General features: G+C 36.8%; 4 protein-coding genes across 7 annotated transcripts in view; 3 read left to right on the forward strand and 1 right to left on the reverse strand.

Moving 5' to 3' along the window:
* The window catches only part of LOC106073359 (UPF0687 protein C20orf27 homolog), a 9,696-nt gene extending 4,217 nt beyond the window's left edge, over positions 1 to 5,479 (reverse strand). Inside the window, exons 1-2 of one of the 4 annotated variants that reach the window (XM_056028743.1) lie at positions 5,382 to 5,479; positions 1,628 to 1,761 (exon numbers count right to left, since the gene is read on the reverse strand). In XM_056028743.1, the coding sequence (XP_055884718.1) occupies positions 1,628 to 1,724 (97 nt within the window). In that variant the 5' untranslated portion in view covers positions 1,725 to 1,761; positions 5,382 to 5,479. Of the gene's footprint in view, positions 1 to 1,627; positions 1,762 to 2,048; positions 2,177 to 5,037; positions 5,141 to 5,381 lie in introns of those variants that run through there. The other 3 variants (XM_056028754.1, XM_056028750.1, XM_056028738.1) reach the window with 3 other exon arrangements.
* A 2,784-nt stretch (positions 5,480 to 8,263) lies between these two features.
* LOC106073448 (uncharacterized) lies at positions 8,264 to 12,972 on the forward strand. Its single transcript, XM_013234013.2, has 6 exons — positions 8,264 to 8,418; positions 9,567 to 9,748; positions 10,291 to 10,426; positions 11,219 to 11,311; positions 11,682 to 11,767; positions 12,836 to 12,972. Exons 2-6 carry the CDS (start codon positions 9,608 to 9,610, stop codon positions 12,923 to 12,925), a joined length of 546 nt encoding a protein of 181 aa, XP_013089467.2. The 5' UTR covers positions 8,264 to 8,418; positions 9,567 to 9,607; the 3' UTR covers positions 12,926 to 12,972.
* Positions 12,973 to 29,602: 16,630 nt separating this feature from the next.
* LOC106073347 (uncharacterized) lies at positions 29,603 to 38,718 on the forward strand. The gene is made up of 4 exons (XM_013233880.2): positions 29,603 to 29,777; positions 33,753 to 33,939; positions 35,126 to 35,243; positions 36,222 to 38,718. Exons 2-4 carry the CDS (start codon positions 33,791 to 33,793, stop codon positions 36,318 to 36,320), a joined length of 366 nt encoding a protein of 121 aa, XP_013089334.2. The 5' UTR covers positions 29,603 to 29,777; positions 33,753 to 33,790; the 3' UTR covers positions 36,321 to 38,718.
* Positions 38,719 to 53,559: 14,841 nt separating this feature from the next.
* LOC106078005 (uncharacterized) lies at positions 53,560 to 57,771 on the forward strand. The gene is made up of 3 exons (XM_056018575.1): positions 53,560 to 53,594; positions 53,688 to 53,916; positions 56,932 to 57,771. The coding sequence occupies exons 1-3, from the start codon at positions 53,560 to 53,562 to the stop codon at positions 57,769 to 57,771; spliced, it is 1,104 nt and encodes a 367-aa protein (XP_055874550.1).
* The last annotated feature ends 14,318 nt before the right edge of the window (positions 57,772 to 72,089 follow it).

A 72,089-nucleotide genomic window follows, 5' to 3' on the forward strand; every position in this document is an offset into this window, starting at 1 on the left:
ACTATCTCCCTTATACATCTCTCACTCAGCAAACCATCTCCCTAATACATCTCTTACTCAACAAACCATCTCCTTAATACATCTCTCACTCAGAAAACCATCTACCTAATACATATCTCACTCAACAAACCATCCTCCTAATACATCTCTTGCTCAGCAAACCATCTTCCTAATACATCTCTCACTCAACAAACCATCTCCCTAATACCTCTCTCACTCAACAAACCATCTACCTAATACATCTCTCTCAACAAACCATCTCCCTAAAACATCTCTCTCAACAAACCATCTCCCTAAAACATCTCTTACTCAGCAAACTATCTCCCTAATACATCTCTTACTCAACAAACCATCTCCTTAATACATCTCTCACTCAGCAAGCCATCTCCCTAATACCTCTCTCACTCAACAAACCATCTCCCTAAAACCTCTCTCACTCAACAAACCATCTACCTAGTACATATCTCACTCAACAAACCATCTCCCTAATACATATCTCACTCAACAAACCATCTCCCTAATACATCTCTCACTCAACAAACCATCTCCCTAATACATCTCTCGTTCAGCAAATCATCTCCCTAATACATCTCTCGCTCAGCAAACCATCTCCCTAATATATCTCTTACTCAACAAACCATCTCCCTAATACATCTCTTGCTCAGCAAACCATCTCCCTAATACCTCTCTCACTCAACAAACCATCTCCCTAAAACCTCTCTCACTCAACAAACCATCTCCCTAATACATATCTCACTCAACAAACCATCTACCTAGTACATATCTCACTCAACAAACCATCTTCCTAATACATATCTCACTCAACAAACCATCTCCCTAATACATCTCTTGCTCAGCAAACCATCTACCTAATACATCTCTCGCTCAGCAAACCATCTCCCTTATACATCTCTCAACATCAAAAATGAAAGGATATTAAAATAAATAGTAAAATAATGACTTCACTCTGTGATATGTTTATAATTTGTATTTAAACTTTTGTTTAAAACACTAAGGGGTCTAAATTATGAGACCCATATCATATGAGACTATTTAACAATATTTGAATCTTTTACAATCCAATTTCATGTGTTTCTGAGCATTTAATAGTATTCTGCTGGAAGATGTAGGGAAAAGATTTTTGTAGAATTGTGAGCTTAGTGCACACAAAATAAAATGAATCAGGTTTCAGATTTACAATAATCCTTTACTAAAGAAAAGAAAAAATACTGTTTTAAGCAAACCAAAACTTGACCAAGTCAATATTTTGTGGTCTTCTAATTTATGAAAAATAAACATATTGCTACACACATTGGAACTTTTCAAAAGAGTTAGATGACAAAAGTTTTAGATGATTCAAAAGTAGCAAAAAGCTTGTAATAGAATGTAATTTTAATTTGGATGCCAGTTTATTAAACTGAAAAATGTAATTACAAGGTAGATTTTGTTTGATAGGTATAAGTTGAAAGTTTCTTTTTCTCATTGATACCTAACATAATGTGGAGAGTAAAGACAAACTATAATCCTTTAAAATCCCATTCCAATTATTTTGTTTACAAGGGAAAACCTTTCAAACACTGGATTGCTCTGTAAACCCAAACCTTAATAAGTGTTCAGAAATACTGACCTTCTGAGGCAGGTAATTGAAAATGGGCATGAAGGTGTTGTTGTTGAGAGTGGCTGGCATGATCATTATCCTCAGTATTTTTAGGCATAGAAGACATCTCTGTCGATGTCTAGTCTGAACCGTTTGCTCTAATTCTAATTTGGAGAGAGAGAGAGAAACAAAGATGAAATGAACAATTAGTGAATGTCTAGATTAAACAAATGTAAAAAAAAAAAAAAAAGATTTACTGGGGTATAAAGTTAAGTCCTATTTCTATGTCAGAAAAAATAAAATAAATAAAATTGGCTTCAAACGTCTAGAATGCTTGGTTAGAGTCAGAGGTGCAGAGTATAATCTAAAAGTTGGATTCACTGGCATAAGTTCTTCACTATCTGAATCTCCAAAGAAAAGCCTATGCATAACAAATGTGAATTTTCCTAACCTTGCCAGTGACACCAGCTCTAAATTTTTTGCAAAACTGCAAACACTGTATCTTGGGCATTAAGTGACCTGAAGAGATCTCTGAATGATGACTGGCTTTAATTAAGAAATTCCTTTAGCTGGCAATATAAGACAAAACTGATAAAACCCTCTATATAGACCCCTGGATCACCAAGTGAACTTAATTTTGGGATTTTATTTATTTATAGGTTAAAGCTTGAAGTTATATTGTATTTAATTTCTTTAAACTTAGTATTCAATTAACATCAGTTTGGTAACCAATGCAGAATGGGCATAAATAATATTCATAATAAATGCAGAGAATTTTAGCTTTTAACTAAAAAAACAACAACAGATCAAGATGTAAGGCAAACAATGTACAGTACATAATTATTTGGTATAAAAAGAAACAACCAAAGAAGTGCAACACAACTAGTAATAATAAGAAAAAAAACTTTAGAAGAAAAAAAATGCCCTATATATCAAAATTATCTTTACAGCCAAGTAAACTGTTTGATAATCTTGACAGAGGTATCTTTAAAAAAAAAAATATTCTATTTCTTATACTAGACATATAATATGGCTTCAAATTAACAGTGGCTTTTGCCTTCATTTTACAAAACTAAAAATTCTATGTCCTAAAACTAGAATATTATTTAATTTAGCTGTACATTATAAAACACTTCAATATAATTCTAAAGGTAATATTCATTACTAGAGGCATCTACAGCAAATTAAGTCATAACAAGGTTTTTCTTTATCCTAAGGAAATATTTTGCAACTGATTTCTAATATCTTTTATCTTTACAAAGCAAGTGAATTAGACATTCTGCTCATTCACAAGCAATTAGGTTAAAGAGTTAAGATTATTTTTATTTACATGACTGAATAATATGCATATATAGATTTAGAATAAACTAGAATTCTAGATCTATTTATATCTAATCCAGACTATTAGACTAGACTATACACACATGTATGATTGATCTAGATAGACATCTACATTCTTTCATTCTAGATGTATATAAGTCTCTAGGAAGAGACAAAAGTAAAGAGTGTGTAGTTTAAAATAGAGGATCTAGATTTACAAAATAATCTAGATACAGAAAATAGACTACATTAACATATTGCATATCTCTTTCCAACTGAATCAAATTCAAATCATCTATGTACATTGTAAATCTAGATTTAGAATTTAATTTATAAGAGTATATTGGTCTAGATATAATATATAGATCTATTCTATATCTATATTAAATGTTATATAATATCTTGATGATTCCTTAATATAGATCTAATATAGATCAGTTTTAAAAACTGTGTTTTACTGCACACTGCTAATTAGGTGTTCCACAAACTACTAAAAAAATTGACTTGTAGGCTAAATAAATGAAGGGGAAAAAAGATGTTTTTATTAGTTCTAATCTAGATTCTGAATCACTTTTGAAACAAAGATACAAAAGATTAACCATTAAATGATTTCTCGTCAAGTTTTTCTGAAGAGCACCACAATATTATAAAACAGTTATTGTTTTTTTAAACTTCAGTTTCATACAATGTATTTGTGCGAAGCAGCATTTTTATTATGTTGCAAAAAAGTCAAAGTATGGAAACAGGCTTGATGCAAGACCAGATGTTAGAATACAGATAGAATTTCAGATTCTATCAATGTTCTTAAAAAAACTTTTAGAATTTAAAAAAATGCTCAATTAATAATATTAGTCAGAATGTGTGAAGTGTTCTGTCAATGAAAATTAGGGGAAATACTGTGTATTAGTGTGTATAGTGAATCTAGATCTAGAATTCACTACATAATTTACATATATCTAATACACTATAGTCTACTGTCTAGCTTCTAGATAATCATTGTAAATTATAATAATATTAATATGATAATACTAATAGATGTAATCTAGACTATTCTAGAGATATAATATATTATTTGTTCTAGATCTAGATTATTCTAGATTCTAGATCTATACATTACATTAAAATAATCTAAATAATTAATATTTTTATGTAGAATCTAGATCTATTAAATCTAGATTCTAGATCTATATAGATTATATTATAGAATATAGATCTAGATTAATTTAGAATTCTAAAGGTTTTTTTTTAAAGAGTCTAGAGACAAACAAGACTCAGACCATTCAGTGAGTTATAGTAGTCTAAACCTCTATCTAAACTTAACCTCTTAGGTCTTAGGAGTCTAGATCTTGATCTTACAAGACAGAGTGACAGTCAGAGGTTAGCTTTAGATAAAATCTATAGATTTAATAGACATCTAGATCTAGATATAAATCTAGATTTAGACTCTAGTAGAGTCTAACTCTAGATCTAGAATTAGATCCAAAATCCAGATATAATATATATTTCTAGAATATTGTTCTTGATCTAGATTAGTAATTTAGACAATTTAGTCAAGATTGACTGGATCTAGTCAATCTTGATTTAGAATTTAGATCTAGATCTAGATTGAGATTAAAAGCATTGTGGTACTACACTACTACTAGTTACTAGATCTAGTCTAGATTCTAGATCTAGATCTAGTACTAGATTTCTAGAAATCTAGACTGTCACTGAGTCAAGAGTCTAGACAGTATCAGTAGATCTCATAGTAGTCATAGACTCTACTCAAAAGTCTATATAGTATTTAGACTCTATATCTAGACTATCTATGGTCTAGATTATACAATATAGATCTAGACTGAAAAATGAAACTCAAGTCAGAAAAAGGAGGAAAGGAAAATAAAAAGTAGTTTAGACCTAGCCTCCTAGCTTCCCAGACCTAGATTCTAGAATCTAGATCTAGATCTTAGTTGAGTTATCCAGTTATGCTTTTTATGTTTAACTTGGACTTGGACTTGAGAAGTTGAACACAAGCCAAAGATTTTGATCATCTAACTCTTCTATGAGTACTATGACTATGAATGAGTGATTGTATAAAAAAATAATACAGAGTTACAGTAACAGAATACAGATCTACCCACAAACACAGTGTCACAGTGTAGCCTTCTGCCTACCCAGCCCTGACCTGTTGAAGTTGTGTACTACTGAGTCTACTGTGTGTGTAGAGTGTAGATCTAGTCTGTCCTGTCTTCAACAGTCTTGAATGACTTGAAGTTACTTGAACTAGACTTGAGTCAGTTGAGTCTAGCTTTAACTTTAAGTTAAGTTTAAGACAGCTTGAGCTAGACTATCAGTCAGATAAAATTAAATTTAGAGCGTAGCAATGTGATAGCTGATTAATTTTTAAAATAGCTTAGTACTAAATCCAGATTCTACTGTAGTGCATTCTAGAGCTAATGTAAAATTGTAAAGCTTTGGAACTTACCGCGTGCACATACAACGAAACAGTTTCTTACCGTTCACTGTTGTTATTGTTTAAAATTGACAGGGGACGTCACTTGAAAAATTACTCTAAACTTCCGGAATGGTTGTAATACAAATGTGAGTTATATCCCTTGTGACGATGAAATTAATTGAATTTTAAACTTTCGTTAAGGAAAAAAATTGTTTATTCATTTATTTATTTTTTTTAAGTTACATCTGATAAGATCTACATAAAGTTATTCTCAGATTTTTTTCTTCAATGAGAAAAAGTAAATAACAAAAAAGATATTGTTGGCTAATCTAGAACAAATATGACCTCCTTCAGTCGCGAAATGACTCTGGATCACCTCCTCATGGAAATGAGATGAAATGCCTGCATGAGCATTAGCTGTGGTCAGAACGATCATGTCATCCACAGTCCCCTACCCTCTCTCAACGCAGCAGATCTATCAAAAAGATACAGCAGGGATGGCCTTAGGCATAGGCAAACTAGGCCGCCGCGGCCTAGGGCCTCTGATTGGTGGAGGCTCGCACAGGACTCCAAACAATTTTTTTAGAGCAGAAATTGCGAAACCTTAGCCCACTGTTACTTTGGAGTACACGCGCCTGATACGGTGGGAAGTGAACTTCGAAATTATTTTTTCGCTTTTTATTAATTATTTTTCTATTTCATTTGAGGTTCACCAAATCCCCTTCGCATAGGGCTTACAATTATCTTAGGTCGGCCCTGGATACATAATATATAGTTAAGGGCTATATTAATGTAACCATGTATGTCCTTGAAAAAAAAATACTTTGCACCCTCTTTGTCAGCCCCTCTACTGCTGTTATAACAGTTTTACTTGTATTCTGTTCACTGAATTCTAATCTAGAATCAGATTGGTTAATAATAAAAGATGTTTTCGCTTGAAATTCGATTCAGTTTAGATAATGCGCATTGATAAATTGTGACCAACATAGCGCTTTGTATCCCACACGGTGTTTACATGAGACACGCGAGATGAAGGTCTCTTGTACAAGTAATATTGGCACAACGGACATTTATAAGACAGATTAAGAAACAAAATAATTAATTAGATGTATGTGAAAAATGTAATATAGTGGCAAAAATATTTTCCAAAACTTGATTTTTACTAATTGAAAATGTCCAGAAAACCATATGTCTTCAAAATCTTTTTAGCGCCCCTCTGAATACGGCACCCGGGGCATAATGCGCCCCTTGCCTCCCCTATGTGTGTGTGTTTAAGTTTGTGTGCAAAGCAAAAATAAAAGAAAATATGCCTTCCTCCAAACCCTCCCCGAATAAAATACACGCTACGCCCATACTTTCCTTTGCAATTGTCTGATGAGATTTTCATTTGGGTGTGTCCTACATTTAGTTTTTGTTTATGGGGTTTCTGTCTGTATAACATTATGTGCCTCCATTTGCATCAGCATTATTTGTTTTTGTTTGATAAATATGTTTTCAAAGTGATTTTGAGATGGGTTTTATTACCATCCATAAATACTATCCATTGGTTAATGTCCATTTCTACTATAAACGTTTGGTATAATTCAGCTTGGTGTAATTCAAATTGATTGCTTTTATTCCTGAGCCTATTCTGGCTAGTTAGGTGTTTCATTGGTTTGTTGGAACTATTTATTCAAATTTACTACCTTAAAAATTAAACCAGACAATTGCAGACATTTATCCTACTTCTTAAGACATTAACCAGAAATATACCCTACTCCCTAAGACATTAAACCAGACATTTACTTTACTACCAAAGACATTAAACCAAACATAAACTGTCTCAAAAAAAGAAAAAGAATAATCCTGGCCATATTTCTTTGTTCATTGTGTTCCGCTGCTGGAACAAATATTGGAACTGGTCGTACATAGTATTTCAGAAGGCTCTCGAGGGAACAAAGAGAAATCAGCTTGTCGTTGTCACTACATGTGTATGTACATCGGTAAACGATACAGTCAAAAAATTGGTGTCGGTATTTTTAGAATGACAAACATAAGGATGAATTTATAATATAATCGCTTCTTTCATTTCTTGTAAAGATAAACATAGCGATAGTGACCTATTATAGTATAATTGTTAATAAAAAAAAAAACCCAAAACGAACATCATTTGAGTTGCCTAAGCAAAGACCAGTCATGAGAAACCTTCATGTGTGTATTCATGAGATATAAAGTATCTTCTTCTTTGTGCTCATTCTACATGTCGGAGGGTTCAGATCAGTAATCCAATATCTGAGATGAACCACGCAGTGGTTTGCAGATCATGCAGTTCTCCGCAGTATAGTTTTTCTTTTATAGGATGGTTTTGGGGCCAAAGTCTTGTTCGGGCCTCTTGATATAGTATGCAGCTTTGAAGGAACATGGTCAGTATTCTCTGGTGATGCTCCACAAGGGCAAGTTTCGCTCGTTCCGACTTAAGCTTCCGGAACATATGTTGTCTCATTCTGTTGTGTCCGGTTCTAAGTCTATCAATAACCACATGTACATCTTCCTTCGTACAATCAAATACCTGCGATCACTCACATTTATAGAATATAAAACTTAGTGAACCCTTAAGTTGTAGGGAGCGGGGAGGGGGGCTTAAGCTCTCAAGTGGCACTGGGGGGGGGGTGCAATGAGTGGAATAAAGTTGTGCTCTTAAAATAAGTCTGGTGGAAGTAATCCACACTGACTATTGACCACTAATTATGCATGAACTAATTGTAGAAGAACTTGTAACTATCTTTAATCTTCACCTCATCTGTATTGCCAAGAAATGACAAGGACCAAGTCACCTGTGTGGCACAGTAGGACAGAGACACGCGAACCATTAAATGGCTTCTCTATATGCAGTGGGTGGACACGGTTTATTGAAGCTAAGCGATGAATACTCCCCGCACACGTCACCAGGCACTAGTTTCTTCCAGGGTATTGTGTCTAGTCTCTGGGCGCATTGATTATTTTTTTTTAAAGGTTAAACACAGAATGTTGGCATGTTAAGTTTGTGTTTATAGCGAGGACATAACACTGGTCTTCTGCATGAACTTGAGTAAGTACACGCAAATATATCTTTATATCTAGTTCATTCGATTATACAATTACATGTACAGTTCATGTATACTCAGTTGTGCATGCATAAACTTTAAGGGGTCATAGCAATGAGAACCCAGCTGTTACTCTAGAATTAAGATAGAATCGAAGTTTTGTAGGTCCAATACATGGGACACGTGTGATTTTATATCATCACTTACTTTAAGACTATTTTAAAATATTTTTTTCTACTCACACACAAAACACTACTACATTACTAAGTAAAAAACTAAATATATATTGATTACTTTAAACTTTAAACAAATGGCCAGAATTGAGATTGCCGTAACAGTTAGAATTTCTAGAAATTTAAAAGTTTATAATATTTTGGCCAGAGTCCAATGATAAAACCGTCTTGACTTAATTCAATAAGGAAATGTGTTCATTGTTATAACATTATTCATTTGTTTAAATCACCACAAGTGATATTATGTTTCTTCTGAAAAAAACAAAAACAAAAAAAAAACAAAAAAAACACAATATTTATAGCTTATTCAAATCTAAATTTTAACAACTTTTGGATTTAATTGAATAAACAGATACCGATGCATGTGATCTGTTGAACCGCCCACCAACATTGCCTTCAAAAGCTTATAAGTTGCAGTCAAGAAAGCAATGCTAGTGAGGTTTTATGTATCACCATGTCAGACTTCAATTCTTAGCTTAGGTTCAATGTACACTCTAAATTTATTGTTGGCATGGCAACAAACGGAAAGTTCTTTACCGAAATGTTATAACCTATGCACAATTAGAATCATTTGTAAAAATTATGTAGCCAAGAAATTTTAACTAATGGGCAACTGCAACTCCTTCTTAAACAGAACGTAATGCTGTGTGGTCTAGTTTTGATTTAATGTGAACAACAAAACGTGTACAGTGCTGGATTAACCAACATAAGCTATAGTGTAGTCCCCCCCCCCACACACACACTCACTTGCTTGAGATATAAGAAAGAGCAATGCTATATTGATGACATAACAAGGGTTCTCACATCTCCTAGAGCTTAGGGCTCTATTCAAATCTAAATTCCGTCCTGTACGTGTATTCATTGTGCATTGTCATTTGATCCTTGATGTTTAACCGTGACATACACATTCAATTCTGCAGTGCTATGACCTGCGTGGTGATTTTGTCAAGACGGTGTCAAGATGCCCCATAATGTGCGAGGCGAGACATGTGGACAAGCTGACCTTATGACCATAGACAAAGTATGTGAGCAGTGTTGGAATTTAGGCAAAGATGTCTCCATTTTGGATGTCAGTGCCGGAAGTGGCAGGATAGCTTGCGAGGTGATGTAAAATTCAGAGTTAACACATACACACACGCACACACACACACACGCTAAATGTACAGGTGAAAACAATTCTTAAGTCAAATTGTATGAGTCATTGGGAGTCATTTTTTTTCTCAGAAATCAGGTCACAATTTTTACAGTAATACAACATTCTTCGTTGTTACGTCAGAAACTTTGAGAGATATTGAGAATCATTCCAGCCGCCAATGTTTATCATTTTTCAAAGCTTGCTAAGTCTTCTACACAGTTCTCGTCCTAACCGCTAGACAATTGATTCAGCCTACACTACGTCTTTACATTCAAGTTCTCGCGTGTGGTTTTTGCTACCGTCATTTCCTGAAGAAAAAAAAGTAAATGTTTTCCACTTTAGCACTCTGATCAGTGTCACCCTGTGTAGTCTGCACACCTCAACCCACCCCCCCCCCAATAAGGTAAAATAATTATTTTGGCTCATCCCAAACAAAATGTCTAGTGTATGTGTTAAATCTCTCGATTACATACAAATCTAACTTGTACATGTCTACATTTCGTTCACAGTTTATAAAGAGAGGCTTTGTCCATCTTGACGCCTTAGAGGCATGTGAGGAAAATATCAACGCCTTGAGACAGAAGGCTCTTTATGATCGATACTTCCAGTGTGATGAGTCATACAAGGAGTTTCCTATAGCCGACTGTAAGCTGTAGCATGTTTATATAGACATTAAACCAAACCTTATTTCTCTATCTCTCTATCTCTCTCTCTCTAGGTCTCAACAATTTTTAACTTTTTCACTTCATCGTTCTATCTCTCTTCTTTAAGACTCCTCCTTTATTCCGCCCTCTCTCATTCTCTCTCTTTTTCTCTCTCTCTCCCTCTCTCTGCCTCTTTATTACTTCTTTGTCTTATCTTTCTATATTGCTCTTTATCTTTTTTTTTTAGATTCGTTTTTTTTTTAAATCTTATCTTTTACTCTTTCTATCTCTTTTCTTTTTTTTTTTTGTTTAACATTCGATTCCCTTTTCTCTTTCTCCCTCATCTTCTTTTTTCTCTCCTTTCAATTTGCACTTTCTCTGTTTGATTTTTTTTCTTGCCCGCCCTTCCCTTTGTTTTCCTGGTAATTAGTTACTCTAGCAAAAAAAAAAAAAGCATAAGACAATAGTTTAGGAATATAATCTCCTATCATCAAGTAGCAGTCATTATTCATTGATTAAGCCAAAAATAGTTGTTCTAAAGCATTTCCGAACTTTCTTTACAATTTACATTTATATCAAAATATTGTTATTTCAGTGTTGATTATTTTTAAAAATCTCTCTCAATGTCCCACGCCATCTCTCCCCTCGTCCTGAAGAATTCCTGACCACAGACTGATGAGGTAACTTGTCGAGGTAGAAAGTTCGAGAAATAAAAAGATGTTGTTTACATCGCCATGTCACTTGTTACAAAAACCAATTCGTAACTGATGTCACAAAACTTTCCACTCACCAGGTGTCTATGATGTGGTGGTGTATGTTCAAGTGTCACGTGACAAGAAGATAACCAATGGAACAGTGAGACAGCTGGCGAGGGTCGCTAAGCATGGTTAGTCAGAGCTATTGGATTGTGTGTGTGCTTGCTCTCTAATTCTTTTGGAAATGTTTCTTGCTTGGATTTTTATATATCGTTACTGTTTGGTAGTTTAATATTAAGTAACGTGGGATGCTTTGCTGAGTGGTCGGCCTAAAACCGATTGGCTTCCTTTCCATTAGGCTTGAGCTCGCAACCTCAACTCTACTTGTTTTTGCTAAACGCATAAAGACAGCACGGAATCCTTCTTTTCCCCAAAATATATATATATACATATATATATTTATATATATATATAAATTGATACCAAGGAACTAACTTATACTGTAACCCTCGTCCTGTTCTTAAGTCTGAAAACTTAGTCAATGTATCTTTTGTTTTCCAGGTGGTCTAGTGGTAATGTGTTTGAATCGTAACCTTAGCAGTGAAGAGCAAGATATCAACTTAGAAACGATAATGATGGAATTACAGGTGATAACATTTATAATTATCAAACTCTGTGCGTGGACTTCAGTTTATATCATTGTTTCAATGAATTCATTTTTTTTATTAAAGTAGGGTCCCGTGAACTCAGGTGACCCCAAGGGCGTACAACGAGTCTGTGAAAATGTCGGGTTACCGTGAATGGGGTTGTGAAAGAAATGCTGAAAATATAAAAATCAGAAAATTTCTTAGTGGGCACTAATTAATAGGACTACAAAAGATTTTGTTTCCTCTAAAGAAATTCCACCCTAGCAGTGTCATAGAGTCTGAAAAATAATTTAGTTCCATAAAAATTAGTGAGTTGTTTTAAAAAATATAGAGGGCATAAGTTGTGTCCCTTGTTAGATATTGTTATATATTATATTCCTCTGTATCCCCAATGGTTGCTTAATTTACACAACAAAGTTGAAACATGATTTCAGTTTATCGATTTTTGATTAAAATTTTAAAGTTAACTTGGTAGAAAAGTTGGCATAAATAAATCGGATATATAGTTTAAAGGTGAACAAGTTTTAATATGTTGTTATATTCTCTTTTATAACGCTGATAACAACTCACTCTGGTAAAAGTTTGAACATGTTATTTCTCCCACACCCATTTCGGGTGAAATTACAACTTTACAAAATTATTTAGTGTGCTTAACAAAAAAAAACAAAAAAAAAACAATTAGTTACGCAATTATTGGTTACTAACTATTTTGTTTGGTATCGAAAGAAAGGAAATACATGCTACTTTTTGAGAGTTGTGTGAATGTGTAAGTATATATAAAATTATTCCCCTTGTTACGTTACATGTTATTTCATCTCCCAAACTTCCCGTTCTCGGATCAAGTAAAAATTTTGCCTAATTATTCGTAGTTGATGACAATACACGAATCAATAAAAAAAAATTAACCCATTAATGATAATTATTAAATTTTGTTCTATATAGAAAAAAAAGTTTATTCCAGCAGTCTTAGATATAGTGATTCTTACCCTTATATTAGCTTTTTTTAAAAACTCTATAATATATTGGCTTGTTTTCCCTTCATTGAACTGTTTTCTTTGTCTGTTACAGACTGACAACGTGTGGGAGTGTCTTTCACGTCACGTGATAGATGAAACCACTTCAAAGACAGACATTTTATATACTTTTAGAAAGGTGTGATTAGAGGAGGTTATAGGCATACAATAAAGAGATTGATTTTTTTCAAAGAGATATATATCATTGTATTGTCAGAATTACGTTTTGTTTGTACTTGTGTTGTATTATTAGAACTTAATTAGAAGTAAGCTTACTGACCTATATTAGGGCCGGCCTTAGGCAAAGGGAAACTAGGGCCTCCGATTGGTGGGGACCTCGCACAGGACTCAAACAAAACATTTTGACACTTGAATCAAATCTCAAACATAGAACTCTATAGAGCTCTATGTCTACTAGCCTAGTCACTACTACTATGACTCAAGGTTTATGCACTGTACATAGGTTTACACCTACTTGTTAGACTACCTATGTTATAAGGTTCCTGTTGCTTCCATTTTGGTTAAAATGTCGAAACGTTATTTGGAGTCATGTGCATCAAAACGCAATCCAAAAGCTAACAAGTAGTCAAAGTACCTAGTCAGATGGTTTTAAAAGAAGTGGTCAACGAATCAGCTAATGTGCAAGAAGAAATCCTGGACTAGGTCACCTTCAATGAAGTCCAGTAGGGAATCGGTGCCTGCAAAGGCGCCGTTATCCCGTTGATTGTTAGAAAGGCTTTTATCCAACAACCAGACCTAGACATGGGGTTCCCCATCCCCTGTCCTGCCTGAGGGCTCCCAGTCAGTAGCGTAGAAAGGTAACCCTGGGCCCGGGTTCAAGAATATATTGGTGGCCCCCCTCCCCCAATAAGGTGAATACAAAAGTATGAAAAAACAATTGAGTCATCTGAATGTATCGGTACATTGACCAAAAGACATTCCAATGCAGGTAGAGTAGCTTTTTAATAATCTTATTACGTTTGAAGCAGAACTCCCAACACAAATTTAAAGTTTGTATGTTTGTACAATTTTTTTAGCATAATTAATAATAATAATCTTTATTATCCATAAGGAAATGTGTCTTACAATGTGTGCAGTACACTGTAATGACACAAGATGCGTAGAAGTTGATGTGAATCGGGTTTTTCCTAAGTAATGTGACAAGAAGAATAACGGACAAGACGCCTAAGAGGACGACGCTAGGCTAGCGACGACAAAGGACTGTGCCCTTTTTATTGTTTATTAAATTGTTGAAGTTATCAGCCTGCGTTATTAAGTATATTCTTGATTCATTCTGTTGTTGTGTCATATGGACTCGCATGCACCATTAACATATATATACTCATCAACAAAATAGACCATCAACAACACCAAACAAAACGTTAGAAGTCTAGAACGAGGTAACGGAGTTTCAAATATATACAGAATTGTTTAATGAGTTTTAATTCCCATTCTACACATAGACATTCTTAAAACACTTCTAGTTGTTAACTTTGAAACATTGATACAAACTAGTATCTAGTTCTACGTCCATTATTTAACAATAAATAGATCGAATATTTATTTATTAACATTTCTATAGCCTTCTAAGTAGAAAAGTAAGAAACCAGTGCATCTATTTCTAAATTCGCGAGCGGCCTCTTCTGATGAAGCATTGTCCAAAGGCCATTCTAGTATCCTGTCATATTGGAAGCACCATCATAGATTTAGCCTCGTAGTTTATTTAAGGATAAATGTTGTTGTTTTTAATGACTTGGAGCATTTGTTTAGCAAATTCTGATGACGTCTTATTCTCACAAATATGAAAATCTAGAAATGACTATCTCATTGCTATTTCTTTGGATGTTCCGTCATTTGAGATCACTCAACGGCATTTAAAAAATACTAATTCGATCAACTTTTTGTATGTTTTGAGTGCATGCTGCCACCAATGAAAGAACCAAATTGTGCAGAATGTATTTTGGCCAGCAACAGGTCTATTATCTCGTTTTGAATCATGGGGCTTTGATTTCCTGTCAAATTTGAATATTCATATCAATTTTCTGAGGTATTTGTATAAATATAGGCTATGGTGTTTAGTTTCTTTAAGAGCTATGAATCAAGTTTCAACCAAATACTAAGCGTTGGTCAGAGAATGGCACTATTCAATTTAGTCATCTTCTAGATCTTTGTTCTAAACCTGCTCCCCAATTCAGTTTTCTCATTAATTGCAATAGCACAAACATGTTCAACTTGAACGATTCCTATGTAACACTCTGGTGTTTCTTTGGCTTGCTAAATATTGAATGTTATTTTTATTGTATTTGTTTTTGTTGAGTGTTCATCTCCTTTTTAGTCTGATATAATGATGACTTTAACATTTGTATACACTACAGAAGACAACAAATTAATGTCATCAAGACTTTCGATGACGCATCGTCCTCATTGAATTTTTTCCCTTCTATTTCACATTCGCAACTTCTTCGGATTCAATAGTTATTGGATTATGAAATATTAATGTTTACTAAACGTGTACCTGCTTCAGTTAAAAATATCAGACATAGATTAGATTAAGTACCAAGTGAATAGTATCACTAATAAGGTTATGATTTTACACATTTAAATACAAAATAAAGTAAATAACATATTAAGCTTTGAAAAAAAATGAATAATTAGCAGCTGTATCGAAATTTTAATTGGTGACAATCAGAACTCTCCCTACTTCTTAACCCAACTCTCCCCCATTCCCTTCACTCCCCCATTCCCTTCACTCCTCCATTCCCTTCACTCCCCCATTCCCTTCACTCCTCCATTCCCTTCACTCCCCCATTCCCTTCACTCCCCCATTCCCTTCACTCCTCCATTCCCTTCACTCCCCCATTCCATTCACTCCTCCATTCCCTTCACTCCCCCATTCCCTTCACTCCCCCATTCCCTTCACTCCTCCATTCCCTTCACTCCCCCATTCCCTTCACTCCCCCAATCCCTTCACTCCCCCATTCCCTTCAATCCCCCATTCCCTTCACTCCCCCATTCCCTTCACTCCCCCATTCCCTTCATTCCCCCATTCCCTTCACTTCCCCATTCCCTTCACTCCCCCATTCCCTTCACTCCCCCATTCCCTTCACTCCCCCATTCCCTTCACTCCCCCATTCCCTTCACTCCTCCATTCCCTTCACTCCCCCATTCCCTTCACTCCCCCATTCCCTTCACTCCCCCATTCCATTCACTCCCCCATTCCCTTCACTCCCCCATTCCCTTCACTCCTCCATTCCCTTCACTCCCCCATTCCCTTCACTCCCCCATTCCCTTCACTCCCCCATTCCCTTCACTCCCCCATTCCCTTCACTCCTCCATTCCCTTCACTCCCCCATTCCCTTCACTCCCCCATTCCCTTCACTCCCCCATTCCCTTCACTCCCCCATTCCCTTCACTCCCCCATTCCCTTCACTCCCCATTCCCTTCACTCCCCCATTCCCTTCACTCCCCCATTCCCTTCACTCCCCATTCCCTTCACTCCCCATTCCCTTCACTCCCCCATTCCCTTCACTCCCCATTCCCTTCACTCCCCATTCCCTTCACTCCTCCATTCCCTTCACTCCCCCATTCCCTTCACTCCCCCATTCCCTTCACTCCTCCATTCCCTTCACTCCCCCATTCCATTCACTCCCCCATTCCCTTCACTCCCCCATTCCCTTCACTCCTCCATTTTCTTCACTCCCCCATTCCCTTCACTCCCCCATTCCCTTCACTCCCCATTCCCTTCACTCCCCCATTCCCTTCACTCCTCCATTCCCTTCACTCCCCCATTCCCTTCACTCCCCATTCCCTTCACTCCCCCATTCCCTTCACTCCCCATTCCCTTCACTCCCCCATTCCCTTCACTCCCCATTCCCTTCACTCCCCATTCCCTTCACTCCCCATTCCCTTCACTCCCCATTCCCTTCACTCCCATTCCCTTCACTCCCCATTCCCTTCACTCCCCCATTCCCTTCACTCCACATTCCCTTCACTCCCCCATTCCCTTCACTCCCCCATTCCCTTCACTCCCTCATACCCTTCACTCCCCCATTCCCTTCACTCCCCCATTCCCTTCACTCCCCCATTCCCTTCACTCCCCCATTCCCTTCACTCCCCCATTCCCTTCACTCCCCCATTCCCTTCACTCCACCATTCCCTTCACTCCCCCATTCCCTTCACTCCCCATTCCCTTCACTCCCCCATTCCCTTCACTCCCCCATTCCCTTCACTCCCCCATTCCCTTCACTCCCCCATTCCCTTCACTCCCCCATTCCCTTCACTCCCCATTCCTTTCACTCCCCCATTCCCTTCACTCCCCCATTCCCTTCACTCCCCATTCCCTTCACTCCCCCATTCCCTTCACTCCTCCATTCCCTTCACTCCCCCATTCCCTTCACTCCCCCATTCCCTTCACTCCTCCATTCCCTTCACTCCTCCATTCCCTTCACTCCCCATTCCCTTCACTCCCCATTCCCTTCACTCCCCATTCCCTTCACTCCCCCATTCCCTTCACTCCCCCATTCCCTTCACTCCCCCATTCCCTTCACTCCCCCATTCCCTTCACTCCCCCATTCCCTTCACTCCCCCATTCCCTTCACTCCCCCATTCCCTTCACTCCCCCATTCCCTTCACTCCCCCATTCCCTTCACTCCCCCATTTCCTTCACTCCCCCATTCCCTTCACTCCCCATTCCCTTCACTCCCCCATTCCCTTCACTCCCCCATTCCCTTCACTCCCCCATTCCCTTCACTCCCCATTCCCTTCACTCCCCCATTCCCTTCACTCCCCATTCCCTTCACTCCCCCATTCCCTTCACTCCCCATTCCCTTCACTCCCCATTCCCTTCACTCCCCATTCCCTTCACTCCCCATTCCCTTCACTCCCATTCCCTTCACTCCCCATTCCCTTCACTCCCCCATTCCCTTCACTCCACATTCCCTTCACTCCCCCATTCCCTTCACTCCCCCATTCCCTTCACTCCCTCATTCCCTTCACTCCCCCATTCCCTTCACTCCCCCATTCCCTTCACTCCCCCATTCCCTTCACTCCCCCATTCCCTTCACTCCCCCATTCCCTTCACTCCACCATTCCCTTCACTCCCCCATTCCCTTCACTCCCCCATTCCCTTCACTCCCCCATTCCCTTCACTCCCCCATTCCCTTCACTCCCCCATTCCCTTCACTCCCCCATTCCCTTCACTCCCCCATTCCCTTCACTCCCCCATTCCCTTCACTCCCCCATTCCCTTCACTCCCCCATTCCCTTCACTCCCCATTCCCTTCACTCCCCCATTCCCTTCACTCCCCCATTCCCTTCACTCCCCATTCCCTTCACTCCCCATTCCCTTCACTCCCCATTCCCTTCACTCCCATTCCCTTCACTCCCCATTCCCTTCACTCCCCCATTCCCTTCACTCCACATTCCCTTCACTCCCCCATTCCCTTCACTCCCCCATTCCCTTCACTCCCTCATTCCCTTCACTCCCCCATTCCCTTCACTCCCCCATTCCCTTCACTCCCCCATTCCCTTCACTCCCCCATTCCCTTCACTCCCCCATTCCCTTCACTCCACCATTCCCTTCACTCCCCCATTCCCTTCACTCCCCCATTCCCTTCACTCCCCCATTCCCTTCACTCCCCCATTCCCTTCACTCCCCCATTCCCTTCACTCCCCCATTCCCTTCACTCCCCCATTCCCTTCACTCCCCCATTCCCTTCACTCCCCCATTCCCTTCACTCCCCCATTCCCTTCACTCCCCATTCCCTTCACTCCCCCATTCCCTTCACTCCTCCATTCCCTTCACTCCCCCATTCCCTTCACTCCCCCATTCCCTTCACTCCCCATTCCCTTCACTCCTCCATTCCCTTCACTCCTCCATTCCCTTCACTCCCCATTCCCTTCACTCCCCATTCCCTTCACTCCCCATTCCCTTCACTCCCCCATTCCCTTCACTCCCCATTCCCTTCACTCCCCCATTCCCTTCACTCCCCCATTCCCTTCACTCCCCCATTCCCTTCACTCCCCCATTCCCTTCACTCCCCCATTCCCTTCACTCCCCCATTCCCTTCACTCCCCCATTCCCTTCACTCCCCATTCCCTTCACTCCCCCATTCCCTTCACTCCCCCATTCCCTTCACTCCCCATTCCCTTCACTCCCCATTCCCTTCACTCCCCCATTCCCTTCACTCCCCCATTCCCTTCACTCCCCCATTCCTGTAGTACTACCAATGGTTTTATGAACAGACAAGGGAAAAAAAGAATGGCTCGATATGGAAACGATTGTCACCTCAGATGCACGATTTGGTCTAGCTAGCATTACAATTTACAAAACCTAATAAGAGGCAAATCCTTACATTAAAGCTTACACTGTTTTTTTTCGTACATTTTAGTACGAAGTTCAGGATATTTTGAGGGAGCTTTTTAAATTCTATTTTTGATCGGTTTTTACAAAAGTGCATTTATTTTTTTCACTTTTGTGTCATTCCTAAGCTCTCATGTGGGCCCCAACTAGTCAGAGTTATGGGCCCAAGCGCCGAGGGCCTCTAATGTTCGTGGTCCCGGGTTCATTGAACCCCTTTGCGCCATGGATGCTACACCACTGCTCCCAGTAGTAGCAGCCATAATGACTGGGCATAGAAATCGGACCGTACCACGTCACGGCGCACCGCCCCCGGTCTTGGGTCCACTCGCTATAAGTGTCCGAGAGCAGCACTTACCATGGGGGGATTACCTCATATTCCTATACTGTAACTGCCACTGTTCCGTGTAAGGACCGCCACTCCAATGCTCTCCTATGACGGCCCCCTGCGTGGAACGGCGTGGCGGACTTTTTGGACTCGGGTGCGGACTATTTGTTCCATCCCTACCCCGAGTGAAATAATAAAAAAAAAAAGCTCACCCAGGGTATCCCGCAAGGGCCTGGTTCGCTAATCATTTTTAGCCTATCTAGTTCCACTACTAGACGTTTCCACGGAGGTGCCACGCTGAGGTGACGGGTAGCTGGAATGTCACAGAAAATGTCAGATTAAGCGATGAAGACGAGATTTTGATAAGAAAGTTCCTGGCTTATAGTTATCTTCAATTAGCAATAAATAAAATTTAGTGAGTTGAAAAAGGAACGTTTCTTGAATATGGAAAGATCCGCAAGAGGAGAGTTCTGAGAAGAGGCATTTCTCTATAAGTTTCCCTTTCAGACAATGCGGTCTATAGGGCAGATGATTTTAAGGTAATCTGTTTCTTGTGGCCAACGGTTAACGAGCAGGGTGTCATGTGGCCAGCACAACGAACAACTGCCTTTACTGTCCCCAACTAAAATCAGGTACCATTAGAGTTGGGGGGGGGGCCCTAAAAATCCCGAAGTTCAAAATCCAAGGACCTCAGTCAAGCGGTTAACCACTCAGCCACCGTGCCTCCCATTTCTCTATGGAGATTTTTTTATTATTTTGGAGGCAGTTACGAAATGGTGGATGCTGAGATTGTCGTTGGCTGGTTTATCTATGAACTAACATTAAATGTATTTTGTTCTTGCTGCTGAGTGTTCTCAAATGTACAAAAATAAAAATAATAAAAATTCATGCTATCGGCGCTTGAATTGAGATCTCGGTTAAAGAAGGTAGAAGGCAAGACAAGGAAAGATAATTGACTAAGAAATACAAAAACTTGTCCAGAAAGATAATCTGCACTGGAATAATGTTTTTTGTAAGAAATCGTTTTAATAATTTTAATTGTGCAGTTTCTTGAATGGAATTTCATAGCACTGTGAATTTATTCTTCAACCAAACAATGGACATTTTTTTTTTTTAGCAATTTAGAGAGAGGTTATAACTTTTAGGTTAGCTAAGTGAGAGAGTAACAGAAAGATTGAAAACTGAATGAGACAGAGAAAAGTCTCAAATATCTATCTAGACCTGTAGAGAGTATAACAAATCAAATTTAAAAGTCAAAGTCACATTTTTCCAGTGTTATCCATTCTGCGAAACTGCCTATTGAACAAAAGATCGATAACTGAAATATATCTGTAGAGATGTAAACTCATCATGCACAATTATAGAAGCCATTATATTTGTTTACATGCTATAACAAGAGAGATAATACGTAATACCTTTTAAAAAACCGAAACGAAGCCTATATTTAGTAGGTAGTTGTATCATTTGTTTTCCATCTGTCATGTCATTAAATTTGTAACAGATTTAGACTAACGTTAATAAATCTGTGCGACAGAAATATTTTTACCATTTGTTTTTGTTGAGCATAATCTCTAGCTTATAGTATAGCTCACTTAATACATTAAGATCCCATCACTTGTCTGGACCAGTTGGGAAAGGGGTGGGGGGATGGACGAAAGAAAGAAGTATATATGTGGGGGTAAATGTTACCGTGATCGCTTTTTTATGAAAATAGAAGGTGTTATAGTTACCTATTGTTAGTTTCAAACTTAAAAGTGGCATCCTATTTCTTTCTACAAAGTATAAAAGGGATTAATTCGATTTATCCCACCACATCAGTCAAGCATAATTTCTTTCCCTTGTTCGATACCAAACAAAATCATTAATTACCAATAGTTAATTAACTAGTTGGTTATTTTGTTATATTTATTCTTGTTTAGTCACGTAAAAGAAATAGTTGTCCAAAGTTTCAACTTCATCCGAGATTGGGTGTTGGAGAATTAATGTGCTCAAACTTTTTACCAGACAGACAGACAGACAGACAGACAGGCAGAGTATTTAATATACGTTTTGTAAAAATGAAAGAAGAGGTGAGCAACTTCATTTACAGTTCATTCACTCTCGATTGATATCAGAGCTTAATTATTAACAAATAACATCAGATTGATCTCATTTTTGCTGTTCAATGTGTTTCCTCTGCTGATTGGTTTGAAAAAATAAATATAAAAAAGGTTACAAAGACAGTTTGTGTGGAAACACAAACTCAAAATCGGCCCCCAAAGTGGTCCACCCAGGCAGGTAAAATGGCAGGTTTCAATATTTTCAGAAAGAACATCAAATTCTATCAAAGACAAATGACAGAGAAGAATGGAGAAAGAAGGTTGACAGTGTTTGTTACTATTAATAGTGAATTGTTGTAAAAGTAATGTATTTTTATGAAAAAACTGCTTGCAAAAGTATTTAAAAAATTAGATTTTTCACTTTTAGAAAAGAAAAAAGTAGCCGTTGCATCAGAACTTTGAATGGACTAAAATATTATGATGTCGGATTTTCAATATCTTTTCTAGTTTACGAGGGACGGGCGAACAGACCGACAGATGGACAGACGGACAGACATTTCACACAAAACTAATAGCGTCTTTTGCCCTTTCGGGGCAGCTAAAAATGGAATAGAACAACACAGTGAAACAAGAATGATAATATTGTTATCGTTATCTATATAAAAAAAAAAAAGCATTCTGGAGTAGGCATAATACCAGTCGTGGCTTTCACACTTGGTTCCTGTCAGGGTTGTGTTTAAACCTTAGCTCGTTTGCCCGGGCCCCTGACATTCCACAGGCACCTTCGTGCTTACAATAAATAATTGACTCACTGTTAACAATGTAATTGTTTAATGACATGAATATAAGTAATAATAACAACTGATGGAGTAATGACATTGAGTCTAAAATATTCTAATATTGTGGTTATAGTAATTAAACAATAATTCTGCACCTTGCTATCACACAACGCCACACAATAGTACGTTCAACACTGTCCCACTGCCGATAACAAACTCCAATGTAATCTTGATAATCCCATAACGAACTCCCTGAAGAGACATAAGAAAAGACAAATTGAAAGGTCTAGTCCCAAAACGCTAAGGCGGCGAAACAACTGCGAAATGTAGTCATGCCTTAAATACTCCGCCTAAACAGGGGAACACAGAAGAATCGCAAAGACACGTTACACCAGCATAATAACAAAACTACTCCATAAACTTAAAAGCAAGGCAACAAAGAAAGCGCGTTCAAAAATTGTGCACCTACTAAACATTGGTGCTAGAATATCATAACCTACGTACCGACAGTTACTGCATTGGTTACTGCATTGGTTACTGCATTGGTTACTGCATTGATGCATTAGCTTGTAAGCCTGAAAACAAAATCACAACACTGCAGGCGTCAACAGGCTAGTGTGACACAGGTCAGATTTCATTTTTTGGACACGCTCTGGTCACTCAAATGTGAGCCCAAGAATGAAATACACTACTGAAAGGAAGAAAAATCCTCGTCACACCCAATGTTGTACAAATATCTCTCTATATATATAATTCTCTTTAAGGCTCAGCAGTTTGGACACTAAGATGTAAAGGAAAGATCACTCTTTTATTTGTAAACGTTACCCCATGTAATTTTAGTGGCGAAAAAAGAGGGGGAGGAGAACAAGTAGTATTCTTCCGTTACTAAATAGCAGGACCGGACTTAACCATTGTGACCACTAAGTAATGGAAAGATCGCTTTTTTTATTTCTGCAAGTAGGACTAGAGTTACCCCTCGTAAAAAAAGGAATAGGAGGGGGGGAGCACAAGTAATCTACTCTGCATTCACCCGTCACTAAATAGCAGGGCCGGAAATAACCATTGTGCGGCCCTAGGGAAATGGATTTGGCTGGGCCAAGTTTAAGTAGGGATACGGATAATAAGTGAAAATTAAGAGTTTGTATTAGAAAATAAATTCGTCTTTGCATTTTATTGATGCATGATTTATTTATTTGATTCATGATTTATTTATTTGATTCATGATATATTTACTTGATTCATGATTTATTTACTTTGAGTCATGATTTATAAAAGAACTAATTGAAAATCAAAACAGCAAACAAAATATTTCACGCACTCAACATTTTTTGTTCAGTCGCTCCTATTGTTTAAATATGAAGGGAAACAAAATCAAAGGGGGGAGATCACTCCGTTGTTCATAATTTCAGCTCAAAACATGCTCGCCCTTGCATGCCTTTTTTTTTTCTCTTTTGAGTTTATACAAACAATGACGTCATCGGTTCTATTGAGCGATCGTCTGATCGACATTTGAAGTCGAGCTTCGTCACGTCTGCTGTACCTACATTATTCGATTGATCTGCTTCACTGCCATTAAATTAACCGCCCGTCTTTTTTTTCATTTTTATGCTTAGAGTTTATATAGCAAGGGAAATAATTGTATTATAATATTGATACGCATGTGGACGAATGTGCGGTCGTTCCACACGTAATGCAGTAAACTCAAGACCTGGCTCTGAAATATCAAAGACGTCACACACACACACACACACACACACACATCTAAAGAGTTAGAAAATTAGCTAATTACATCAGGCAGGTGCAGAGCTGTCACATTTTTTAATTGAACTGGCATGCAATGCCTCAGCAAGAGCGGACTTAACAATGTTGAGGTCTTGAGGACCTGTACCAACGGAGGCCACATTATCGTTTGAATGTATGTCTGGATTAGAAAGAAAATCACGGGCTCTCTTTCTGGCCTCACTTAACTCGGGCCTGGCCCTAGTAAATGTTAAGTCAATGTAAATGTGTTATTGTTGGCGTCAACATTTGACTGGGGTCGTAATGACTTTGACTTTGGCTAGAAGGACTAGGACGGATTTTAAAAAGAGAAAAGATGAAGCTATTGTACAGCATGACAATGGAATACATAGAGTAGCAATATCAGCAACATACCGTTGATTAGTAGTGTTCAAATGTTGTAGTCATGTGCACAAACCAAGGTTTTCCACTCTTCGGTACAGAAACCATCGACATTAACGTATCAAGAATGTACGTCACTTTTTTAAACAAAACTTTTAGGCACGGGATTAAATAATTTATTTTAGTCATGGGATCAAATAGTTTTTTTTTATTCATGGGATCAAATAGTTTTTTTTTAGTCATGTGATCAAATACTTTTTTTTTAGTCATGTGGTCAAATACTTTATTTTAGTCATGGGATCAAATACTTTTTTTTTAGTCATGTGGTCAAATACTTTATTTTAGTCATGGGATCAAATACTTTACTTTGGACACACGATTAAATACTTTGTTCTAGACATGTGACCAAATACTTTATTTTAGTCGATTACTTTATTTTAGTCATTGGATCAAATACTTTATTTTAGTCATGTGATCAAATACTTTATTTTAGTCATGTGATCAAATACTTTATTTTAGTCATGTGGTCAAATACTTTATTTTAGTCTTGGGATCAAATACTTTATTTTAGTCATGGGATCAAATACTTTACTTTGGACACACGATTAAATACTTTGTTCTAGACATGTGATCAAATACTTTATTTTAGTCAATTACTTTATTTTAGTCATTGGATCAAATACTTTATTTTAGTTATGTGATCAAATACTTTATTTTAGTCATGTGATCAAATACTTTATTTTAGTCATGGGATCAAATACTTTATTTTAGTCATGTGATCAAATACTTTATTTTAGTCATTGGATCAAATACTTTATTTTAGTCATGGGATCAAATACTTTATTCTAGACATATTGTTACGTATTTCTGAATCTTCTGGCTAGAAGTATTAGTAGGCACACAAATAAAAACACTGTAAAGAACTTGACGACTAAACTTTCAGTTTCATATAACTTTAATGACTATTAACTCTAACAATTCGTCACTGTAACATGTAGCGTAGAAGAATGTACAATATCTGTCAGTTTACAGTTAGCTATACTTCGTTGCAATTCATCTCTTCACTTCGTTGCAATTCATCTCTTCTCAACTTGCACCGAGTCGTATTCCACAGAACAGACCAACGACACACTTCCCAGTGTCGCTCCAGGTCTCCCAAAGCTGAACCAAGTCGTACTCCAGTCTATCACATCAGAGCCGCCCACGTCTTACATCGACTGTATCGACTGTAACGGCTCAAGTCCACTGTAGTTCGCTGTATAGACTTTAACGACAGTAGTCCACTCCAGTTAACTCTACCCTAGTTAACTTGCATCGAGTCGTACACATTTCTCTTCCACTAGAGCCGCACACGTCTTACATCGTCTGTATCGACTGTAACGGCTAACTCACGACTCCATACGACTGACTTTCACATTAACTCTCTGGCTTATAAAGAGTCCCTAATCGCTTGTCCAAAGTTGCACAAACACTCCTAGTATCCTCTGGAATAACATGTCAGGAAACGTCACATCCTGTCTTTATTTATACATGTAGATTCCAGAAAACACTCGCTGCAGTGTCATCAAGTCGGGGTCACACGTAGTGACCTTTATCTGTCACTGTTCATTAGTAACTGTCCCCCTACTTAGATCTGTTCGTCCCCTGGAACAACACGTGTGGACACGTCACATCCTGTCTTTGTTTGTACATGTAGATTCCAGGGAACACTAGCTGCTGTGTCATCTCGCCGGGGTCATACGTTGACCTCTACCTATCACTGTTCATTTGTAACAATATGATCAAATACTTTATTTTAGCCATGGGATCAAATAATTAGTATAATAGTGAGATAGTGAGATTACGACATCTAAAATCACTAAACTTAAGGATTGAGTCAGCCAGAGATGTTAAAAGCTAGAATCAAATACACATGAATGACATCAAACGCAACACATGAATGACATCAAACGCAACACATGAATAGCATTAAACACCCGCATAGTATCAAACATTTGAATAGCATTAAGTCTATCAATCAAATCAAAAAGTATCTGACAATCTACAAATACGATCTTGACGAATTAATGACGCTAGCTGTGACAGATTCTATTGTCCTTCTTCTGGAGAGAGGTCAAATAAATACTATTCAGTATATAACAAAAGAAAATGATTGAAAGATGTTGATGGTAATGGAATCATAGTGTCAAAAATAAGCTTTCTATTTCTGTAAGTAAAAGAGACAGTGCCTCAATATTGGATACATTTAATAAACTCATGAACAAGTTGTATGAACTGTACTAAAAGAAACTATTGGAGAACCACTAGAATGACTGTCACGTGTTGTTACCTACGATGTCTGTATTGATGGCTCTTTGTGTCATGTCAGACATCGATTACAAACACAAAGTCACCCATTGAACTCTAATCAAAGATTTTTTATACATATATATATATATTTAAAATTTAAATATTCAACTGAAACGGGGAGTCCTAGTCTGTCACACCCAGAACCGTCACTCGGGGAGAAACATTGCAGGGGAACAACCACACAAAACCACACACACACACATACACACGCACACCTTTCAGCCCTCACCTACCTGCCTCTAAGATCTTTTATTTTTTTTTGCTTACCTGGACTGATTTCGAGGCAGTAGCGGGAGGGAGGCTCCCTTATAAATGGATATGGCGGCACGCACTTGAGCCTATAGCAGTGTTTCTCAAACTGTGTGCCGCGGCACACTAGTGTGCCGCCGAAGATTTGCAGGTGTGCCGCGGGAGTTTTCAGAACGCAGCACGTGCAGCGTTACACAGGCCTGCCTACTATTAAATGTTTATTTTACGTTGCGATGACATCTCCTCTTACAACGACCAGTAATAGTAGTGGAGCGCTCCATAGTAACGGGAAGGGCTGTTAGCTATTCAGGTTATGGAATTGTCCACTATACATATATTGACTCAAATGTAGGCCGCCTTAGCAAATGCACAGCAGTTCTTGAATTGGAAACGATAATAATAAGCGATGTGTTTCATGTAAATTGTTAATAAAAACAAATTATCAATAAGCATTATTCATTGTTATCCATGGAGAAATACTTTACCAAGAAAGAAACTGCGAAAGTGTTAAATGAAAAGCAAGGAACCAAACGAAGCTACAAAGAAGATGTCATCGGATATGGTTCCATATCTTCAGGACCTGAAGATGCTCCATTGCCATTCTGTCTGATCTGCAATGCAACTCTATCGAATTAGGCGCTTGTTTCAATCAAATTGAAGAGACACTTGGAAACAAAACATCCAGCTGTAAAAGCGAAACCGAAGGAATACTTCGAAAACATCAGGGCTCAACAAAATAAACAAGCTAATAAACTTACGAACTATCTAAAGCTGCCAGTAAAAGGATTGATTGTAAGTTATAAGGTTGCTTAGATATTAGCAAAACGCAAGAAAGCACACACAGAGGCTGAATCAGTCATTGCACCAGCTTTAGCAATAGTTGTTGAAACTATCCTTGGACCCGAAGCCGCCAAAAAGTTTTAAAAGTTCCTTTGTCAAATGATACTATCTTGCGCAGAATTGAAGACTTATCGTCAGATTTACAAGGTCAAATCTGCGAACACTTCGACGTGACTGTTGATGAAGTGTCTCTGCTGTGGTCTCTTCAAGTTGATGAATCCACTGACGTTAGCGGCAAAGCCCAGCTGCTAGCTTTTATTCGGTTCATAAAGAATGAAAAATGTGTCAACGAATTCTTATTTTGCAAAGACTTACCAACTACGAGCAAAGGCGAAGATATTTTCAAAGTGGTGAACGAAAACATTCTGCTCTTCAAACTAAAGTGGAAAAACTGTGTCAGCGTTGGCACCGCAGGCTGTCCTTCCATGAAAGGAAATAGAAAGAGATTCGTCACTCTTGTGCGTCAAGAAAGTCCAAATGTATTAGTTGTTCCTGCATGATTTACAGAGAAGCTCTTGCCTTCAAATCTTTGACGAAAGATTTGATGTCTGTTCTGGACCAAGTGATTGAAGTTGTAAATTTCATCAAATCTCGACCGCTTGCATCCCGACTTTTCTCTCAGCTCTATGAAGCAATGGATTCAGACTACAATGTCTCCTGTATCACACCAACGTTTGTTGGCTCTCCAGGGGAAATGTGTTAAAGTGTGTCATCCAACTCAAGGCTGAGCTGATTTCATTCTTGGAGGCTGAAAAAAAAAAGACTTTGGAATTTCTATTCATGACGAGATCTGGTGTTTTAAGGCGAGATTTCTCTCTAATTTATTTGACAAATTAAATTCATCGAATTTAAGTCTTCAAGGACCATCGGAAAACATCATCACTGCATCCTCAAAACTGAAGTCATTTGGTGAAAATTTGTCTTTGTGGCAAAGTAAGATCTCGAAAGGACTGCTTTCCTACTTACAATGAATGTTCTTCAAATAAAGAAATCACCCCCGAAATTCTGGAAACTTTGACACACCTGCAGTCAGCATTGCAGCATTACTTTCCAACAGTTGGAAGTAATGAGTATGGATGGGTCAGCTATCCATTTGGAAACAATGAAGCTACAAATCTGACAACTGAAGAAGCAGAGCAGCTCATTGATTTAAAAAGCGATGCAGTTCTTAAGTCAAGTTTTGCAGAGAAAAGCCTGGATGTGTTTTAAATTTCAATTAAAAAGTTATATCCTGCAATAAGTTTAAAAGCGATCAAAATAATTCTTCCATTTGCATCTTCATGGTTTTGTGAGTTTGGATTTTCAGCAAGTCTAATAAAGGAGAGAGACTTCTTACAACAGACGATGAAATGCGAGTTTGTTTGCCAACTCTGGAGTCTTGATTAGATCTCATTTGCTCTATAAAACAGGCACACCCTTCACATTAAATGTAATAATTAAAAATAGGTAAAATCTTTTTTTTTCTTTTTTTATTATAAAACAACTGTTGTTCTTCGTGGTGTGCCGCGAAATTTTTGTAGCTTTTTTTCTGTGCCGCCAGACAAAAAAGTTTGAGAAACACTGGCCTATAGAAATATAAAATGTTGAGGAAAAAAAAAAGGGGGGGGGAGAATTTTATATAAAATGTGTCGTGTCAGCAATAGCCTCAGTCTTCTGTATTGATCTACCCCCCCCCCCCAATCCTCACTCCTAATCGTGAAATAGGGTTCGCAGGAGGGGGGGGGGGGGTTCCCCTATTGACTTTGAATTGTGTACATTCAATTCGTTCCATGACACTTCACGGGCCGTGCCCTGGAAGAAATATCAGACATGCCCGGGGTCTAGACCAAGTTAATGAAGTCCTAGGCTAATTGACTGAGTTACACTGTGTGCCTCGTGAATATACTCTTGGCTCATTATCTACTCCGCTCTAGAGCCTGGGGATCATACATTCAGGTGAGTTGTCTACCTTTCACGTTTGTCTTACTGTCAACCTAAATTGTCATTATTATATTTTCGGAGAATTTAAAAAAAAACTTTTTTTTTTAATGCCTAAAAGAAAAAAAAAGAAAAAACAAAACAAAAAATGTATGACAATGGTACTAGTGTTACGCCTGTAGTGATTCAAAGTTAAAAGTAATTTACTGTTTAATAAATTTCAGACATTGCTAACAAGTTTTTCTTATATATTATGGTCACTATGTTTTATAAGATTTTTAGCGGCCCCAGAGAAGGGAAAAGCAGTTCTTATTTTTCTGTGGCCTGTGTGTCAGTTCGTCCGTCAGTCACGTTTAGATCTCAAACACTGCAACAGTTATTGAACATTTCCTGATGTTTGCAACTTGCAAAAGTCTGCGCTACAGCTACGTTATATCTTCTGCCGTTCTGTTTGATAAACAACTTCTTCGTAGGAGGTTAGGAATGAGATTTGCGCTTCACAAAACATCAATTAGATAATCATTTAATAACATCCGTTAGACCTGGCTCACGCTGATCTATAACATCATAACAATCAGTTCAATAAATATGAATATTAACAATGAAATAATAATAACATTATTAATTGATCTGTAACCTACAGGTGGACCACTTTGAGGGCCGTTTCTGAGTTTGTTTTTCCACACGAACTATCTCAGCAATCTTGTTTAAAATAGCATGTACAAAATAGCGCCGACAAAATTGCGCGAACAAAATAGCGCCGACAAAATAGCGCGGACTAATATATGATGTCTATTAAAGTACCGGATTTTAGTAAGTGAAGGTCCTGGGCAGCATTTTTTGTTGAGTGATGAGGTCTCTATCTTCTTCAATATTATTACATCTAGAAGTAGGTCATATTTGCAGAGGAAGAGAGTACTTTAAATTTTATTGCATTCTGCTTTGTCACCAATGCTTAAAATAAATTACTCGATGACAAATATGTTTTTGAAATGTGGTGATCTCGTTCAAGGACTAGGTATAGGCCTATGTTGATGTGTGTGTTTAATGTGTTACACATGTGTGTGTGTGTGTGTGTAAATCTAACAAGTAAATAGATATGCCATTTACACCTTGAAGTCCACTTTTGGAATATAAATAAATGCTATATTTTGAAATTACTAATTTAAGCTTATTATAAATCTAGCATAACGTTTGCACTGAGATTTTAAGATATTTTGTTCGCGCTATTTCCTCGGCGCTATTTTGTCGGCGCTATTTTGTTCGCGCTATTTTGTCGGGGTACCGTTTAAAAGCACATAGTAAAAATTTTATTTGTGATAATAATAAGATTAGTTGATTTAAGTATATTTAAAACTCCTAAATGGGTTGATCTATGACTTTCAAGTTGTTAGCCAAAATGTTGGTTTTATATTACGACATCTAGAATCACTAAACTTGGGAAACAGTTATCACGTGACGAGCCGAACATAAATAGTCACTGACCTAATTCTGCTACTAGTACGGTACTAGTACCCATGGGCGTAGCCAGGGGGGGGGGCCGAAATGAAATCCCCCCCCCCCCCGGGGATCGGAATTTAGTGACTGATTTTTTGCTTTGATTTTGTTTATTTTAGGTGAGATTTTAATACTAAACCATCACTTGCTCCAGCACAACCAAAGGGGTTTTGAGTTTTCAACCCCTTACTAGGTGGGTTTGTGCTAATATTAGAAGATATTACGTCATTGTTTGTTGTTTATGTTTTATGTGAAAGCAAAGAATCGGACGGAAATAAAAGTTAGTTATATATGTCTACCTTGATCAAGACAGTCTCGTTATTATCATTATTAATTAGTAACGTATACAGTAATTTATTATTAATCTGTGACTACAGAACAGGGTTCGAGATTAAAAACCCCTACCAAGGGGGTTCAAGTTTAAAACCCCTACCAGAGGGGTTCGAGTTTAAAAACCCCTACCAGGGGTTTTGAGTTTTAAACCCCCTACCTGGAGTTTTTGCAGTTAACTCCCCCTCTTCTATAAAACAAAACAAAAAAAAATGCAAAGGAAAATCCCCTAATTCCAAGAGCACAGTTAAGGAAGATTTTGATTTTAAAACCCCCTCTAAAATTTACGATAAACCCCCTCTTCAACATAAAAAAAAGCTAATTACGCACTCAAAATGTTATGAGCGTAGCTAAATGGGTTTTGACTCAGTTTTGAGTTTAAATCTCACTTCAGCGGGGTTTGAAGTTAAAAATACCTATTTAATAATAAAAACAAAGCAAATTATACACTCAAAATGTTATGAGTGTAGTCAAAGGGGTTTTGAGTTTAAACTCCCCTCCAGTGGAGTTTAAAGCTAAAAAGTACCTCTTTAATATAAATAAAAGCAAATTACTCACTCTAAAATCTATGAGCGTAGCCAAAGGGGTTTGAGGCAAAAAAATACATCTTCAGTGTAAGAAAAAAAGCAAATTACGCACTCAAAATGCTATGAGCGTTGCCAAAAGGAGTTTTGGGTTTAAACCCCCGTTCAGAGGGGTTTGATGCTAAAAATACCTCTTCAATATATATAAAAAATGCAAATTACACAATAAAATTATTTGAGCGTAGCCAATCCAATCGGGGGTTTTGAGTTTAAACCCCTCTTTTACAGATGGCTTTTTTTAAAAGTTTAAAACCCCTCCAGATGGTTTTCAGTTTAAGATCCCCCTACAGACCATTTTGAGGTGGAAAACCCCCAACATATGATTTTGACGATAAAACTTCTCTTTTCGATATAAAATCTAAAGCAAACTACAGTCAAATTATTCCAAGAGCGTAGTCAAGAGAGGTTACACATTTTTACCAGCGGCAGGACTCCATTAATAAACTGCAGTGAATAGTCATCTGCCGAAATTGAAAAACACTAAATGTGGCTCAACAAAGATGGCTAAGACAGATTTTAGGAGTCAGTTATAGAGATCGGGTCTAAATCAAGGAAATCCTATACCGAACTTGGAGTCGACCCCTTAGTAAGATTGTGAGAGAGCGTCGCATGAGGTTTGCGGGACATGTTCTCCGACAAAATGAATTACGCATAAGAAGAGTTGCAATGATATCCTAGTACAACTTGACGCCACTCATTCATTGAGGTCCTCATGGCAGGTGGGAAGAGGCTTCAGATATTACCAGTGACAGATTTTTATGGAAACAGCTTGACAGCAAATGCGCCGAACGGCGCGGGAGGGTCTAAGTCAGTAAGAATAGCACAATAAGTTTTTGAAATAAAACGTTTTAATAGCAGGAAAATGCAGTGTAGATACCTCAGAATATGCATTTTGTTGGCTTTCAATACCAGAAATAGTGCTTCGCCTCGCGCTGGGGGAGCTCCTAGCGCTCCCCCAGACCCCCTTACTAGTAATGTCGGGGAGTCTACAATTTTATGGAAACAGCTAGACGGCAAATGCGCCGAACGGCGCGGGAGGATCTAAGTCAGTAACAATAGCACATTAGGTTTTTGAAATAGAACTTTTTAATAGCAGGAAAATACACTGTAGATACCTCAAAATATGCATTTTGTTGGCTTTCAATATCAGAAATAGTTCTTGGCGGCGGGGCTTCGACCCGCGCTGGGGGAGCTCCTAGACCGAGTGTCTTCACATCAGATCGCCAGACAGACCGAGTGTCTCACATCAGCTCTGGAAAAAAAAAAGAAAATGTTTACTGAATGTTGAGTACTTCAACTTACGTGACTGTAGTTTCTGACAACTTTCTAGGGCTACTAAAAGTCGACACTTTATTTGTCATGGGTTAAAGCCCTAGTGATCCCTCACTTAATTTGAGACATAAAAACCCTGACAATTACTTCACTGACCTGTGGCCACCAGCTACTATGAGTGACAAAACTAGAACATGACATTTCACGTGTGAATTATCTTGTAGTAATCACTTCTAATTTTCTAAATATTGTAATCGCATTGTTAGCCCCTAAAAATAAAACAATCAATTTTTTTTTCTTCCACATCTAGAGAACTACTTCCTATCGACATAACTAAGACACGTTGCCATGGATACCGGAAGACAAGCATCAGAGGTTCCCATCAGGCCCGTCAGGTCGTACACTCAGTACAACGGCTTCTCTATGCCTGTCACCTTTTTGGACGGCTCCTACTTGACGGCCACAAGCTACGGCCAGGAAGGAGAGGCAACTCTACGGTTAGTACGGTTCACTGTCCAACTACACACTTCATTTGTTTAAATCTACATATAGAAAGCTATGATGATGGTTGGTTTCCAACTGGAAAACTGGTATACACAGTAATACACACACACACAAATATTTTTTTTTCTAATATGTTCATGAAATAAAAAATATGAAAATATTGTGCATGTGGGCGACTGTCAAAAATGAAGACCAAACTATATGAATAGCCAACTTTTTTTGGGGGGGTGTCTGGTGAAGAGAATAGGATGAATTGGTATTCGAAGTTGCTTATTGTTTGATACACATTTTAGCAATGAAGAATTAAACTTCAAAGCTTTTTTCGCTTATAACACAAAATTATTTTATTCCTTTCATTGGAAACAGGGATCTATCTAAGATACTCTAAATAGGGTCCTTGTCACTTGTCAGTGGCTATTGTATCACATGTACATCTCCCTTTTAAACCATTACACGTATCTTGCATGTATTTATTGTTAAATGAGTCATAATGTTAAAGTGAATACAAATTATCCAAGAGTCTTAGATTTGTATGGACCAAAGAGAAAGAGTATCTATTTAGTAAGTGGAGGTCCCAACTTTCTTAAGGCTTCAATAGAAATGCACTTCAATATTTATAACTATAAAAGCATGTCACATTTTGGAAGAAAGAAAGAAAGTAATTCTAAATGTGAACCTATTTCCCTTTATCTTGTTATAGACATAGTCTGTTAAACATTTTTGAATTTTTTTTAATGTGGAACCCCCCCCCCCCCCCCCCCCGCTTTAAGGATGCCCTGCACAGTTTTGTACGGACGTAAATCCAGCTCTGTTTGGACTTTAAAATCATTGTAATTCACAAAGGTTTCTTAAAGCCGCTTGTCGTGCTCTACGGCTCAGTAGCGTCATGTTTATAAATTATGCGCGCCTTGATTCATTTTGATTATTGCTTTATTGAATATTTGTTTGGTCGATGTGTATCTATTGATTATTCAGAGGCGTATAGTGAGTCAGAGGCGTATAGTGGTTAGTGAAGTGTTTATTGAACAGATATGACATTCGCTTAATAAACAAGGGAAATAGTGTTTACTAAAAAAGGAAAAAAATTGTGCTTCGTTCTTCCACCCCTTCTGGCTTGGGAGAATCCGCTATATGAAATAATTGATTGTTCGATTACCATCTTACATCTTCCGCTTACAGAGGGACAAAGCCTGTGAGTCGACCTCGGCCCCAGCAATTTGAGAAGACTTCCTTACCCCAGTTAAGCCCAAGGCATCAGGTTACGACCCATTACGTCCACGACCATGGCGTATTTACTGTAAGTATCCGATTGTTTGGAGGTAAACATCTGACCCAGTTCAATGATGTGCATCGATCCGCATCGCAGCTACAAGTTAGAGGGGCACGCTTCATAGAGTTTATGGTTAAAAGGTTTTTAAGTGGGGAAAATGAACGGTTTTATTGGAACTAAATGAGCTCATGGGGTCACTAAAATGTGTATTTAGTGCTGCCTCTATTATTAATAATGTCGTTTTTATGACCATTTTATCTTTTTTTTTTTTTAATCTCCAAGAACAAGCTTCACCTCAGCTTGGTTTGGAAAAGAAATCTGTGACTAAACTGATGAAGCACACTCTCTTACTCCAGCTGGATCTTTCCTTCTCGGGTAGACTCAGACCAAAGAGCTTATGTTAAAATACTGAAATGGAAGAGGGAGGGGGGTATAGCTTCTTGACCAACAACTGGGCACCAACTTCAGAATAAAAAATGTACCATTCAAGGAACTATAACTTTGTAGTATGTATGTTGTTATTTTGAAAGTTAAATTCTATTCTTTAAGCACCTTGTCCCCTCATGAATAGTCATTGGCTTAGAAACGTGGATTAGAATTAAAAACATTAAAGAGGGGACGGAATAATTTTCTTTATTCAATTGACAGGCATTTCATATTTCTGACATCGAAGTATTTTGAAATAAGTCTGTCGTGAACAAACGTAGCAGCATCTTCTTTTGTCCTCAGACTATTCTTGCAAGACAATTTCTTCAACATCGTTAAACGCTTTTAGCGAATGTTTAGATGTTTTTAGCGAATGTTTAGATGTTTTTAGCGAATGTTCAGATTTTTTTAGCCAATCCTCTTTTATATTTTCACCCAGATGAACATTGAAATATTTGACGACTTTTATTTGAAACATTTTTTCTCCAATTAGTTTCAACGTTTATTTCTTTCCTTTTCAAAGGTAAAGTTTTTACATTTTGGTTTTAACCAAATAGTTGTAGGTTGTTGTTTTTTCAGTCCACCATGCCACGGATCACCGGAAATTACGTCATTCACCCGGACTGGGTATCAGAAAAACCTCGGCTGAGAAGAACAAGATCTCTGAGACAACTCTAAACCAACAAACAAACAACTCGATCTAGTTTCTTGACTCGATTAGGTCTTCAATGCAACATCTCCTAGTCTAGCCTGTCAACTAGTCTTCTAGTCATAGTGACCATCCAATGAATTTGTTTCTATGATTGTGATGGTATATAGACTACATTGTATTTCTCTGTGATGTATCTACATGTCGTGCAGAGTGAGTGTGTTCTAACTTAGATCTATGTGTGTTAGCTTGGGACTGCGGGACTGCGTGTAAGTGAAACAAAAAATGTTGGAAAGAGGATGCCACTACGCATGTGTGTAACAATTTATTTGAATATTTTAATCAGGAAGTAGTCGACATTAACTCAATCAAAATCTAACTTGTGGCCAACCTCCTCGCAGCAAATGTCAGCTGACCATAATAACAGATGTCAGTTGACCATCAGAGTAAATGTCAACTGACCATTAGAGAAAATGTCAGCTGATTATTAGAACATGTTGGATAATTGAAAGCTCCTAAAAAACAAAAGAAAAAAAAATAACAGCATTTTCTTGGACTTAAACTCGAGATTATCGCTTTTGTTGTAGTGATACAGCATTTTGGTTCTGCTGAAAATTATGTAAATCACTGTCCACAAGAGGCATCACACCGTAGTCATACGTCAATATAAGAGGAAAAAAGGGAGAATGTATATATAGTTATGAAAGTATTCCTTTGTGTACTCCTGAAATTATTTCCCCCTCAGACAGACATAAGAACTTAACAGAAACACAAGTACCGTATAATCAGCACACTGTATGGTAGTGGTGAACAATGTATAGGAATAACACCCTTTCATTTATTTATTTTTTTCAATGAGACAGTTTTAGACCAATAATTAGTAACAGAAAATGTAGCTACAAGAAGAAGAATACATTTTAGTGCTAAACAGAAGAAAGCAATAGACTATATATGTAACTAAATTTATTTATTTTTAAATCCAAACCATACCAGAACAAACGGAACATTAATAATAAAGTCAATATAGCCAGAACAATGTTGAACTATACATCCAGATTCCCTTGTGTATAGACTCCCAGTGTTGGGACCACGCTAGAACCCCAACTTAATGTCATGAAGACTGACCCCAACTCTCATCACATACACTTATGACGGATAGGAGAAAAAAATGTATTATTGAATGATGTCATGCGCTACCTAAAAAATAAAGCGTTATTTCGAAATGAGAATTTGTATAATTTCAAAGGATCAAATTTAAAAATCATGAATTTTTTAAAGGTGAAACGTATTTTCAAGGAATCGTTTCGTGTTTTCACTATTTCGAAAAATTATTAACGTTTCATTTTGATATGCCGATTGATTCCTTAACCAGTCTAAATATAATCTGTGGATCTACGGACTTAGGACTCGTGTTCAATTGACCTTGCTGCAGCGGTACGAGGTATAGATTTGAAAATAAAGGGCCTACCTGACACCGAGATTATCAGATTGCCAAAGGCCTTGCTCTCGTGTTGCCGCTTACACTTTGGGTTCATGTCTATGAGCAAATATCTAGTTTCTCCTGAAATGTAGTTTTGAAATTTTCATTTTTTAATTTATAAGGTGTCTAGTTTTATTTACTTAGGCTTACGACTTTGCGTTTAATTAAATGTTATCTCTTAAGTCCTATAACTGACGCTTTGTGCGGTGGCATAACAACCGTTGAGAGTTGATCATAGTTCATTAAATAGAGTAGGCCTCTGCCCCTCCCTTGGGTTTCTGAGATTTGTCTGCTAGTAAACGTGATGAATGTGTGTTTGTGTTTGGGTGTAGGAAATATATATATAGATATGTGTGTGTATGTGTAGGTGTGTGGTTTGTATACGAAATTATTTACTTTATGTATATATATATGCCATACTTTATATCAAAAAATCCTGTATAATTGTTCATTGTTTAGTATTAACTCATGTCTATATTGTACATATCTTTAGTATTCCTACAAAACAGCAGTTAACAGAAAAATAAATAAGAGAGAGAGAGAGAGAGAGAGTTAAGTCAGATTATTTATACATTTACAAAATCCATGAAAAAAAAAAACTTAAAAATATTTTCTATAAACATGGGAGAATTTTACATTTCATAAAGGCTTAACACAGAAAATGTTATAATAGAACTGCGACTATTTCTACAGACTAAACTGGTATCGATTATAAGTACTACATCATCAATTTAATATTTCACATTTTCTGTTCTAGAGGTTCGTGTGTTTTTACTTTATTTATCGAGTGCTTTGTGCCTTTCTATGTACACATATTTATGTATACCATTCCAGTATTAATGTTGTACAGACACGACGTGTGTGTGTGTGTGTGTGTGTGTTTTCCTAGACCTGTCTTAGCCTAGTCCTTGAGTGTGATGGTTTCAATAAACTGACTTTGTCACACACTGAAAGCGTTGTTCTGTTAAGCTCCCCTTTCAGACCCTGCGATCCATAGGGCAGATGATGTTAAGGTCATCTGTTTCTTAAGACTGGCTTTAAGTATGTGAAGGCCCCGGGGCAGGATTTTTTAGGAGGCCCCCTTACACGTTTTGGAAAGCCTTTAAAAAAGTTCCACTTAAAATAATAACACTTAATCCAAATCTAGAAGTATGCCATATTGTACAAGAAATAAATTGAGTACTTTTAAATGAAATCTCTTTTTTTTTTCTACAAACAAATATTTAACATGCAAATTTCAGTTTTAAAAATACCTTTTCACCACTTATTTCACATGTGAAGCATCAAGGATAGCCGACCGCAGAGAAAAGAAGACTAGTATAGAAATCAGACTGTAGGTCCAACCCTTGAATTGAGTGTTAACATGGTTTTTAAATCAAAATCGGACTTCATATTCATCTCTAAGTTAAGTTTCCCTTTCAGACCTTGTGGTCTCTAGGGCAGATGATGTAAAGGTCATCTATTTCTGTGGCCTACGGTTAACGAGTGTGTCATGGTACCAGCACAACGACCAACCGCCTTTACTTTTCCCCAACTAATGGCAGGTACTCATTAGAGGCGCCCAAAGATCCCGAAATTGAAAATCCCAGTCTTCACCAGGATTCGAATCCAGGACCCCCGGTTCGGAAGCCAAGCGCTTTATCGCTCAGACACCGCGCCTCCTCATCTCTAAGTTAATCTCTAAGTTAATCTCTAGCTTAATCGGAAAATAGTTTTTTAACTCAACTTATACAAGGAAGCAGGACATGCTTAGTTTTTCTTATTATAACACAAAAAAAAAAACCCTACCAGTCATTTTGTGACATTTTCTGGGTCGAGCTTTTTTTTAAAGAGGAAAACAAATTTCTTTGTTGTCCCCCTTAACATTGTCCACTGAGGAATTTTTTGGTGAAGTGGCAGCTCTGCAGCAATACAGCAATCTGACAGGTAACGAGGATCTTCCTATGTTTAACGAGGTCAGCTGTCACCAACATTTCGGTTGATATTAGAATAACGTGAATGAAATAGTCACTTTATATCCAAGCACAGGTTTTCATACTTTGTTCTTTCTGGCGACTGTTATTGACGGTCGTTGACTTGTAGCACCAAACTGCTGGTAGACAACTCAACCGCTGTAGGCGTAATATATATTAACTAATAAAACTTGAAAAAAACTTGAATAACTTCCTTGTGAACAAAACTAAATAGAACTTTTATTATAATATAGACAAAATCAAGTTGATATGAGCAGCCGCCACGAGGGTTGTGGCTGCTTGCGTGCAAAATTTTAAAATGCCGCCCCTCTCCATTCCTTTTTTTATAGAAAAAAAAATTCTTAAGACGGAGTTGGACACTGTACCAAAGGCACTCTTTGATTTAAATCTAATTTTGTAGACCATTCCTTTTTTTTCCTTTCATGTTCGCATCGTATCCCCAAGCCCTCTAAGATGTTTTTTTATTCAATTTAACTTTTCATTTTTTAAAGAATGCAATGAAAAAGAAAAGAAAATTAGCCTTAATTAGAGCACAATTTTCAGGTTTATATTTTTCATTTATATTAATTTAACACAATGTTTAGAATTTAAATGTAATTAATGATATTTCACTAAAAGGAGTCAGTTGGTTTTTTTTTAGTGTTGCCTACATCATTTTTAAACGTTGTAAAAGGTTCTTTCTGGCCACAGAACTGACGATGCGGCAGGTTTCCGCTCAAGTCGGCTAGGTGTTTGGTTCCGGGAGGTACCCCGAAACTAAGGGTATTCTGGCGTTTCAACTTCCGAAATTCTTTTTCCTGATGACATCGCCTTTTTCTTTTTCTCGTAGTAAGATGAGAGACTATTAAAAAAAGACCAAACATTAATGTGTTCTCTTTGAGAACGCACAATTCATCTTTATTTTAATAAAGTCATGGGCCATATTACGTCTTATAATAAAGAGGCAGCACTGTTCAATATTATTAAGCGTACAAATTACGCACGGACGTCTGTAATGGGCGCGATCTTTTTAAGACTAAGACTAAGACTAAGACTGCTTTATTGATCCTTAAAAATATTCTTTTTGATAAGTAAGATGTCTCAGTCGCGGACCTTTTTTTTGTCACACAAAAACTCAATCAGAATGATTTTAAACATTGTAATTGTCGCAGCATGTATGTGCTTTAACCGTTTCAATTGATGTCAATAAATGCGGAATCACAGATATTTTTTTGTTGTTGCAACGTCCTGACGGAAGTGAAAAGTGATTGTAAGTTTAAAGGTTAGCGTTTAATAGTCCGTGTAGTAAAGTAAAATAGTGTCAGAATTGAAGAACCCATAAAATGGTTCTACCACAGAAGACTACAAAGGCACTATGTGCAACATTAATTATTTACAACCCAACAGTGTTTTCATAGTACAAGAATATATTTAAAAATCACAGTGCGTCATTTGTCACGAAGTGCTGTAAGCAGAATCTATGTAACTTAGATAACATCTATGTAACTTAAATAACATGTGTGTAACTTAGATAACTGCAAAGTTAGTTTGATATTCAACACTCCGAACTTTGCCGACATGGAGACCAAGTAATTTCAAAGTGAATGATCTAAAAGTCCGGAGTTTCTCTGTTTCAAGCCCATTGAAATGACTGCAACACGAAATGTAGACCAGAAAGTTGATTCTACAGGCGATCTAATCCAACTAGCTCGATAAGTCTGGACAAAATCCGAAACTTTAAATAGACAATAAAATTGGACAAAAATACTATTTCCATGTTGCTAATCGTATCTACTCTCTGTGAAGAAAATGACATTGAGCCTGACATACGAATCAAATAATCATCTGTGAAAAGAACATTTTGTGAAGGCTTGCGGACGACATTTCAACATACTTTCCAAATATGACATACATGTTGTTCCAGCTTATTAGTTGACTTATGGCGAATTACAGAAAAGATTTGATAATGATCTTCCAAAGACTGTCCCAAGAATTCTAAATTTGCAGAAACAGAAACAATGTCACACTGACACAACAATTGTAGCCATTTAGTTTTTACTCTTAGCCCAATCACTATCCGAGCTCCGTCATGCTTTTGAAATTGTCACATTCGAATTGAACATGAATATGATGGATACCAAATTGAAATGTTAATAAATGCACTCCATAACATTTCAATTATTTGAAATTTAGGTATATGGAGAAATATCTATTTCATGTACATACGGCAATGACATATTGTTTTGTGATGAAACATTAAACTTTGGTTATACATAACACATATTCACATGTGGATGACATTTGTATAGCATGAGCGACAGCACAAGTTACTTATGTATAGGAACGAAAATAACATTACTGTTGGGGGTCGCCGCATTGTTGGGAATAGTAAAAAGGGGACGCTGAACTAAAAAGGTTGAGAACCGCTGATCTAGATCTAAACTTTGTTTTTCTAGAGCTGTTTTCGGGGGTGGGGGTGAGGTTTTCTTTTTAATTTTATTCCAAACAATCCACATAAAGTCTATAAGTTGTTCAACATAGACTTGAAAAGTCGAATAATAGTCAGAGATTGTTACATGGACTCTTTTGGGGGAGATAAGATTAGTATTACATTATTATCAAGCATCCCATTTAGGTTTTAGTTGGGTAGAGGAATAGATAGTCCTTGAAAGATTCCTGAGAACATTTTTTTTTTATTTTTTTTTCCGAGGCAAGTGGGACAATTAGGAATGACTTAACCCATCAGGGCCATTGTGATATAATATAAAATCTATCTAAGTGCAAAGAATATAAAGAAAAATAGACAGATATGCTTCTTCCAATGATGGAACTGAAAACAATCATATAGGAACTTACGAATGGATGTGTTAGACTGGCTAAGATATTTTGTTTGAAAATTAATGACCTAGCTTTTCTTGTTTTACATTGGACAAGTGTTGATTCAACGAATTTTGTTTCTTTGAATTGCACAGCCGAAATGAAATTTAGCACAACGAAACAAGGGCAAGTAAACGCTTTATTCAACAAGCAAAGTTTATTTTTGTGTTTATGTCCCTTTAAATGTTTTTGTATTTATCGCTCGGCTCCGGTTACTCTCACTACGATACAAAACTAAAATAGATGTTGTATTAGAGACCCCAGAGAGAAAGATTGTTGTATGTTTTGTGCTGTTTGTCCCTCTGTCTGTCAGTCACGTTTAATTCTCGGATTTAAATTCTCTTACAAGGATTTGATTTTATCAACATAGCACTGGGCTGGAGATAGGTGCAACGATTACTTTTGGTCTTCTAAAAACGAAATCTGTTATAATTATTGTAATTGTTAGTGATCCACTGAATGTAATAAAAATATTTTGAAACTGATAAGTATGTTTTTTTAAAGACAACAGTTACATATGCTTTACTAATATTATAAACTTTTAAAAAAAAATCTCCATATGATATTTGTATAATTTCTACCATTGTAAAAACATGATTTCAAAGATACTACATGTAATTTTGTTACATACTAACAGGGTCACCACTACCTATCGTGTAATGTGTGTATTGCACGCAGGCGGCCGAATGTAAGGGGCTTCCAAATCATTATTCCAAGGTTAACTTTTTTTTTAAAGTTTACTTTAATAAAAAAAAAACTCTTAAATATTTAAATATTTTATATGAATTCTAATGATTCCATTAGCCTTTAAAAACGTATTTTTTTTAAAAAACGATATTCGTACATAAGAAGTTATTTTATTTTTTTATTATACAAAAAAATAGAGCAATGCCCGAGGGATTGCCAGGGGATTTTTCATAGACGCCGCCTACTCATTTCTGGACTTGAATTTTCACCGTCTTTTGTAGTAGGCCTATTTGTTTTGAATAACAATCACAGATGCAGATCAGTCAACACATTTTTTTTTTCTTATAAGTTTTAACTTACTTCATAGAACTATTATTGTTTAGTCACGAAAAGATCGCCCTGTAAGTAGATCTAGTAATAAAAAAGTCATGTTTTAAAACATTTTCACTTATATTTTAAATGGCTGTGGATTAAGCAAGTTAAATTTGTGTATATTGTAAAACAAAGTTTTATTTTCATTGTAGTTATTATTCCATGTCTAAATATTATTAAAATAACATAATTACCAATGTTTAAAAAATTAATTTAAAATATCTTAAATAAGAGAAGACGTCGTTCCATCTTCTAAAAGGACCTCGTCAAATGTAGACCTTTTTTTTTTTTTGCAATAGGCGTATACAACAATATGGGTCAAAACTTTTTGAAGAAAACATTTCAAAACGTCTCCGCTAATGTGATTCTTTCGGATTTTCTTGTTCTATTTCCGTTACATAATACTATTGACCAGCGCTACCTTTTTATTAGAAGACCTAATATGGCCCTAGACTTTTTTTTTTTACTAGGATGTATAGTGCGTTCTGAAAGAAAACAAATGTATATATTGACCTGACATTCTTGCTACAAGACAAAAAGGCGTTGTACACGCCAGGAGAAAGGATTTTTAAATCTGAAAACATCGAAATGAAATTCAATCTTTATTCACACTTACAAACAGTTTTCTTCATTTAAATATTAAAAACAAGAAATCATTCCCATTGGTTTCATTTTCAGTTCCCACATATGAGTAATGACATGGTTACCTTTACAATTATATATGAGTGTGATGCTAGGTGTTTGTAGTTTTTTGTAACATTCATCTATGAAAGTGTCAAAGACCTAAATGAATTCAGACTCGTCTAGGTGAAGTCTTGACTCGATACAAGAGAGTACCGAAAATACACTTATCTTTTCCGAAGCTATGTCCACTGATGAAATAAGGTAGTAATAAGTATGGAAAAGAGGAGTCAGATGTCCAAAACTTTCGTCTATATCTTAATTGGTCAAAAAAAATTTTTTAGTTTTTGTTGTGAATGAAAGAAAGAGAACTCAGGTATTAGATGCTGTGCATTATGGTATCAATAAAGTAGGAAGCACGCAGTCACTGGTGCCAATAGATGGAACAAGATTCTTAAGCTTTTACAACTTCCATCTCAAAGATTTAATTTTTTTTTCTTCAGCATTTTGAAATACACACACACATACATAAAGTGTTTAAAACTGAACACATCAGGCGTTCCTTTAAAGTTGAACTTATTTATATGGAAACTATTTTATTTTTGTATTAGCGTAGTGTAACATGAATCGCTGTATCTCAACCAGTTTGAAGATTCACTGAATGAATGTCAGTTATTCAAATTAAAAAAAAAACTAAATCATTTCATAAAGATTGCATACGTCATTCTGTTTAGACATCGTGATCACATGGGCGGATCACATCATTACTTGTCGGGTGGGTCTATCTTCACCAGGTCAATATTGCATCTATGCAATTATTTCAAATTAAGATCTTAGGGACATGTAGATTAATTAATTTAGTGTTTCCCAAACTGTGTTCCGCGGAACCCCAGAGTTCCGCGAGGCCTGGATAAGTGTTCCACGAACTACTGTAATAATTACGTAGTAGACCACCCAGGGGTGGATTTATAAATGGGTTTAGTGGGCTATAGCCAAGGGCGGCAGATCTGGGGGAGGGGGGGGGCACCACATTTTGGGAATCGGTAAAGAAAAATTCAGAAACATGTGTGAAGTTAACAGAACACAATTCTAAAAGTACAAGAAATAAACTAGACTTATGAGCAGGTCAAAAATTGTTCTTCATTCTTATCACAGCTACTGTAGTGTGCAAGTGTTACAATGTCAATCTACACATTGTACAGAGTACATACTCTGTATATACGTAAATAGTAATCAAAGGGTCCTTGTCACAAAAGGATTTTAAAAATTATTTTGATTTACAATGAAAACAATATATTTCCCCTTACTAATATAATATACTAAATGTGGGGTGACTTGTTATCCCAACTCAACATTAAAGAAAGAAAACCATAAGATAAAAATAAAACATACTTTTTAAATAAACAAAAGCATATACGAAGTGTAATTGTATCCATTATTTTTGTATTCAGTCATGTCATTAAATAAGGAATAGATCTAGACCAAAAACAATAAATCTGTGCGATTAATAATATTTGTACCTATTGTTTTTGATTAACGCTATTTCATGCTTGAATGGGATATCTGGTTGGATTTTATTAGCGGCCCCCGAAAGGGGAAAAGAAGCTATTAGTTTTGTGTGAAATGTCTGTCCGTCCGTTCGTCCCGTTTAGATCTCGTAAGCTAGAAAAGATAGTGAAAATCTTACATCATAATATTTTAGTCCATTCAAAGTTCTGATGCAACGGTTACTTTTTTTCTTTTCTAAAAGCGAAAAATCTAATTTTTCAAATCTTTTATGCAAGCAGTTTTTTCATAAAAATGCACTACTTTTACAACTATTCACTATTAATAGTAACAAATACGCGTGGCTCTTTAGTACCGGTAGGGGTAATTACAATTTAACATATTTTTAGCATATTTATGCAAATGGTTTTATACTTTTTGTAAAAAAAAAATATTTTTTTTACATTTTTATTGCTACGTTATGTAAGTTCTGTCCTACTAACTACTAAGTTTACCCAAAAATAATGTTTACTTTTTTTAAGAGAAAAAAAACACTATTTAGTATGCATATAAGTTGAGCATACTTTAAAACAACAATTAGTGAGTAGGTTTTCATATTATCTCGTGAACAGTAGATTTGTACTATGCAAATTAAAAACTGAACTAAAGGATTTTTTTTACGAAAATGTTTTTTTCTTTATTGAGGCTTTGAATAAGAGATTGACACTTTACAAAACAATTAGATCAATTAGATATTCATTATAAGACATTAGTTAGGCCAGGTACACATCTAACTTAACATTCACTTTCACCTATCCTTTGGTCTGCTGGACAGCTGGGGCACCACACAAGATCTGTCAACCTTCTTTCTCCATTCTTCTCTGTCATTTGTCTTTGATAGAATTTAATTCTGATGTGCTTTCTGAAATATTGAAATCTGCCTTTTTACCTGCCTGGGTGGACCACTTGGGGGGTCGATTTTGAGTTTGTGTTTCCACACAAACTGTCTTCGTAACCTTGTCGTAATTGATTTTTTTTTTTTTTGTTAATCTAAGACATTGCCTAATTATAATTATTATTATGATAAACATGTTAATGACCCTTAAAACATTTTTTTTCTATCCTATACCTTACAATAAATGCATTCAATGACTGATTGGGAATGTTCAACATAGCCTACACACATTTAATACATTTTATGCAATGTAAGTTGTGATAGTAAATGTTATTGTTTTGTCTGGCCCATCCTGTTATTGTAACCCAATAACCCACATTGCTGGCATGTCGATAGAATGTGCTAATTAACAGATAAGGGGGATAATTGAATTACTTTTAGGCCTATATATATGGACGATCTTACATGAATAAAGCAGCATTTAAACAGACAAGAAAGTGTTTGTTAGTCTCTACTAGCCTACTATTACATGGTGTCAGATGGACCGACTCCATCCGCCACAACTGCTGGAATTTAATGAAAATGTTACAGAAAAAATGGAGAAGTTTTAAACAGTCGTTTCAAATTTACACCATAACAAGTGGACTTGATACTAAAAGTAAAGAAATACAATCCACAACGTTACCACATGTTATCAACTACGAAGCAGTCCAAGTCTACAATACATTCCAGTGGACAGACGATGAGTGTGAAGACTGCGATATCAGCAAGTCTTGTCATACACTGATGTGCATTTTAAACAAGTTTTGACTAATAATGACAATGATAATGGGTGTCGGAGAAATAACGTGTACACACTTTTTACGAGACAGAGTGAGATGATATATAAAAAAAAGATATTAGTATAATAAGAATGTAACTAACGACTTCAATGATACTGGACAAGCTTCCTGAACACAACATTACTCTAGCAGACTGCCATCTGTGATCAGGTCACGCAGTCATTAAGTGAAACGTAACCTAGTCTAATTTATTCAAAATGAGAATTTGTTTTAATAGGTTTGGAGTCAATACAGTTTCAAACAGTTCACTATACACTCGGTAGTTTCGTATATACCTGAGAGCTAAGCGAAATGTAGCCACAGGTTGCCCTTATTAGTGAATTCTAGTGATGGTTTATTTATAGGGAATATACAAGATAGGACTCATTTTGATAGTTTGCATTTTTTAAAGTGAAGTTGTCAAATAATTGTTTCTTTGTTTCTATAGCGCCTTACAGCTGAAGGTAGGTCAATTGAGTTTCTATAGTGACTATAGTGTCTTACAACTGAAGGTAGGTCAATTGAGTTTCTATAGTGACTAGAGTGTCTTACAGCTGAAGGTATGTCAATTGAGTTTCTATAGTGACTAGAGTGTCTTACAGCTGAAGGTATGTCAATTGAGTTTCTATAGTGACTATAGTGTCTTACAGCTGAAGGTATGTCAATTGAGTTTCTATAGTGACTAGAGTGTCTTACAGCTGAAGGTAGGTCAATTGAGTTTCTATAGTGACTATAGTGTCTTACAGCTGAAGGTATGTCAATTGAGTTTCTATAGTGACTAGAGTGTCTTACAGCTGAAGGTATGTCAATTGAGTTTCTATAGTGACTATAGTGTCTTACAGCTGAAGGTATGTTAATTGAGTTTCTATAGTGACTAGAGTGTCTTACAGCTGAAGGTATGTCAATTGAGTTTCTATAGTGACTAGAGTGTCTTACAGCTGAAGGTATGTCAATTGAGTTTCTATAGTGACTAGAGTGTCTTACAGCTGAAGGTATGTCAATTGAGTTTCTATAGTGACTATAGCGCCTTACAACTGAAGGTATGTCAATTGAGTTTCTATAGTGACTAGAGTGTCTTACAGCTGAAGGTAGGTCAATTGAGTTTCTATAGTGACTATAGTGTCTTACAACTGAAGGTATGTCAATTGAGTTTCTATAGTGACTAGAGTGTCTTACAACTGAAGGTATGTCAATTGAGTTTCTATAGTGACTAGAGTGTCTTACAGCTGAAGGTAGGTCAATTGAGTTTCTATAGTGACTATAGTGTCTTACAGCTGAAGGTATGTCAATTGAGTTTCTATAGTGACTAGAGTGTCTTACAGCTGAAGGTATGTCAATTGAGTTTCTATAGTGACTAGAGTGTCTTACAGCTGAAGGTAGGTCAATTGAGTTTCTATGGTGACTATAGTGTCTTACAACTGAAGGTATGTCAATTGAGTTTCTATAGTGACTAGAGTGTCTTACAACTGAAGGTATGTCAATTGAGTTTCTATAGTGACTAAAGTGTCTTACAACTGAAGGTAGGTCATGTGTGTTCTTTAATTGAAATAGTAAGAACTCTTTTTTTTTTCCGTAGTCACTACCTGCCTCTGTGACATATAAATAGGATACATTTATATATAAATTCTCATATCAATACATTCACGTCAGCATTCTGGTCTTAATGTTATTACAAATGAGAACATTGACTAATTCAGAGACTAATTCAGAGACAGTATACAGACATGAGCACAATTAAAGATTAAGGATTTACAAGAGGTACATCTCTGGACCATGGCACAGTATTACAACGACTGAAGTACCATGAAAGTATAAATCAGAAAGGATAAAATGTATCCACAATTTGTTTTCTCTCTTTTACATTTTATTTTAAAGTAATGTTTTTTATTTTTCAAAAATAATTTGCAATTAAAAGAAAAACTGAGGCGCGGTTACTGAACGGTAAAGTGCTTGGTTTCCGAACCGCGGATTTTTTTATTTCGGGATCTTTTGGGCGCCTCTGAGTCCACCCAGCTCTAATTGGTACCTGAAATTAGTTAGGGTAAAGTAAAGGGGGTTGGTTGTCGTGCTGGTAACATTACACCCTAGTTAACCGTCGGCCACAGAAACAGGGTGACTTTTACATCATCTGCCAAAAAAAAAAAAAGCTATTTAGAAGCATTCAGACACAGAGATAAAGGAACATTTCTTTATTTTATATGCTAGGGCAATTTAGTTCAATGTAACTACTATACTAAAGTGTTTCCTAAATTAGCCTGGATAACTTTTGACTCGGTAGAGTTTAAGTCTAATAAATATGCAGGACTAAATGAACATTTAATATGTTACGTAATTAGCTTTTTTTTAGAGGAGCGTATGAAATTTGTAAGAAGATTAGTACCACTGGCGGATCCAGTGGGGTGGGCGGTAGGGGTCGATTGCCCCTCCCCCCTCGGCCATGATTAAAACTTGTTATTGATATTTTAACCGATCTTTATATTATGTCGTTCCCTGTTTGCCGATTGGGGGGGGGGGGGGCGAATATCTCTACTGCCCTTCCCACCTAAATCCTTTGAGTGTGTGTGTGGGGGGGGGGGGGTCCTACTTTTATGGAGAAATCATAGTTTGTGAACAAAATTAGTTGAATTAATATATACATTTTATATTATGTCGCTTCCGTTCTGGCATCTTGGCCGATTTGGTGTGGTTGGGGGGGGGGGGGGGGAGGGCGATTGCCTGTACTGCCCTCCCCACTCTAGCTTTCTGAGTGGGGGGGGGGGGGGGCGATCCTATTTTTATGGAGAATTATAGTTTGTGAACAAAATTAGTCGAATATCTATATAATATAAACTACGTAATGATATGTGAACCCATTGTATATTATGTCGTACCACACTCTTGTCTCATATTTTATCATTAGTAAATTTAAATGAAAAAGGGTTGTACCAGCTGGGTACATTTCCCCCATCGGACAAACCAATACTTTTTCTTTTTGTATTATAGTTAAGAAATTACAAAATTTAAAAAAATCTGTCACTAATATAATTTATATATACTATAAATTAAATTCTTATATCGAGTCGCCCCACCCCTATTCTTTAGTGCCAAATGCAATCTTAAGCAGAAATTATTAAAGGAGCGAGGATTAATCGTTTTCACTCTACCGCCCCTCCCTTTTCCAGACAGAGTTTATGTAATTTCACATGAATTTATCATAATTATTTTAAGAAAGACTTTGCATTGGAAAAGTTATAATTCAAACGAAATTTTTTAGTATAAGAGTCATGATTGAGATGAGTTCAAAACCCAAATAACCTTTACAACCTTTACTCAATCTGATATTTTTCTAGTTAAATAAATTTGGGACTATAACTCACAATTTATACTTCAACTTTATTGAATATTATTTATCGAATTTTTTTTTTTCGGCGGCGATCCTCAAAGCCAAAATCTAAATATGTGGGGTATCTTATCTTTTCAAGGAACAAATCGGTTTTATTTGCAATGTATTAAGGGCCTATAAATTCATATTAGAATATTTTTCAAGTACAACATTATTCAAAAGGTCCTTTTTTAATAGGATGAATGATGAGCTTTAGGTCAGGAGAATGCGTTTCTTCAGTGAAGAATGCAAGAAAACGCTTTTAGCGTCGGGGCATCGCCCCAAACCCCACCAGGGAACTTTATAGCGCTGCCCCCCCCCCCCCCCAGTTGTTTTGTTTTTCGACGAAGGTTGAGACATGCTGCATTTTTATTCTCATATATGTATATACACACACATACACATACACATACACATATACATACACATACACATACACATACACATACACATACACATACACATACACATATATACATATACATATATATATATATATATATATGTGTGTGTGTGTGTGTGTGTGTGCTGTACGCACGTTTATGCATAGGGTTAGGGTTTACTGGGCGTTAGGGTTAGGGTTTGGAAAAAAATCGCCCCCCCCCCCCCCCCCACTCCAAAGTTCTGGATCCGCTAGTGATTAGTACACCAGCTTTCTTAAATAATAAGTAATTAATCAATATTTAAAAGTTTATAAAATGTTTATTTCTCTAACACCAATGTTGACATGTAGCATCCGTTTTGGTCATCTCTTAATATATATATATCAACAAATGTAAAGTGTATGTGTGTATTTATATATGTATACACGTGTGTGTATGTGTGTATGTCCAGGATAAAAATTAAAACCGTTTGATCTATCTTCATAAAACTTGGTATAAAAGCTCATTAGATCATGGCGGAGATTATAGTAGATGTTTACTGTCTCTCTCACAACTGGAGGGCCCTACAAATTCAAAAAAAAAATTAAAATAATAATTTTATCTCTATTGAAGAACGAAACGTTTTAACAAAACGGGTAAACCCATTTTCACACTCTACTTTTATTTTCTTGACAAAACACAATGTGAAGGGAACATTCTCCATGTTTGACATAGATCTAAATCCAATCCAGTATATCACATCAGTAATACTCAAACTAAGGCCCGCAAGCCATGGGTACTATCCGTCTAGTTGGAAAGAAACGTGAAAAATGAAACCGGAAGTTGAAAGATGGTGACCATCAGAAAGGTGACACGGTTACAAGTCTCTAAGGAAAATGAAGTCATGTGACATACGACGTATAGATCTTAACACGACAGAAAGAAATAGTCAATGTATACTGTTACTATGCCCACACACACACACACAGAGTTTTACAGATAAAGAAAACACGTAGAACACAAGAAACCTCCAAGAGACTCTAGTACACGGCAGGCAACCGCCTAGGGTCTCACCCTTGAACAGGGCCGGTCCTACAGGTTGCGAGGCCCTATGCGAAACGGATTGCGCGGGGCCTATTCTGAGTTGTGATAAGGATAACTGAAAATTAAAATTTTGTACTAGAAAATAAATTCGTCTTTGCATTTTATACATTCTTTTACTAAGTACAAAATCACTGGCAAATTAGCATTACAGTAGATAGTAGTTTTTCAATAAAAAGCTGATAAACATTCAGATCTGCCTTTTAGATTTACTATCGACTAGCAAAATATCGCTTTTGTAGTTTTTTTTAGAGGTCGAGATAGATTTAGATCTATATTTGTATGCTTGTGACTATTAAAGTAAATAAAGAATTTGAACTTCTTGTTTTGGTAAAAATTCGCCTTATTATTACATTTTTTTAAATGAAAGCTGACAATGCCATTTTTTTTTCAAAATGCTAGTTGGATTGGCGTTTTCCATATTGAATGACACCCAGAAATGACAATTTTGTCTGTTTTCAGAAGATTTATATAATTTCAAGAGATTTTCTTGACTTTTTACGTATATTTTACAATTTCAGAAGAATTCCAGAAACTCTTTAATTCTAAGTTAAAAAGGTTTATTTTAATAATTTACACCTAAAATTCTAGCGGGGCCTATGAAAGTGCGGGGCAAACTGCGGCCACATTGGTTGCATTAGCCTAAGACCGGCCCTGCCCTTGAAGATGGCCGCCACAATTCTAACAAAAAAAATTTAACAGAAAATAAAGCCTGTTAATGAATGTTCCAAGAACTCTATTCCTGTGAAAATGATTTGTTTTTAGACTTTGAAATATTTTATGAAGTCTATTTATATTGAAACTTAAAGAGGGTAGCGACCGCCATAAAAAAAATCCCGCCCAGTACCTACGCCTTCTGAATTTCCGGACATGGGACTCTCAACTGTTCTTTGACTTTCGTCCAAAGGGGGGGGGGGGGTGCTGTGACAGTTTAACCAAATCCCTCCATTTGTCCAGGTCAACAGCTGTTCTTAGCAGGACATCACTAGAGAGGCCGGCCCAGTCTTTTACGTTGTCCAGCCAGCTTCGCGCTCCGTCCACTGGACCTTGAAGAACGTTTGGCAGCGAGTCATGTCTTACAATAGGACAGAACCAGCTCAGCGTTCCTCTCTTCACAGTATTGAGGAGTTCCTCCTTTTTGCCAGCAAGAGTGTTGACTTGTAACACTGGGGACTACACTTATATAAAATATCATTAAATAAAACTAAACTAATTAAAATAATAAAAATAGTTAATTTCAACTAGTCTGAAAAGATGATCACTTTAGAGAACAGTGTGCGCATGCGTAAGTCAGTGTGTATGTGTGTATAGGTCTATGCGTGTATATGGGTTACTGTGTATGTGTGTTAATTTTAATGAATGTAAATGTATACTTTCATCAGGTCAATGCTGGGTCAACGACGATTGAAGAAAATAAAAGTGTTGGCGACATTTGGTCTGTTGACCCTGATCTTACTGTACGTCCTGTGGACAGTGTGGATTGAACGTTTGGTGCCCGCGGCCTGGCTAAACACGGACACTGGTCATCTGTACCAGGTGGTCACTGACTTTCAAGATTTTGACGTGGATAACCCATTGACAGAATATGGCGACTTATCTGACCAAATGAAAGTAAGAACTAAAATATGTATACATACATGACATTATAAAAAGACAGACAGACAGACGGACTGATAAAGACATATATACAAAGATAGGTTTAAGAAAAAACAAACTTTGTACAATTGTGTAAAATACTGTGGCAAATCTAAGGCAAGCACTCAACGAAATGAGGTAAATAATAGAGGATGTATTTATTTACAGTTCTAAAATACACAGTGAGACATGGACTTCAGCTATCAAGTCAAAGGCAGTTTTAAGTTCTACAAGTCCATTTCTACCTAAACACTAGTACACTTCCCAATGTCGCTCCAGGTCCTCAATACAGTTTCCCTGGTAGCACGTAGGATGGCTCTTAGTCCCAGACAGCTCAGACTCCCAAAATACCTGCAGATCACTTTAGCCGGATCTAAACCAGTCTTTCCTCTGGAATCAATATGTCATCTATTCCTCGGGTTCAACTGTGTGTTGGTACGCACCATCAGTGTCGGCGCGGGACCATGGTTATAACAATATTTTAAGCTCATTAACATTTCTTTGTACAAATAATTAATGCAATGAAATGAAATACATTGTGCACTTTTAGAGCCACAGGCTTGGCCGCTGAAGATTAGAAGAATAATAAGTAAAGCAGTTCAAAGTTGAAAAGGTCAAAGTTTTCACAGTCAATATCTGAAGAAAAAAAAAATTTAGGGGAAGCACAATAAGTATAAGGAAAGATTGTGTCACACACAAATTGGTAGGTGGGCCCTGCTGGTCAGACGTAGTGACACACCATGGTACCTGCGTTTTCTTCTACTATCCAGTCATGAGCCAATGTGTATGGATTTTTAAATCTTGCCTTTAAACAAATTAACAAGATGTTATTTAGGCAGACTATAGGTAATTGTTGCAAATATAAAATATTTTTAAAATACTAGTTCATTTCAATTTCTCTTAGTAGATTGCACAATTGTCGTGGCTACTAAGTGAAGGAACATGGACACGAATTTCGAAAACGGTTCAAACAATTTTCCTCAAAATTTGACATTTTATGTAGGCCTAGATCTTTGAGGAAAAAATACTTGAAATTGGCCTCCAAGTGAAAACTGTGGCTTGACCGTTATAAATTTTCAAAATATAATAACCTTAAAATAAAATGATCTAGCAATTATTAGCTATCTTGAACATGTTCAGCGGATCTTCCCGCACTCAACTCAAATATTTCTTTGTATTTTGAATATTTTGTACTTTGACTATAGCCTACGTTTCAACGGGTATTTCCGCACTCGACTCCAATGTTTCTTTGTATTCAGTTGAATAAGTATACAGATGTGGAGGAATATATTGCGCACCGTCTAAAATACAAATCATTGGCTGGACTATTAAAATTATTGAAGAAAAATATTTCATTTATCGATACACAATATTAATATTAAATCTATATCTGTAACTAGATTCAGTATTCTAGTCTAAGCCATCGTTTTCTTTGTGTTGTTTATTTTATTTTATTTTATTTTTGTTATTTTCGTTTGGATCTCTATCATCAAACTAGAATTTTCTATACTCTGAGTAGATTTATACGTGGACGTAAACAGGATTCTTTTTTTTTTTTTTTGGTGGCGGAGGGGAATGGGGCGTTGTAAAAAATCTATATATATAATTCTCTTCTTCCCTCAAGAGTTTAAACAAGAAGTAAAGGAAAGATAACTCTCTTATTTCTGCGGATAGTCCACGAGAAAACAAGAGGGGGTGGGGGAACAAGTATTCACAGGTGGCTACGGTTGGCTGCGCGCTGGACTGTCAAACCCTGCCTGCTCCCATCCCCCTTCGTCCTGTGGGAAGTTTGTACTAGGAAGTAAACTATCGTCAACTGTGAAGGAACATCCGAAACATGTAAAACATTTTACAAACAAACATTTTGCAAACACTAATAGCAGGGCCGGACATAAGCATTGTAGGGCCCTATTCGAAACACATTTCGCGGGGCCAAGTTTGGGTAGAGAAGCGGACAATAAGTGAAATTTAAGAGTTTGTATTAGAAAATAAATTCGTCTATGCATTTTATTCATTCTTTACTACGCACAGAATTACTACACGAGCCTTGCGTGTAGCAAAGTCATACAGTATATCATAATAATTCTGTTTCCTACATAGATCTCGCTCAATAGCAACAATTACCAAATGTTTAAATCTATCTTTGAGAATTGTTGACCTCAAGTAATTCTTCATTAGTTTGAGGCGCGAGAAGCTTCGTTCATCTGATTACGCCATTACGGCTAATGCATAATGCCGCTTTTATTTATAGCGCGTAGGATTTGCGTTTTCCATATTGAATGACACCCCAAAATGACACATTGTTTTCTATATATTCCCGTATATTTTGAGGACTTTTTCATATATATTTTGCAATTTTGGGAGATTTTCAGGAGCTCCTGGTAAATTGACAGGATTGCGCGGGAAATCTGTTTTAAGTTATAAAATGGTTTAAATTAATAATTTATACACCTTGAATTAGAGCGGGTCCTATGCAAGTGCGGGGCCCACTGCGGTCGCATAGTTTGCAGTGGCCCTGCAAAAATAGCGGCGTATGCTACGCCGCCGGCCGACTAGTGTACTTTATTTTGTTTAGTACTCACTAGTCATCGAGAGTAAAAGAACGTCTCTTTAACCACGTCATCAGTCAGCTACATAAGAAAAGACTTAGTTTTATAAAAAAAAAAAAAAAAATCTGCTACTTTTTAAAATGATATTTATTTGATAAAATATTCAAAGTGAAAAAGGACAAGTGAATAGTTCAATAATTTCCATCCAGAGTTTTCATATAGACATTAATGAGAATGAATATAAAATTTTTACATATTTGTTTCTAAAAAACAACAACTTTACTTTCTAAAAAAGTCAAACAGGCAACAATAATGTTGTTGTTTTTTATTTCATTTTACTTTTAGAAATCTAAAATCTAGACGGACAGAACAAATTTACAAACAATGACAAAAAATCCTAGCATTTTATTATTAGTTGAACTGTTCTATATTGTTCCTACAGCCCAATTTGTCTCTGTATGAAGAACTTATTCTAGAACGTCAAGCCGTGTTCCAACAGTATCATGACCTCGTGAAACGTTTCCAACCAAGTAATGACCTTCAGGACTCAACCTTTCAACTGATTCAACAATTCCAGCCCATCTTGGAGCCGGTGGAGGCAGCACGTCTGGTCTTTACTCTGGACACTTTTGTTCGCGCCTGCAGTCAACGAAACCTTGTTTATTTCATGACAGAGGCGTCTCTCATGGGTGCGCTGCGTCATCACGGCCTCATCCCGTGGGACGACGACATTGACATCGCCATGAGCTCCAGACAGTGGAGAGAAATTCGGGACGCGCTGGGAAATATTGAAGGCTTTCAGCTCTACGCTCCGCGTGCAAGTCAATGGAAATTTTTTATGTCGTCTGCGAGTTCCTTTCCCGACAAGCCCTTCAAATTTCCATATCTAGACATTTTCTTTTACGCCGAGGACGAGACCCACGCCTGGGCCATAACAAAGGGACTGAAGCACGATCTGATCTATAAGAAAACAGACGTTTTCCCACTACGATTTCGTCCCTTTGAACACTTACTCGTTCCGGTCCCGTGTAACCTTGACCTTTTAGTGCGCTCGTCGCACGACATCGACTTGTGCGTCACCCCAGAGTACATCCACAAAACAAACAGAAATGTGAGACTTCCGGAGCAGACGTCAGTTTCTTGCAGTCTGTTGCACGGCGTCTATCCTTTTGTCTGGGTGAGCAAGTCTGCACGTGCTGGTTACGTTGATGAGTACCTGATGCTTGGCGATGCAGTGTTACACAAAGTGTCAGTGGTCGATGGCTGCAGTGTCTGCACATGACGTCACAGAACGCACGTTGTCAGTGTGATTAATGAACTTGCTGTAGACTCAGAAGTCATTGAGGAAAGTTGAATAAAATATATATTCATTCCAAGTACAGCGTGGTCTCTTGAAAATACTCTGTAATGTCATCACGTCTCTAATTGATAAGAAGACAAGAGTGTCTTTGGAAATCTATAATGGACGTCTCTCTTTCTCCTTCAAATATCCAACCATGTTATTTTATTCAAGACTGTTACAAAGCTTTCATAAGCTAATAATTTCATTTAAAAAATATTTGTTCAGTCTATTACATATAACAAACAGCTATACCAACACGTTTAAACAATAAATAATAATTTTTTTAGTGTAATAAATAGATCTAGATAAAGTTCAGTTGTTATTTTTCATACCAGTCCATTGTTATGATTAAATTCTAGGATGCTTCTATAAGGGAGATAAAGATGATATCCAATTCTGAATAGCGAAAAAAACAAAGTATTATTTAAATACTATTATGAAAATATCATTTTTATTATTATAAAACTGAAGTTGTATTAAATGATAATGACATTTCATCTAGTTCTCTAAACAACTTTCAAAGGGACAATGTTTGTTCTATGACAGACCTCAGTACTGCTGTCTGCTTCTAGTGCATAATTCAACTCTACCAAAGGATGCTCAGGCTTAAGAAAATGTCTGTGTCTGTTGTCTCCACAATTCTATGGTAGTTTATTGCTTAGATAATGTAAATAAGTCTAAACCGAAGGTGAAAATGGAGAACCAAGAATCAGACAGACAGCCTCTAACTCTTGTATTCTCATGGAGATGTCTAGCACTGGCACTGGACATTTCACCACAATTTTTTTTTTTTTTTTGTTGATACTTTTTTTTTTTTCAATAAATTTTCTTTTCTTTTTAAATAATAATAATAATAATAATAATAATCTTTATTATCCGTAAGGAAATTTGTCTTACAATTTGTGCATTACACCAAACAAAAAACATTATAACTATAAGAAACCAAAGTGTACATTCACACCAGACGCACTCATAATTTACATGTGACAAAGTTTATACCAGATTGTTCTTATTTAATGATTTGATTGCCAGGGGAACAAAAGAGTGTTTGTGTCTGTTTGTCTTTGCTATCGGTGTCTTGTATCTCTTTTGTGATGGTAAAATCACAAAATCCTGACACAAAGGGTGATTCTTTATTTCGAGGATCTTGTTAGCTTTTTTATAGATGTTTGTCTCAAACAACTGCCCAAATGAGAGCAGGGCAAGAAGAGCCGCATCATCAGCGAATTTTGTGAAGGAGCAAAAAGTTTACTGTTAAGTATTGTTCACAGGTGGACAGTTTCACTTCAACTTCTAACTGACCATTTACTCTACGTAGTAAGTGTAAGAATATCTGTAGTTTAATTTATTACGTTACGTGAGAGTTATAAGGATTATTATGTCCGTGTTTTTATTAATATTTCACTTAATTTAGTGCTACGTTTTTGACGTGCCTTCTACAATTGTTGCATCTCTATATTGGTACGTATCAAATTGAATAAATAGCATGTCTATCTAAAATTCTAAATTGCAACATAAGCGCACACAAACAAGGTTGGTAGAATGAAATGGTACGGCAAGAAAAACAAAGTGTACTACCAATACATTGTCGCTTCTTCCAGGGCTGCATTTTTTTATATTTTCCTCTAGACAACCCAAGCCATACCTTAGAGCCCCCAAGAAATGTTTAACACTGATATATAATATTTAGACTCCAAAATGGCCCCATATCACAAATAGCTTAGGGCCTTTTCAAGTGTAAATACGGCGCTGGTTCCTGCATTTCTTGCTTGGTGGACTGGTACCACAACTGGTCGAGTGTAGGTAAGTCTAGGAACCCAGACCTCCTGGTCATTCAAATCTAGAAACTCCAAATTAATGGAACCAGCAAGGGGAGACAAATTGGTCTCTCATCCAGTTCGACTCGACCATGATTTGATTCAAGCCTTCTGAGTTGTGTCCCCTCTCGTTTTTTTTTTGTCTCGTCATAATAAATTAAAAAAGACACGAAATGTGAGGGGGGGGGGACGCTCGTGTCATTGTGAACATGTAAAAGGGGGGGGGGGGATGGGATAGGATGACCTCGTAAAAAATGGATTTAATTAATACAACTAGTGTACACGCGTACAAGTGTCTGACATGATTTTGTCATGATTAATGTACCAGGAAAGAGACCAGTATCTACAGTACCTACATGCAAGTTGGTAATTACAGCTTGTACCTACAGCTTATGGAGGCGCGGTGGCTGAGCGGTTCGAATCCTGGTGAAGACTGGGATTTTTAATTTCGGGAACTTCGGGGGGCATCTGATTCCATCCAGCTCTAATGGGTACCTGACATTAGTTGGGGAAAAGTAAAGGCGTTTGGTCATTATGCTGGCCACATGCACTGCCATTCCCAAACAGACAGCTCTGACGATGATGTTAATGATAATTCAAGTCTGAGATTAATAGTCAGGAGACATAATGGGAATGGCCCCTATGACCTCTATCCCCCATTTCATTTTTGTGTTTATGTGTCGTCTTGCGGACAGAATCGATATGTATGGTATAACTACTGCCAGAATACTAATGACTTTAGGGCAGGGCAGTTGTTAGATTTTATTTATGGATAACAGTTTTCCCTTACCGGAAAATAAATGTAAAAAAAAAAAATTAAATCAAGCTTAAAGAATAACATTTGATTTCTAATTTAAGCTTCCACTAGAAAGTCCACATCTTCATGTCATGTTGTCAAATTGAGTTCTCCTATTCTTGTTCGACTTATCATTGGAAACGAAGTCTCTTTCAGATCAATGTAAAATGGTATTCTCATTAGTCTTTAAGTTGTCACTATTTTACAGATGTTTGACCGTTTTGTTTCATGCATTCTGAACGACCGAAACAGACTATAGATTACTACACTCACGCACACCATTGGTGAGGCAACCTTTACCTTGATTTGTTTCCAACGCTCTGTCAATGTGTCAGTCAGAGGGTGGGCGGGGCATGAACTGTCACCGCGCGATCAAGTCCGCGGTCGTTCGGTTCACGCGGTTTCTTGGCCTCGTTTCCATGTCTTCCTCCCCCCTCCCTCTACTCAGCCACTTCCCCTCTCAACACACAGCGATTTTGAATTGCCTTCGTTGTGAAGGGGAGATAAGAGGGAAAAAAAGTAGGTCACGCGAGAGCACAGACTGTTCAGGGTTTTACTTGATGTGAAGGGGCGAGGAAAGTCGTGGGGGGAAAAAACCGTTGAAGAAGGGAGAGGTGGAGGGGGTAGTAAGGGGCCTCAACGTCCGGTTTATTGGATCAGTTTTTAACCGGTAGAATGTAAACCTTGAGGTCTGGTTCGTTTTAGACTTAGGCAGACAGCCGAGTTGAGAGAAGAGAGTCCAGGGAAAGAAGACGCGCTCAAAGAAAAATGGCGCTGGTAGTTCTTTGCCTTGTCGTCTGCTAGTAGGGAAGAGCTCTTCACTGAATGTGTTGATCTAGGAATGTGTGACTGTAGCTGGAGAAGTCTTGTCAGCCTCTAAATGAGTAGCTAGGCCCTGTATGTCACTGTATGCTTGTGAGCTCTTAATGGAAGACTTCTGTAGCAATACAGGATTGTACGTGTACGCTTTGGGTCGTGCTGTAGATGTCTGCCTACTTTAATAAAGTGGTTGTAATCGTTGATTGTTGTTGATGCAATGGAATGATTGAATGTCGGACTCAGTGAATACAACACTAAAGAATAAATAGGACTAAACACCGAGACATACACTTTATAGATACTTAGAAGCATTTATACAACTTGACCAACCTTTGTTGACCTTTGCAGACCTTTTATTGACCTTTACAAGACTGTTAAGTGTCATCCTGTGACTCAGCTAATGAACTTATATTTTATTTATTATTGTACAGTCGAAACCGTTGTGTAATACTATCTACAGGGAGACTACTCTAAGGTTGATCTGAATTTAAAGTTTGTGTCAAGCGTTCATTTCCAACCCTTCGTGTGTTGCGGACTTTGACGGAGGAAGGTTGTTTACTTGTTGACGTTGATTTCAATCTGATATGTTTATTTAGTTATTGAACAGTAATAAATGGCTACGTTTAAAAAACTATTTCTCATAAACAAACATACACAAGGGAAAAAAACAACAACAGTAGTTCTCAGGCTTCGTCCCATGTATTCTAATTGTATGAGGACTACATGAATATTTGATCCAGCGACGAACACAAGCAGTTAACTCGCCTGATGGTTGACTAGAGAAGAAAGCCAGAGGGGCTGGTAAGCCTGCACACGTCTAGAATTATATTTTTAATCATTAATTTCACCCCACCCTCTGCTTTTTGACTAGATTCAATTGAAAAGAAATGAGAGAGAGAGAGAGAGAGAGAAACACACACATAAAGAAGAAAAGGAAAAAAAAAACAGGTTACGCTGACCTGGTAAGTGGTAATTAAGCTACGGGAGGTAACTCGGGAGTGGAGGATAAAGCAAATGGCGGACAGAGCAGACGACTTAAGTCTGGGAGATGAAAAGTGAATTATCGTCAATTAGTCTGATTGGTTTTTCATTAAATTTGCAGACACAATAAGTTCCGTTCTCGACGCATTTCTTCCTTCTAACATCTTCAACTGTTACAAATGGTCGTGACATTAAAAAAAAAAAGGTTTTAGTTTGAAGGTTGGCCAACTTTACATGTGTCTGGCGTCTAAATATTTGGCACCAAAGTCGGACCAGTTACATACCATCCATAGTTTGCATAAGACAACAAGCTAATTCAATACAGCAGAGTGCCGAAAACTAGGGCGAATAGTAGCGGAGTTTGAGAAATACCGGGAAATCGGGAATGGGGCTTGGAAAGAAAACTACCCAAATAGGATCCATAATAGGTATTGTCTTGTCGGAGAGTAGAACACATATTACATTTAAACAAAAGTATATACTTTAGGAAGACATAGAGACTTGACCAAAGGGAAATAAATGAATTCAGTTTGTAAAGGAAATTGACCTGATCAAACAAAACCTTAGAACCAATACTTCAATTACCTGCAGGAGGACGTTCTGTTGTATAGAACACAAAAAAAAAATGACCAGCTAATAAAAATTGGCTATTAACAAGAAATAATGTCCTGTGGTCAGTCTCACTGTGATTGGCTGCTTTTATTTGCACAACAAAGAAGCATTGAGTTCAATATCTACCAACTTTGTTTGGTCAAAATATTGAAAAGTCTTTCTTGTCGACAACATCTAGTCCCTGACTGAGATATTTTAGAAACTTCGACTCCTGAGTCCTCCACATCGACATCTTTACCATTTTCTGACTTTTGTTTTTACTAACTGTGACATCATCAATCATTCTGCATCGGGTACATGCTGGACTGACTGGTGGTGGTACGTTGTGACCCCGAGTTCTCCAGACTGGCGGGTTATCAAGCGTTGAGTTATCTGGACTTAATTGTACATACAATTGTATTTCATTTAAAAACAAACAAAAACAAAAGAGCCATTTTTTCTTATTTCGATCACAAAACGGAAGATGGAATGATGAATGAGTTCAGCCTCTCAACGTCACGTTCAGAAAACAGAAGATGGAATGATGAAAGAGTTCAACCTCTCAATGTCACGTTCAGAAAGTCATGACGAGATTGCAACATCAGTTGTCTTTTTTTTTTTATGAATAGAAAATCTGTTCTATTTGCATTTGTTATAAATTTATATTTGAAAGTTACACCCAACGAAAGCAAGATTATTGTCAATGCTCTTTTGTCTTTAAATATAACTTCGTACTGTTTTCCCCCAAAGGCGTCTTCGCAGGATCGATTCAAAACGACCATCTGAAGAAATCATTTCAATACGCCTTCAGCACTTTTTGAGTCGACAACAATGGCAAGTTTTTACGAGCTATTCCAAGGGCGGTGCCTAATTCGTCCGTGATTTGACACTCTGATCACATATTGAGTATTTTGTTAGGATAACATGTAGGCCTAATGCTTGATAATGCATCGGAAAAAAAACAACAACAACTATCACGCACTGTTTTGTTGCAAAATATTTATCCGTGACAGTAGCAGTGCAAATAGAAGATGCTACAGAAAAAAGGTACAGTGGAGGGAGCACCAAGAAAGTGTCGTCCAAAGACAAACTGGCTGGACAACGTAAAAGACTGGACTGGCCTCTCTCTTGATATCCAGCTAGGAACAGCTGTTGATCGAGTAAATTGAAGTATTTCTCCTTTTGTGCTTTTAATTAGGGGTGATAATTAAAAACCTAAACAACATATATATATATAATAGACTGGGCGCGTCAATCTATCACTTCACAAAAAAATGTTCTGAAACAGGGTATTGATTTGTTAAAAGAAGTGAATTTTTGAACTCAACTAATATAACATATATACTGTATGATATAAATTATGTTAAAACTATAATACCATACAATTTAACAAATGGGAAGGTAATGAATTTTAAGATTAATAATATACTCTACACGTAGTGCGCATCCAAAAACATCTATTTAATTGTATATTTTAAAATCTAAAACCATAAGATGATTAAAATCAGCAACTTGAAATATTAAAATCTGTCGAAACGGCGTCATAATCATATGGCTGCCTGGTCGTGCGGTTTGCGCGCTGGACTGTCGTTTGGATTTATCGATGGTCCCGGGTTCAAACCCTGCCCGCTCCCATCCCCCGTCGTCCTACGGGACGTTTTGACTAGGAAGTAAACTATCTTCAACTCTGAAGGAACATCCGAAACATGTAAAACATTTTGCAAACAATCTCCATGGAAACTAAAAGGAAATAGATCATAGAGTTGTGTAACACAGTTAGAAAAGCGCTGGCCTATAAGGCTCTAGGAAATCTCAATGTGTTGCAGTGGAACTCTGGGATAATGTATTTGATACGAACCTATAAATCTAGGATCTCTTTATACAGTCACCTGAGAACGTTCACACTAAGGCAGTTCTATTGTATTGGATATATCCACACACGAGTCTGTATTTTTGTTCTCTAATCACTTGGTCAGTACAAGAGATGGAAGAGATTGAAGATCATGGGATTCGCGTATAGACTATTCCATTATTAAGAAAAATGTGTTAGACCAGTCTTACTGTAAAACATCCATTATCCGGATTAATTGGTCTGTCCGGATAATCGATCGTCCGTTAGCCGAATGTGGAATATTATAATATAATTTTACATAGAATATATAAGGCTTTTTGTTTCATAAAATCCACAGTTATTTACTATTAATAGAATTTAAAAAAAAAATTAAACTCATAAAACAAAGGGAATAATTAAACATATTATTTACACATTTTACCATTGAACCAAAAATAATGTACTAAAAGATATTTCTATTTCTTAACGATGTTGTTGTTTTCTGTTATTCGAGTTTCAAATATTTGTTTTAACGACATTTATTTTTGTTTAAAAAGATGCATTTTGTCTGCATGAGAGACTTATAGAACGTTGGAGGTGAAGATTAAGGAAGAAGTGACATATTCCCATGGTCTACAACTGATAGTTCGCTGGGCGCTCTCGGACACTTCACCTAAGGAAGGACCTCTTTCATGAATGAGACTGGTCATTTACCAAAGTAAGGACTGGCTATATAAGCATTCAGGCAAATCCCGGTGGGCCAGTACCTAAGTGGGGCCGCCGAATGTACCAGTTTTAATAACAATAAGTAGGCCTACTCTAAATGTGATCGGCGCCTTATATTTCATAAAAGACACTAGTTCAGGAACAAAAGTCAGATTATTTGCAGACCACCATTAGTAAAATGACTAAACTTAGAGACACTTCAGGACAGAAGACTAAAAAGTAAAGAAGCTATAAAACTTTTAAAAAATGAAACCTTAATTTACTAATAGAAAAACAAAACCTAATGAAATATTCAGAAAGACACAAAGATAAAGGCACATTCCTTATTCTATAAGCTAGAACAAATTCGTACAAGTGCTCCTTTTTCTTTAATGCCATTAGAGACTGGAATGGGTTGCCTGAATCAGCCAGGAAAACTAACGACTTAACACTTAACAGAGTTTAACACTTAACAGAGTTTAAGTCATTGATTAACATGCATGACTAGATTGACACACTAAATGCGTAGGATGTAATTATCATCTTTTTTGAAATAATACAATATATAAGATTAGAAGACCTTCACAGAAGACTTGACTGCCAAATACTAAACACATAATAATGGAATCCCCTCTATTTATATACCATGCTACTGAGTATTTACAATCCTCACTATACACTTAGCGATTTTAGCAAATAATATTCGGTTTATATTTTATATTGTTCTGTAGAAAGATGGGTTAGAGTGAACCTACTCCTACTGGGGTGAATCTATAACCTTGACGTCATAAAGTAGCAACGAATCCCCCCCCCCCCCGATAGTATGGAGTAGTATTGCATAAAGTAATCTATTTACCACTAAATCGACTCAACTATCACATGTCCAGTCAAATGTGCACTATATCATTGGCTTGGTTCGTCCCGGGATGTTCCTGCTACGAATTCAGTCACAAGTTAGTGGCAGAGAGAGGTGGAGGGGAGAAGGAGGGATGAGAGATTAAAATAAAATAAAGTTGCTGAACTCCAAGAGATGAAATTAAATACAACTATGACGACACAAGAACACTTGGATGGTTTGAAGGCTTTAGATAACGTTTGTTGATGACGGACCTTCTTATCTTATTGGATAAATGAATGCATTGCAAGAGCTTTTCATGTTGCTTCATTTCTTAAGTCTTATGTTACACTCTATTAAGTATATCACACCGTTTCAAAATCCTGAAATAAAAGTATTCCAACTAATTAAGGTCGAAGTGTTTGTATACACTGAGACTTCCTTTAGCCTCCAATTCTATCTACTATATCTAGATGTAGAAATACAATACGTTAGGCCTATATAAACCCAGAGTGGCAGGTTTGAGTTCAGTTTTCGATGCAAAATCAAAATTCAAATTAGTATGAGGGCACCTAATAAATAATGTATATTATATAGCAATAAATATACGGGCCGGATGGTGAGCCGACTTGAACACCTAGTAATTTTATTCGATGATTACGCCAAGCACAAAGTGAACCACATCTTTGAATACATATGAATATTAACAATGTGATAATCTATATTTATAATTCTCTTCATGGCTCAAGAGTTTGGACACCAAGTAATGGAAAGATCACTCTTTTATTTCTGCAAGTAGGACGGACTAGAGTTACCCCACGTAAATTTAGAGGCGAAAAAAAAAAAAGAAGGGGGTGGGGTAGAACAAGTAGCATTCACCCGTCACTAAATAGAAGGGCCGGACTTAACCATTGTTGGGCCCAATGCGAAACGGATTTCGCGGGGCCCAGTTTGGGTAGGGATACGGATAATAATTGAAAATTAAGAGCTTATATTAGAAAATATATTCTTCTTTACATTTTATTCATTCTTTACTACGCACAGAATTACTACACGAGCCTTGCGTGTAGCTCATTAGCAAGAATTACCAAATGTTTCAATCTATCTACGAGAATTGTTGACTTCAAGTAATTCTTCATTAGTTTGAGGCGCGAGAAGCTTCTTTCACTAGAATTATGGGTATTGCATAATGTCTTTTTTTTATCGCGCGTAGGATTGGTGTTTTCCATATTGAATGACACCCCAAAATGACAATTTTGTGTATATATTTCAGATTTCTATGAGTTTTCAAAAGATTTTTAGTAATTACCGTATATTTCCAGGACTTTTTTGTATATCTTGCAATTTCGGAAGATTTCCAGGAGCTCCAGGTAAATCGCATAGGTTGCAGTGGCCTAAGGCCGGCCCCTGCAAAATAGTGGCGTATGCTACGCCGCCGGTCGACTAGTAATAATAATATTTCACTTCAAGGCCCTTAACATCCCTAAGAAGATTCTCGTTGCGTGTCAGAGACCTGACACATCTCCAGAAAATTTGTCAGTGAACACTGATAAAGAGAATGAATACTCGTTCGTTTCTAACATAATAATAATAATAATAGCCTCCGGTTCAGACCTTGCGATCTAAGGGACAGATGACTCAGGGGCGCCCTAAAAAAATCCCGAAATTCAAAATCCCAGTCTTCACCGAGATTCGAAAATATGATCTCAAATCTCAGCCACTGCGCCCCCAAATAATAATAATAAAAATAATAGCATGAATATATATCTCCGTAGCCTGAAGCATGATGTCATCAGCCAGCCTAACAATATGTAGGTAACACTTTCAATACCCACACGTCTGTTTTGTATGGCCGTAGGCAGGGTGTGGTCTTATTTTAGTTGGCACTTCATGGCTTCTGATACATCGTGCTGAAAAGTATTGAAACCTTTCTTTTGACGGTGACCGGTCATTTCATCTTTGGCCACTTCACTTCAATCCCGGCCATTTCATCCTCAATTAATTTTTTTTCTTAGTCATTGTGTAATTGTGTTGTTAAGGCTTTGTTATTAAGCTCTCATTTCATCTAATATATAAATATGTTTATTTAGAATGCTTTTTTTTTTTGTATGGATATTTTTAGCCTGGTATTATAAAGTGTTTATAGTGTTCCCCCTCCTCTCTTCATGCTTGTTGACAAATGAAATAATATATGTAAATAAGAAAATATATTGTAAAGTGGGGTTCTTACTTAGTTCTATTGTTTCTATTTGATATAAGGGATGCCAATATTATCCTGCGCTTATTGCATGATGTAATGATCAAAGGCCAACGTATGGTGGAAGTAGTGAAAATCTTTTGAAATATGAGAATGATTAAAATATTTATGATCATGCGGCTGATACATTATCTCCTGAAGGTCACCTTTCCATGTATCTATCTTTATTTGTCAATAGTTCTTTCTTGAAAAAGGGGCGCGTCATTTATATTCCAATAAACGTGGACTCCTCTGGAGCCCAATATTACCTGCCTACGTTTTGTTATAGATTCAAGTGATCCACTCTGGCACTGAAGAAGGTGCCCAGGAAGAAGTAGGCAGCACTAGGCAAGACACTTCAAAACGATATACAGCAGCACAAATCCATAGACCTCAGTACTATCAGAGTGACTTAGATGAACTCACACAATGTCTACATTAGCTCGATGTCTTTATAGTTTAATGACATTAAATTCTATTTGTATTTAATGTGTCACACTTTTTGTCATGTAAATAAAAATAAATATAGGCAATATTGCTGGTTTCATACTTTTTTTGTTTTTTACAATTATTTTTTTTGGATCAGAGGATGAAATGACCAGGGGATGAAATGACCGGGAATGAAGTGATCGGGATGAAGTGACCAAAGATGAAATTACCGGGGATGAAATGACCGGGAATGAAGTGATCGGGATGAAGTGACCAAAGATGAAATTACCGGGGATGAAATGACCGTGGATGAAATGACCAGGAACCGCTTTTTGCCCTCTTAGGTGGAACTATTAGGGGACCGCATTTGAGTTTGCGTACCCGGACGACACAAAATCTTTGTAATCTTGTAGATTTAGATAACTATGCCAAGCCCTCTTCTTACTAGAGCGTTGCAGTTGCCAGAACAAAAATAAATTACTATAAAAATATTTTTTGCAGTTGAATTGTGTTCTTTTAAAATAAAACATTAATGTATACGCTTATTACATCATTAAAAATGTACATTCCTTATGAATAATACAGATTTTTTTTCTTTTTAAACCAATATTTATGTTAACGAAATAGATTGAAAACATTCTGAACTTCACCTATACAGATGTTATGCCCATGCTTGATATGGCTCTAAGCCTGGATGGTTACACTTACAGAAACAAATTCTTATCCAAATAAATTGTTTACAAAATTTAGAAGACAAAAAATACTTGTGTAACATAATCTATTAGTCTGAAAATAGTGTTTCAATACCAGACACTATTCTTCACATCAACAACCCGAGCTCAAAATCTGCTGGCTCTTTTCTCTTTACTCACTCTGTCCTGCTTGATTCAAGTCCACCTTGGTCAGTCTGTACCAGATGGTGTTCCTTTCATTTCTAATTGTGGACTTCACGCCAAAAGCTTCTTTTTATACAAACCTCTATTCAAGTAAGAACTTCATGGAACCTGGATCCAGGAATCTGGACAGCTGATCTCAAAAACGGCTCTAACGATTTTCCATAAACTTAACAGTTGATATCTATCGCTGAGAATAGAATGGCCACATGGGGAAAACTCTAGTTTGACCGTAATAATTTTTTAAAGTAAAAAAAAAAGAAATGTAAGTTTGGCTAGAGACTAAATCTAGGTCTAGATCAAACATCGGTTTTGAAAGCGTTCTTGAAAGGATTATCGTGTTCGGGCATTTCCGAATGTAAGGCTTCATTGATTCAAGAGTAACATACATGAATGTTCAGGAACATTTCGCGCATCGTCTTCTAAGTCTAGATTTAGGGATTATCATTGGAATTAGTCACTAATAATAATAATTTTTAAAAATTCGATTATGCGATAACTGAGTAAATTTAATTTTTTTTTATTGAAAAAGTATCTAAGGTTTTCTAATATTTTTTTACGCAAATCTAATATAGACATAGCTTACATTTAGAATGATTCTAGATCTACAAGTATATATAGATCTAGACTAGATATTAAGAGTTCTAAATTTTAAGTTTATGTCCAGAGTCTAGTGTATAGTGTCCAGAGTCCAGAGTCCATATTATGAAAATATCCATAACTAATCGCTGGTCTCTGCACTGCCCGCTGGCCGAGTAGGTAAGGACGTATGTTCACGAAGCTGACCGTGTCCTAATCACTGTTTTAATATTTGATTATATTTAAACTTGCATAATGGAGGTATGTCCTTTTAAAAACTTACGCATTTAAAATCAAAATATTAAAGCTAATAATAACAATAAAAGGAAATAAAAAGTGGATTGTACGGGGGAATTTGAAATTCTATTCAATCTGTCTCTTTATCTACAGAAACATTGGAAGCATTACGAGACAAATAAGTTAGGTTCAAGTTCAAAAGTTCAAAGTTCAAATCTTGTGCAAGTTTGGAAACAAAAACAAACAAGTTCTTTCACTTTTTAGAAGTGTTCGTGATTTCGAGGATACAGTTTCATAATCACCTTTTATCAGAGCCGGTCTTAGGCCACTGCAACCTATGAGGTCGCAGTGGGCCCCGCGCTTTCATAGGCCCCGCGCTAATTCTATTTGTAATTATTAATTGCAAAATAATACGAAAAATTCCTGGAAATGTCCTGCACTTATTCGAATCTCCTGAAAACTCATAAAAATCTCATGAAAAATAGACAAAATTACCATTTGTGTGTGTCATTCATTACGGAGAACACCAATCCTACGCGCGATAAAAAAAAAAAGGCATTGTCAGCTTTCATGTAATAAAATGTGTCAACCGGAGGAATTTTCCCCTTAACCGGAAGTTCCAATACCTTAGTTACTTTAATAATCACTGGCATATAAATATGCCATAGGTTGGAAGATTCAAGGTGCATGTGAATGGAAATGTACAGTTCACAGTGGCCATTACCAGCTGCTATTGTAATGAGATACTCTTCAAATATTTATCAAGTCGCTATGATATACTAAGTCCTACAGAGATCGCGCTTTCTGCATTGTTCAATGACATACGAGTCAGGAGTGGAGAATCGGACATGACGCTGAGATATTTGTTTACTATTCAGTGTTTCCCAAAGTGGTCTATATAGACCCCCAGGGGTCTACGAAGACTTCCAAGGGGTCTACAAAAGTTTAAAAGGGAATTGGGGGTCCATGAGATTTGCACGGGGGTCTACAATAAAGAATCTCAATTTAGCCTGTCTTGACTTTAATTTTGACAATTGGAATCTTTTCATACACACATTTATGATTTGTACCTTAGGAAATCCTTAAATTTTTATCACGCTGATTGAATGAAAAATTGTTTATTTAATTGAATAACTAGATTTAAATAATGTAGTTTTGTCTAGTTATAACTTTAACAAAAAGAAATGTAGACTGTACAGCGTTAAGTATTTGAAATTGATCTTCATTACTTCCTTGTCAAACAAGCGAATGTTAATGTGCCATTTTTTCATGATGCTATGAAACCACTTAAGCTGGAGGATCATTTGAGATGATGCCACCCTGATAAAAAGATAAAGGTTTGCAAAACTTTCAAAAACTCAAATATTAAGTTCAGAATACACCCACAAAATCTCTATTTGACCTAATATTGAGAAGGTGATGATTAGTGATCGTTTTACGTATATCTCTTTGCATATAGTAAAATACTGAAAACCTCACACGATAGACAAATTATTGATTTTACCAGCC

Source organism: Biomphalaria glabrata, chromosome 1, assembly GCF_947242115.1.
Source record: "Biomphalaria glabrata chromosome 1, xgBioGlab47.1, whole genome shotgun sequence".
Taxonomy (NCBI): domain Eukaryota; kingdom Metazoa; phylum Mollusca; class Gastropoda; family Planorbidae; genus Biomphalaria; species Biomphalaria glabrata.

Coding starts and splice junctions, on each gene's coding strand:
- LOC106078005 (XM_056018575.1), top strand. CDS start 53,560: ATGATCACTTTAGAGAACAGTGTGCGCATGCGTAA. Junction 53,595..53,687: donor AACAGTGTGCGCATGCGTAA/GTCAGTGTGTAT, acceptor TACTTTCATCAG/GTCAATGCTGGGTCAACGAC. Junction 53,917..56,931: donor ACTTATCTGACCAAATGAAA/GTAAGAACTAAA, acceptor TTGTTCCTACAG/CCCAATTTGTCTCTGTATGA.
- LOC106073448 (XM_013234013.2), top strand. CDS start 9,608: ATGCCCCATAATGTGCGAGGCGAGACATGTGGACAAGCTGACCTTATG. Junction 10,427..11,218: donor GGAGTTTCCTATAGCCGACT/GTAAGCTGTAGC, acceptor TCCACTCACCAG/GTGTCTATGATGTGGTGGTG. Junction 11,312..11,681: donor GGCGAGGGTCGCTAAGCATG/GTTAGTCAGAGC, acceptor TTTGTTTTCCAG/GTGGTCTAGTGGTAATGTGT.
- LOC106073347 (XM_013233880.2), top strand. CDS start 33,791: ATGGATACCGGAAGACAAGCATCAGAGGTTCCCATCAGGCCCGTCAGG. Junction 33,940..35,125: donor GAAGGAGAGGCAACTCTACG/GTTAGTACGGTT, acceptor TTCCGCTTACAG/AGGGACAAAGCCTGTGAGTC. Junction 35,244..36,221: donor ACGACCATGGCGTATTTACT/GTAAGTATCCGA, acceptor TTGTTTTTTCAG/TCCACCATGCCACGGATCAC.